This window comes from Strix aluco, chromosome 22, assembly GCF_031877795.1.
Source record: "Strix aluco isolate bStrAlu1 chromosome 22, bStrAlu1.hap1, whole genome shotgun sequence".
Classification (NCBI taxonomy): domain Eukaryota; kingdom Metazoa; phylum Chordata; class Aves; order Strigiformes; family Strigidae; genus Strix; species Strix aluco.
The window spans coordinates 8,882,500-8,951,268 of NC_133952.1; the positions used below are offsets into that span (position 1 = coordinate 8,882,500).

Below are 68,769 nucleotides of genomic sequence, written 5' to 3' on the forward strand. Positions count from 1 at the left end.
CAGGGATGGGCACTGAACCGCCTCCCCTCGCTCATCCCTGGGGAGCGCTGCCAGGCAGGACTTAGTGGGCACTGCCGGGTGCCGGCTGCCAACAGAGGAGCCAACCCCAAGGAGTGGCAGGGCACGGGCAGCTGCCTGCGGGCTGAGCCACCACCAGCAGCGATGGCAGCACCGGCACCACCAGCACCAGCTCCACCAGCGCTGCCACAAGCACCAGCTCCACTGGCAGCTCCACCAGCACCTGCACCAGCAGCACCAGCTCCACTCGCAGCACCAGCTCCACCAGTGCCACCAGCACCAGCCCACTGGCACGGCACTGACAGCACCACCAGGTTACTGTGTGTGCAGGGCCTGGGCACGAACCCCTTTTATTGGGGCCTGTGCGGTGACATCATAAAGGGCTCAATGGGGGCTGGGAGGGGCCTGGGTGCTCAGAACCTCTCTGCGTGTACACAGGCCACGTTGCCAAGGGAAACAGCCCCTGGCGCACTGTATCCAGGGACACAAGGTTGCCCAAGGCCACCTCTCCAAGGCTCCTACCTCCCTGCACACTCTGTGGACCCCTGTCCTTGGGGTTGGCTGTCCTTGGGGTTGGGAACCACTTGGTGCCACTATGAGCAACAGTCGTTCTTGCACGCTCCTGCATTTCTCACAGGGCTAATGAGAGGCTAGCAGAAGCCAGGAGGAGCAACGGCAGTCAGAAAGCGGAGTGTGAGCAAGACCAGGGGACCAGGGGACCGAGCGTAAACCCATCGGGCTCAGGTAAGCAGCTCCAGGTGTGATTCTTCAGTGCTCGGGTGGGTTAGGGATTACGGTTGGGTTTTGCTTGGGATACTGAAAGAGCGGAAGCCTTTTCCATGTAATTCCTGGTGACGTGGAACCAGGAGAGAGAAGTTGCTTGCTTATCCCGCCGAGCATAAAGCAGGTCTTGTTAGGTGGAAACCCAAAACAGGGAGCGGGCTCTCCAGAGAAGAATTTCATAACAATGGTTCCTCTGGAGTTTCTTTCGCGGGCTTTAGAAAGCTAGTTGCCTGATGGTCAGGCATGGAAAATCTTATTTCCTCCGTTGCGTGTGTCCCTTTCATTCTTTCTGGTTTCCTCTGTGGGCTTAAATCTCTCCAGACCTTCACAGCGTCCTGTCGCAGTTGATAGTTGTCCATTGACTTTGTGGGCTCGCTCTGCTCTAGAACTAACATTGGATCTTGCTTTCTCTCTCCCAGCCACCAGCGAACGTAAAACCAGATCTGGTGGGGATTGTCCCCAGACATCTGCTCTTCCGCCAAATGTCAGCGAAGCCTGGGATATCCCTTCTGGGGCAACACCGCCCGACAGCGACATTTTGACGGAGAGTTATTAAAGTGGTGGAAAACGCTCAGGAAAGTTGGTGAAAATTCTTTGCCTACCCCGTTCTGGAGAGTGAAAGCAGCCATGGAGGCCTGTAGAAAAAAGGGTTCTGCCACAGGCGGCGCCCGGAACAGCCGCCTCTCCAGGAATGGCTTTGGCAGCTCCGTCGCCCGTGGAGCCCTTGCGGGTGAGCGGTGCGGAGGAGCCCTGGAGTGCAGCTCTGTCGACCTTGCTCCCGCCTCCGGTCAGTGGCCTTGTGCGAAGCTCTGCAGGCTCGGGTGAGCCTGACTGCCAAAGCTGCAGCGAGGAGGTGCCAGCTGCGACAGGGAGGGGACGGCTCAGGGCTGTCCCCACCGCCTGTGACAGGGCTCTGCTCCCCTCCCGCTAGTGCAGGTACCACTGGGGCAGGAGGCAAGGCGTGATGGGTGCCCCAGCTGCCAAGATATGCAATTGGAACCTGTGGAGAAATGACTAAATGGGGGAGCACGGAGATAGATACAAATACGTCCTCTTTAGAAATGACACCCAGGGACAGGATGTTTAATCCGTACCTCCTGCTCTCTAGGTCTACGGAGCTGCCGGCTGGAAGGGAGCAGATGTTAACCCCGACTAGGAGAGGCCCCGCACCACAAGGGCCGGGGGAATACACCGGTGTTCCCCGTGCACAGTCTCCCCTCCCTCGGGCAGAGGGAAAGGACCGCGGGCTCCCTGTGGCACCCGAGGGGCCGTCCGGCCCCACCTCAGGGTGTCCCATTCTCACAGGGTGTGTGTTTCAGGGCATCTCCGGAGCCCTGGATGTGCCTTTCTGGTGACCCACCCCTGCACCCTTCCAGAGACCCCTGACAAGCTCAGCCCTGAGGCGTGGCTTTCTGGAAGCAGGAGGGCAGGCCCAGCCCCAAGTCCTGAGGAAAAACTGAACAAGGCCACGGCTTTGACCTGGCTGCAAAGGAGTTAGAGGGAGCACTGAAAACGTACCAAACGTCCCTGGAGAAAAGCATTAGCCAGGATCCCTGTCTGATCCCATCTCGCAGCGGGTCTTCTGAGAACCTCCAGACCACTCTCCTTCCTCGGCACAGCAGGATGTTGATGTTCTTGAATAAAAGGGCCGAGTCCCTGCCTTGGGTCAAGGGCTGCACAGGGACTTTGATGGCCACTGAAAGGGAATGCAAGGGCTCAAACAAACGAATTTCTGACGGTTATGAAGAGTAAACTGTGATGGATGTATGAAAGCTTTGCTTGTGTTTTTCTGTATTTGTTTCTCAAGGACTCCTGACTCCTGAACTTTTTCCTGAGGTCCCTCTGTCTGTTTAGGATAGATTGAAAAGCTGGACTCCTTCGTGCACCTTTAGGGGCACCCTGGTCACCACGATGTGCTGTTGGGGACAGCCCGGACCGCTCAGTGGGGCACCCACAACCCCCTGGATGTGTCTTTCTGTGCACCCCAAGACATGCTGGGGGCTCTGGGGGGATCCTCAAATCACAGAACGGTTTGGAATGGACTTTTAAAGGTCACTTAATCCAACCCCTCTGCAATGAGCTGGGACATCTTCAACTCAATCAGGTTGCTCAGAGCCCCGTCCAGCCTGACCTTGACTGTTTCCAGGGACGGGGCATCCACGGCCTCTCCGGGCAACCTGTGCCAGTGGTTCACTACCCTCATCATAAAGAATTTCTTCCTTCTATCTAGTCTGAATCTACCCTCCTTTCGTTTAAAACCATTACCCCTTGTGCGATTGCTACAGGCCCTGCTAAAATGTTTGTCCCCATCTTTCTTACAAGCCCCCATAAGTATTGAAAGGCTGCAATAAGGTCTCCCCGGCGCCTCCTCCAGGTGTCAGAGCTATCTCCACCCACCCACTGCCCTCTCCCCAGCGAGACCCAAAGAGTCACAGACAAGCAACACTGAACCTCACCTGAGCAGACACAAACATGGTGTCTTCCTTGACAGAGAAACAAGATTAGGAGACTGGCAGGGTGAAAAAAGTCAAGTTGAAATTAAAAAACCCCTCAAAGATAACTTAAGTTTCAGGAGTCCTTGCTGAAAAGTCACACCAGTGGAGAATCTCCAGCTGCAGGGGACCATCTGCCTTGGGCAAAGCTTATTTGAAATTGTTTTGAGATGGGTTTTGTACAGAGGAGCCCGAGTGGAGAACAAGATGACAAATTCCAAGCAAGTATCTTTAACTGTGCTGTCAGCACAGCTGCAAAAGAGCAGGGCAGATTGGAAAAAAAAATTTTGTTGTAATTGTGGTTGGAGCCAAGTAGGTTTTTGTGGTGGTTTAGTCCCTGCCGGGGTCTGAGACCACGCAGCCACTGCCCCTCCCCCACGAAGGGAGTGAAATACAAAGCCCCGGGGCTGAGATAAGGAGAGGTTTAATACAACAGTGCAACAGAAACTCCACAAACAACAACAATAACAATGAACAGAGCAAAATCTCTCCCATTACAGCAGTGAGAACAGAGCGATGGCATAACACACGTGTTAACCGACCGTCTCGCTTCGGAGCCCAGATGTGATGTCCGCATGGTATCTGAATAACCCGGCTAGAGCTCCCCCCCACTGCTGGGGAAACTTAACCCTAATCTGGCTAAACCAGGACATAATCCACCCCTTTATTCTATACCATGTGCGTCACATCCAGCTGCCACTTAGCAATTAGCATTAACAAAGAAAAATTAACAAAAGCGCAGTATAACTCATGGTGTGTTTTCACCCACAATCAAGTCCCCTTGTGGTACGCATCGGACCTCTCCTGCCATACATCAGCAGCCCAGACGGGTCTGCCCTTGCGTTGCCAGTTGCTCTGTTTCCATTGCTGCAACCACATCCACAGGGCACTTGCCACCACCCACGAGTCAGTGTAGAGATAGAGCCTCGGCCACTTTTCTCGCTCAGCAATCTCCAAAGCCAATTGGGTGGCTTTCACCTCTGCGAACTGGCTCGATTCACCTTGTCCCTCAACAACTTCAGTGGTTTCTCGTGTGGGATGCCACACTGCAGCCTTCCGTCGTCGATGTTTTCCCACAATGTGACAAGACCCATCAGTGAACAGGGCATATCGCTTCTCCTCCTCTGGCAGCTCGGTATATGGTGGGACCTCCACAGCACGTTTCACCTCGTGTTCTGGTGACATCCCAGAATCTTTGCTCTCTGGCCAGTTTATGATCATTTCCACTAATCCTGGGGGCGTCGAGGTTCCCTATTCGAGCCCGTTGTGTTATCAACGCAACCCATTTACTCCACGTGGCATCTGTTGCATGATGTGTGGAGGGAGCCTTTCCTTTGAACATCCATCCCAGCACCGGCAGTCGGGGTGCCAGGAGGAGCTGTGTCTCAGTGCCGACCACTTCTGAGGCAGCTCGAATTCCTTCGTACGCTGCCAGTATCTCCTTCGCAGTCAGGGTATAGTTACCTTCAGAGCCTTTGTATCCCCGGCTCCAAAAGCCTAGAGGTCGGCCTCGGGATTCCCCAGGTGCTCTCTGCCAAAGGCTCCAGGAAGGGCCATTCTCCCTGGCTGCGGTGTAGAGCACGTTCTTAATCTCCTGCCCTGCCCGGACTGGCCCAAGGGCCACTGCCTGAGTAATCTTCTGCTTAATTTGTTCAAAGGCTTGTTGTTCCTCAGGGCCCCATTTAAAATTGTTCTTCTTGCGGGTTACGTGGTAAAGAGGGCTCACAATCAGGCTGTAGTTTGGGATGTGCATCCTCCAGAACCCCACAGCGCCCAGGAAAGACTGAGTCTCGTTTTTGGTGGTTGGTGGGGCCATGGCTGTTATCTTGTTTATCACCTCCACTGGGATGTGGCGACGCCCATCTTGCCATTTTATTCCTAGGAACTGAATCTCCCTTCCAGGCCCCTTAACTTTCTGTCGCTTGATGGCAAAACCGGCCTTCAGGAGGATTTCAATTACCTTCTTTCCTTTCTCAGACTTCCTCAGTTGTGTCCCCCCATACAATGATATCATCAATGAACTGCAGGTGTTCTGGAGACCCACCTTTCTCCAGTGCAGTATGGACCAGTCTATGGCAAATGGCGGAGCTGTGTTTCCACCCCTGGGGCAATCGATTCCAGGTGTGCTGGATACCCCTCCAAGTGAACGCAAACTGTGGCCTGCACTCTGGTGCTATTGGGATGGAGAAAAACGCGTTAGCGATGTCAATCGTGGCGTACCACTTGGCTGCCTTCGACTCCAGCTCATACTGGAGCTCTAGCATGTCCGGCACTGCAGCACTCATCGCTGGCGTAACTTCATTCAGGCCACGGTAGTCCACGGTCAGACTCCATTCGCCATTAGGCTTTCTCACTGGCCATATAGGGCTGTTGAAAGGTGAGTGAGTCTTGCTGATCACCTTCTGGCTTTCTAGTCGACGGATCAGCTGATGGATGGGGACCAGGGAATCTCGGTTAGTGCGGTACTGCCGCCGGTGCACCGTCTTGGTGGCAATTGGCACTCGCTGCTCTTCAACCTTAAGCAACCCCACCACCGAGGGATCCTCTGAGAGGCCGGGTAAGGTGGACAATTGCTCAACCTCCTGCAGGGCAGCTATACCAAAGGCCCACTGGTACCCTTTTGGGGCTTTAAAGTACCCTCTCCTGAGGTAGTCTATACCTAGGATGCACGGGGCATCTGGGCCAGTCACAATGCGGTGCTTATGCCAGTCCTTCCCAGTTAAGCTTACTTCAGCCTTGTAAGAGTCGGTCAGAAGATCAGCATTGTCTCAACATTGTCATCAGGGACATGGACAGTGAGGTACCTGACAACGGCCTGTTTGGAGCGCAGTTGCCGATCCCTGGAGTGGAATGTGGTGCAAAGGCTCCTGAATGCAGAACTGTGTGGCACAGGCAGTGCAGTGCTGTTCTCCTGAGCACTGACCCGAGTGGTGCAGGCAGTGCAGTGCTGTTCTCCTGAGCACTGACCCGAGTGGTGCAGGCAGTGCAGTGCTGTTCTTCGGTGCCTGAGCCGTGCAGTACAAAGAGTGCTGTGCTATTGTTCGGTACCTGGGCCTAGCCGGAGCTGTTGGAGATAATTGCATAGCCATTGTCAAAAAAGATGGATCGCAACTGTTGCCATAACATCGATGAAGAAACTTTGCTTCATTATAATACCAAAACATACCTCCTGGTTGAAGGTTACCCACCTCCAAGACTGACCACACCTCGGACACTCCCCCTGTGCACGCGTGATGGCCTCGCTTGAGAAGGGTGGAGAGATGATAATTGAATTCTGAGAAGGGCGGAGACCCCTGAGGCAGAGGAGGAGCAAGGTGTGTTACTGAGCATAAAAGATGACTTCTGGACAACGAAAATGGGAAGCTTCCCCACCAAGGACCACGACGATCGACGACGCAGCATCAGCTGGACCCGGGACCGTTAGGGTGTCGTGAGATCAGCGGTGGTAGCTATAACCTCTCTCCCTCCTCTCTCTAAACTTAACTCTACTTTTCTCCTTTCTTTCACCCATCTCTATTGCGTGCTGCTTCACAGGCAACACGATAAAGTTTCACTGTTTGATTACTGCTATCCCCTTTGGTGTTGGTCACCTTAATTTTGCACTTTCGAGATCGTAGCAAACGAACCATCACGAGTCCACCGAGTGGACCGTGACACACGGCTACCCACAGATCCAGATGAAGTCCGATGCACCCGGCCCATGTGGAGGACTTTGGCACGGAGCACACCCTCATCATATGCCAGTGCATTAGCAGTAATGGACTGGACAGACGAAGAGGGACCAACAGCGAATGAACTGGCTCGCCGACTATGACAATATGAAGAAAGTGTCTCTTCCCCCATCATCGCGGCTGTGAACAAATTATCTCAAGATTTCCAGCAACTTAAAGAGAACATGTCCTACTCCCCACCTGCACGGACCAGAATCTCGGCTATTAGGAGCAATCATTTCTCTACTCGAGAGAACCGGTACACACCACGGGGGAAGCCGTGGCATCGCCTGCGTGATCGTGGAGAAGACATGAAGAAATGGGATGGAAAACCTACCTACCTCCTAGGAAAGCGAGGATGTGAGCTGGAGGGAAGAACAAGTACAGAACGTGGTCCTTTCAGGAGAAATGCTGCTCCGGTTTCTAGTAATCAAGTGCCCAAACAGAGCAGAAAGTTCGACTTTGCTCATGATCCTATGAGAAGAACTTCTGACTTGTATTCACAAGAAGTGAGTGATCAAGATGAGGCTGAAACCCGTGCACACCACACTAACCCATTTGTCGTTAGCAGGTTTTATGACCAACATTAGAGGGGCCCTGCCTCCAGCCAGGCGGAGGACGGGGACAACCGAGTTCACCTGACTGTGTGGATTCGATGGCCTGGCACGTCTGACCCCCAGCAGTCCAAGGCTCTAGTGGACACTGGTGCGCAATGCACCCTAATGCCATCAAATTATAAAGCAGCAGAACCCGTTTGTATTTCAGGAGTGACGGGGGGGTCTCAACAGCTGACTGTATTGGAGGCCGAGGTGAGCCTAAGTGGAAAAGAGGGGGAAAAACACCCCATTGTGACTGGCCCAGACGCTCCATGTATTCTTGGCCTAGATTATCTCAGAAGAGGGTATTTTAAGGACCCAAAAGAGTATCGGTGGGCTTTTGGTATAGCTGCCTTGGGAACAGAAGGAATTAAACAGCCGTCTGTGTTACCTGGTCTATCAGAGGACCCTTCTGTTGTGGGATTGCTGAGTGTTATAGATTAAAAGTAATTTAGTGGGAAATAACCACTTCTCAATTTTTAGTGATCAATAATAAATTTATTAGCAAGCGGCGAGTGAGCAAAACAGCGCTGGGTGTGCCGGGAGTCTCTGCTCTACCAGGACACACACCTGACCCGGCAGAACCGAGTCCCTTTCTAGTGTAGGCTTCATCCATATTCATGATGGGCGTACCCTGAGGGGTCTGCAAAGTTGTAAACAAGTTTTCCCGGGCTTTTCTCAGGTTTTCGCGGGCTTTTCTCAGGTTTCGGCGGGCTTGTCTCAGGTTTCAGTCACTGAAGGGGGGATGACTCAGCACAAGTGTTTTTGTAGTGGCTTGAAGATGGGGGCCATTTTAGCTCCCTTCTAACAACTGATTTTAACAATAGAAACTATATACATATATCTTATTTCTTATTTACATAAGAGAATTACAAAACTGTTCGGCCACAACATCCTGACTACAACTTCTTTTTCCCCTTGAGATTTGAATAACAAATACCATATATGTTTTATTACAATTCCCCCCTTTTCTTTTAACTAATTTTGTTTTTCAAATCTCCTTAACACATCACAGACTTGTTAAATATACATGGTCCGAAAGTTAACCCAATTAATAATAACACTAGGGGTTTCATAAAATGGAGGTTTAACATCAAAATTGCGATTCCTCCCGTAGCCCAAATGACCACTATAAGTGAGGAGAGTTAGTGGGTTCATCTTCCAATTACTAGCTAATTGTACAAACGTGTCCCCTTTCTGTCTTGCGACAGGATTTGCATGCTCAGATCTTTTCCTTCCCCATACTTTCCAGTTCTCCTTGCCACAACAATCACCTGAACTGGTTGCTTCGAGGCCTTTCTTATTTTCCCCTCTCCATACGTCTCTGCCTCTTCCGCCTACTCCATTCATTCCTTAGAGCAGTGGGGCTTTCCATCTTCTCGGCAGCAGTCGTATTCTGTGGGGTTAGGGTCTTGTTATCGACACCTTAACGCCTCCCAGTTCCAGGCTTTCACTTGTGGGATCGTACAGGGCACTTGGAGTATTTGGAATTTGCAAAGAGTTTGTACTATATTCACGTTATGGGGCTTAGGTTCATTGGTATGCACACAATTTTTCCTGTTGATGACTGGTTAATTTTCTTTCTCTTTTATAGCACTGGTCACAGTATTCCTTTGGGGAATAGCCGTGGACGCAGTGCGCCCACCAACTTTCCTCACAAGTAGTGCATTTAAAACACACAAAAGGATAACAAACACAGTTAGGGGTTTTACAAAATTCATTTAGTCCTTCTTCCTTCGCAACACTAGCTTCAGATCTCCTGATGTTTCAGCTACTTCCCAGTGATCAGGCGTTAAGGGTCCTTTCACTCTGGTAGCATGAGTCCATCCCTTTTCAGCAGTCCGGACAGCAGTCTCTGTTGTGAGTATAACAAGAAACGGTCCCTCCCAACGAGGGGTAACAGAGGATTCTTTCCAAATTTTTATTAACACCTTGTCTCCAGGTCTTATGGAGTGTATACAAATTTCTAATGGAGGTCTCTGTACTACCATCCCTTTTTTGCGTAGTTCTTTTCTCCTATTCATGAGGTTTATTAAGTATGGTTGCAAATTGTCTTTTTCCAATACTGGGTGATCAGTGGGAAATTCCATATCATAGGGCATACCATATAGCATTTCAAACAGGGATATTCCAGTATCAGTTCGGGGCTGGGTCCGGATATTCAGAAGTGCTAGGGGTAAGCACTTAACCCAAGACATCTTTGTTTCTAACATTAATTTGGTAAGTTGTTTCTTGATTTCTCCATTCATTCTTTCTACTTTTCCTGAGCTTTGTGGATGCCAGGGAGTGTGGAATTCCCACTTGGTCCCCAGGGAAGTCAATGTCTCTCTGATTATTTTAGACAAAGTGGGGACCCCTGTCCGAATCGATTACTTCCATATTTCCATACCTAGGGATGATGTTTTCTAAGACTATTTTTTTTTTACCACAGTATTTGTTGTAGCTCGAGTGGTGGGAAAGGCCTCCACATAATGAGTGAGATGATCTACCAATACTAGGAGGTATTTGTACCGTCCTACTTTTGGTAGTTCTGTAAAATCGATTTGAATTCTTCCAAATGGTCTGTATGCCATATCCCGTCCCCCTTGCATCTTTTCTCTTAATTGGTGCTTATTAATTTTCTGGCACGTTAAACAGCTTTTTATTATTTCCTTAGCAACATTATAAATCTCTATGCACATGTATTTAATAGCAAACTGGTCTACCAATGCTTGTACTCCCCAGTGAGTTTTAGTATGGAAATCCTTCATAACTCTCCAAGCCATTGCCTTCGGGAGAACCTTCCTCCCATCAGGTAATTCCCATTCCCCTTGTTTTTCATTAATCCCCATTTGTTTCAATTTTTCTTTCTCTTGGTTAGTAAACGTGAATCCTAATTTGGTGGGGTCTGTTCTTTCGTTTGTGTTTGATTCTGTTACCATCAATGCTAGTAGTGCAGCCCGTTTTGCCTCTTGATCAGCTAGAATATTTCCCCTGATCTGTAGTGAGGTTCCCTGTTGGTGTCCTCTTATATGCACTACTGCTATTTTCTTAGGACCTCTTAATGCTTGGAGAGTCTGGATAATTAGAGACTCATGTATTAGCCCTTTTCCTTGTGAATTAATGAGTCCCCTTTCTTCCCAAATTTTTTCCAAAAGTGTGAATTACTCCAAAGGCGTACTTAGAGTCTGTATAAATGGTTCCCTCTTTTTCCTTTAAAATCTGTAACGCTCTTAGTACTGCATATAGTTCACAAGCTCGAGCCGACCAGCTAGGACTCAGTGGTCCTGATTCTACTACCTCTAGGGTGGTTCCACTAATAATTGCATAACCTGATTTTCTTTTTCCTTCTACCACTCTAGAGGATCCATCCACAAACAGCTTTTCCCCTTCTTCTAATTCTGTTTCTTCTAAGTCTGGCCTGACTTTTGCCTGTTCTTCAATGGTATGGAGGCAATTATGGTTTAAACTTTCGCTTGGCTCCCCATATAGGAATTGTGCTGGGTTTTGAAGACTAGTTACTTCAATCTCTAACTTTGGTGAGTGTATTAATATTCCTTCATATTTGAGGAGCCTGGCGTCTGTTATCCATTTGTCCGCTTTTTGTTGAAGCACTCCCCTAATGTTATGAGGAGTCAACACCTTCAGATTCCCCCCAAATGTAATTTTATTAGCCTCTTCTACTAACAAGGCCACTGCCACTATCGCCTGGAGGCATGTTGGCCATCCCCTACTTACAGGGTCTAACAATTTAGATATGTATCCCACAGGCTTCCTTTTCCCAGCCCATTCTTGGGTTAATACCCCAAATGCCGTGCCATCTTCAGTATTGGCAAATAAATAAAAGGGCCTTCTTATATCTGGTAAACTCAATACTGGAGCGTTGACTAAGTCAGTTTTTAATTTTTCTAATTTTTCCTCATCGTCTGGGATCCATTTAAGCAACCCGTCTTTTGTTAATTTCTGGTATAAAAATTTAACTTTTGTACTATAATTTTCAATCCATTGTCTACAGTACCCCAGTAGTCCAAGGAGCTGCCTAACCTGTCGTTTGTTTTTGGGAGCCTGGAGAGAAAGAATTCCGTTTACCCTCTCTGGGTCTAATTTCTTGCTCCCTTTACTAATCCAGTGACCTAAATACTTCACCTCTTCTTCTACAAATTGCAATTTAGATTTGGATACTTTTAATCCTTGGAGGCTTAAGAAATTTAACAACTTAATGCTTTCCTTTCGTACCATCTCTGGGTTGCCTCCTGCTAACAGAAGGTCATCTACATATTGTACTAAAGTAACACCTTCCCCCAAGTTATAATCTTTTAAGATGTGTTCGAGGGCTTGTCCAAAGAGGTTAGGGGACTCAGTAAAACCCTGAGGCAAAACTGTCCACCTCAGCTGTTGTTTCCTAAAGGTATCTGGGTCTTCCCATTCAAAAGCAAAATAATTTCTACACTCCTCTTTTAGAGGACATGCCCAAAAAGCATCTTTCAAGTCTATTACGCTATACCACTGATTTTCAGGATTCAATTGACTAAGTAAAGTATGGGGGTTCGCCACTACAGGAAATCTGGTTACAGTTCTTTTGTTGATTTCTCGTAAGTCATGCACTAATCTATAACTCCTATCTGCCTTCTTAACGGGCAATATTGGAGTATTAAAAGGTGACATACAAGGTTCTAATAGCCCTTGATTAAGGAGTCTCTCTATTTCAGGCTTTAAGCCTCTCCTGCCTTCTTGCGGTAAGGGATACTGTTTGATTCTAGTCGGGATCTCTGGGTTCCTAATGGTGACTTCGAAGGGGGTGATACCCAATCTACCCACTGTCTCTGGGGTATACCATACTTCTGGGTTAATCTTTTCTTCATCCGCCACTGTGAGGGGGCATAATCTGACTTTGAGTTCTCTTTCTTCTACTTCCAGATTAATTCCCAATTCTATAATCAGATCCCGTCCAAGTAAATTATAATCTGCTTCTGGTAATAATAAAAATGTTCCAATCACATATTTGCATTTTGATTCAACAATCACATCATGAAGAACCGGGGCCTCAAACGGTTCACCTTTAGCCCCTATTACACTGATTTTTTCTGATGATACTTTACAGCCTGGAGGCAGAGCCTGAATGGTAGATCTTTCGGCTCCTGAGTCCACAAGGAACTCTACCTCTTGTCGCTGAGGACCCACTTTAAGTTTTATCAAGGGCTCTTTGTTCTTTGGGTTCCCAGCACATAGAGTTCCTGACCCCACTAATCTTCAGAAAACATTTTCTCATCTTGGATTCTCCTCCAGCAAACCTTCTTCACATGTCCCTTCCTTTTGCAATAAAAACATTCCACTTCCTTCATATTAAAGCAGGCAGAACCATTCAATGAATGAAAATCTCTGATCCCAAAGAAACCATAGTCTCCAGGTAATCATCACATAAAACACCCATGTTCTGCACAGCTTTATTACATGCAGGTACTGGGGAATGCACAGAACAGTTTTCAGGCTAAAATAATGTAGTTTGCTGCATGTTTGAGTTGTTACACACTCTGCATTGCCTCCTCTCAACCTGAAACTCCTACTCCTGGGTCTAGACATTTAGAGCAAGGGTAGTTTAAATCTACCGAGACTGTTGCCCATGTACTTCCAGATGCAATCAAATAAAGCATCTGGGCAGCTATACCACACACGCAGTGCACGGTGTTTACATAGCACATCACAAATTACAAAACTGGTAAGCTCTAGGCCACGGCCTGTTGAGGAGAAAGTCTGCAAAGGGCACAGCAGCATCCTCCTTCTTTGGAAAAGACACAACATTTATGAGCTGTCTAGTCAGTGTGCTACAATTATGTCAATTCCCCATCTTTTGGCTAAGAAGTACAAACCAGATTAGCAGCTCCAAAAGAATGTGGTCTGGGGGCAAATTAGCTTGAACTTGGCTCCCCAGCCCATATACCTGCCTGTATGCTAGAACCCTGATTCTTTTTTTTTTTTTTCCAACTCCTGCCAATGATGTAAGAGAGCTGCCTGCTTGAAGAACAGGCAGCCAGATTAAGCTGCAGATCTGCTCACTTTTTTCCCTCTTGGACTATTGCTTTCACTCTGATAATGTTTTACTCCGATTTTCTTATTTAAATTGATTCATCACTGTTAAGAAAAGAAAAGGAAAAAAAAAAGCTGCTGAAGCTAGCCAAGGGCTTGTATCTATCACAGTATCTTTTGATCCTTGTCTACAGTCCTTAAAATACCAAGAGGATAGAAAGTTCTAAGCTGTCACCTTCTGATCACCAAGTCAAGCAGGCAAAGGTATACTGAATAATAAACGAGTTATGAAGAGGTGAAACAACATTTAAATAGATCATTATCTGGGTATCCAAACTGATAACGAGAACAATACCACCAACTTCAAATAGGAATCCACCTAAACTTTCTGAGCTTCTCTCAGCAATTCCTCTCCCTTGCCAATCTTCTATCTTTTCTAGCTTCTTACTAATATTTGCCCAAGACTTAGCCACAAACTGAGTCTTTAATAATGCCTGCCCCACAGGGGTGGCAGGATCTATTCCTGAGTACAACTGTTATTAATATTCTGCCCTTGGGGAACTGACTCTCTTAATTCCTTGAATTATGATAATTCTTAAATTTGCCATGTGGGTTTGGTGGCCTGGGTCTTGATTATTCCAGTTGGGTTTTACCAACAGCCACTTCTGATCTGCTGTGGGACCCACTTGATGTTGCTGGTCCCAAAGTCTCATACCTGCCCTCCTGATCATATCTCGTTCCTCCATAGTAAATAGAATTCCTAGGATAGATTGTAATTTATCCCAGGTATATAAATCTGGGCCAAGAAACTGGTCCACCTGTTTGGCTACGCCAAGCGGGTCCTCTAATAGGTTCCCCATTTCTTTTTTTAAAAATCTCTCACATCTCCAGTGTTGAGGGGAACAGTGACATACCCCGTTCCTGGTTCCCCTTGTGCCCCCACTCCTGGCACAAGCATTTCTCTAAGGGGGTATAATCTCCCTTCCTTAACTTTGCTTCGGGTAACCCGCTGAGGGGGTCCGGGAGATTCAGGGTCAGAATCATTGGTTACAAGTATGAGCGGGTTAGAAGAGGGGGGGTGCTCAGCACAGAGCCCCCTCGAGACAGTTTACTGCAGCCTGTCTCTGAGCAGAAGCCTAAACGCTAATTTGGGGCCGCTCGGTGCCCCCTGCTCCAGCCCCAACCCCCACCCCGGGGCAGCTGGGTGCTCGGGACAAGCCCTCCCGGCTGGGGAGTGGGCAGCTCTGCCCCCCCCCTCCCCCACGCTGGGCCAGGCTCCGTGACACTGCTCCAGGGCTCGGCTTGGGCACGCTGCTCGGGTCGGGCGGTGGCGCCCCGGGAACAAGCCCTGTCCCAGCTGGAGCCAGCAGCGGGAGGAGTTCAGCTGCCTCCTCCCATGGATCCAGAGGGCTTGCTTTCCCTCTGTCCCATCTTCCAGAGTGCCACTCACTCGCACTCTGGGATTACCAACCCCAACCGAACGGATAACTGCACAAACGCAAATACTTACTCCTCCCCGGAGTCTTCGATCGGTCTTCGTGCACAAAATTTAAGGGGTTCTGCAGATTCTTTTGCTCACTCCCGAGTTCGAATTAAAAGGGGTTCGGATATCCAGCGTTTTGGCCACGAGATCCTCAGACTGGGGCTATCCGAAGATAGGGCGCCTCCCCTATCTGGGGTTTCGCACCAAAAGATCTGGATCCGAGTCACAGCACCAAATTTGTTCTAGATTAAAAGTAATTTAGTGGGAAATAACCACTTCTCAATTTTTAGTGATCAATAATAAATTTATTAGCAAGCGGCGAGTGAGCAAAACAGCGCTGGGTGTGCCGGGAGTCTCTGCTCTACCAGGACACACACCTGACCCGGCAGAACCGAGTCCCTTTCTAGTGTAGGCTTCATCCATATTCATGATGGGCGTACCCTGAGGGGTCTGCAAAGTTGTAAACAAGTTTTCCCGGGCTTTTCTCAGGTTTTCGCGGGCTTTTCTCAGGTTTCGGCGGGCTTGTCTCAGGTTTCAGTCACCGAAGGGGGGATGACTCAGCACAAGTGTTTTTGTAGTGGCTTGAAGATGGGGGCCATTTTAGCTCCCTTCTAACAACTGATTTTAACAATAGAAACTATATACATATATCTTATTTCTTATTTACATAAGAGAATTACAAAACTGTTCGGCCACAACATCCTGACTACAACTTCTTTTTCCCCTTGAGATTTGGATAACAAATACCATATATGTTTTATTACACTGAGGGTTGAAGAACCACGGGTGCCAAGTGCCACTACAGCCGTGCACCGACGGCAATACCGCACCAGTCGAGACTCTGTAATCCCTATCCATAAACTGATTTGTCAGCTGGAGAGCCAAGGAGTCATCAGCAAGACGCGCTCCCCCTTTCACAGCCCCATATGGCCAGTGCGAAAGTCTAACGGAGAGTGGAGATTGCCAGTGGACTATCGCGGCCTGAATGAAGTCACGGCACCGCTGAGTGCTGCTGTGCCAGACGTGTTAGAACTTCAGTATGAGCAAGAGTCGAAGGCAGCCAAGTGGTACGCCACGATTGATATTGCCAAGGCATTTTTCTCCATCCCTCTGGCAGCAGAATGCAGGCCACAGTTTGCTTTTACCTGGAGGGGTGTCCAACATACCTGGAATCGACTGCCCCAGGGGTGGAAACACAGCCCCACCATTTACCATGGACTGATCCAGACTGCACTGGAACAGGGTGAAGCCCCAGAACATTTACACTACATTGATGACATCGTTATATGGGGTAATACAGCAGAAGAAGTTTTTGAGAAAGGGGAGAAAATAATCCAAATCCTTCTGAGAGCCGGTTTTGCCAGAAAGCATAGTAAAGTCAAGGGACCTGCACAAGAGATCCAGTTTTTAGGAGTAAAATGTCAAGATGGACGTTGGCAGATTCCAATGGAGGTGATTAATAAAACAACAGCGACGTCCCCACCGACTAACAGAGAGGAAACACAAGCTTTCTTGGGTGTTGTGTGTTTCTGGAGACTGCACATTCCAAATTACAGTCAGATTGTCAGCCCTCTCTATCAAGTGACTCGGAAAAAGAATGATTTTGTATGGGGCCTGGAGCAGCGACAGGCTTTTGAGCAAATTAAACAGGAAATAGTTCATGCAGTAGCTCTCGGGCAGTCCGGGCAGGACAAGATGTTAAAAATGTGCTCTACACTGCAGCCGGGAAGAACGGCCCTACCTGGAGTCTCTGGCAGGGAGCACCAGGGGAGACTCGGGGTCAACCCCCGGGGATTTGGAGTCGGGGATACAGAGGATCAGAAGAGCGCTATACTCCGACCGAAAAGGAGATACTGGCAGCATGTGAAGGGGTCGGAGCTGCTTCAGAGGTGATCGGGACTGAAGCACAGCTCCTCCTGGCTCCCCGACTGCCAGTGCTGGGCTGGGTGTTCAAAGGGAGTGTCCCCTCTACACACCGTGCAACTGATGCCACGTGGAGTAAATGGGTCACGTTAATCACACAACGGGCTCGAATAGGGAGCCCCAGCCATCCGGGAATACTGGAAGTGATCACAAATTGGCCAGAAGGCAAAGATTTTGGAATGGCGCCAGAGGAAGAGGTAGCCCGTGCTGAAGAGGCCCCACCACATACTAAACTACTGGATAAGGAGAAGCGATGTGCCCTGTGTACCGACGGGTCCTGTCGCATTGTGGGGAAACTTCGAAGGTGGAAGGCAGCTGTATGGAGCCCCACACGATGGGTTGCTGAAGCTGCTGAAGGAGAAGGTGAATCGAGTCAGTTCACAGAGGTGAAAGCTGTCCAGCTGGCCTTGGATATCGCTGAGCGAGAAAAGTGGCCGGTGCTCTGTCTCTGCACTGACTCATGGATGGTGGGAAATGCGCTGTGGGGGTGGTTACAGCAGTGGAAACGGAGCAACTGGCAGCGCAGAGGCAAACCCGTCTGGGCTGCTGGATGATGGCGAGATATTGCTGCTGGGGTAGAGAATCTGGCTGTGAAAGTACCTCGTGTAGACGCTCATGTACCCAAGAGCTGGGCCACTGAAGAACATCAGAACAACCAACGGGCGGATCAGGCTGCCAAGATCAAGGTGTCTCAAGTAGATCTGGACTGGCACCATAAGGGTGAACAATTTATGGCTCGCTGGGCCCATGACTCCTCAGGCCCTCAGGGAAGAGATGGAACGTATAGATGGGCTCGTGACCGAGGGGTGGACTTAACCATGGATGCTATTGCACAGGTGATCCATGAATGTGAGACATGTGCTGCGATCAAGCAACCAAACGGTTAAAGCCCCTTTGGTATGGAGGACTATGGTCAAAATATAAATATGGGGAGGCCTGGCAGATTGATTATATCACGTTCACTACCATGCAGCAGCCTCTGGGAAAATTGAGCGATACAATGGATTGCTGAAAACTGCACTGAGAGCAATGGGGGGTGGAACTTTCAAACACTGGGACGTGCACTTAGCAAAAGCCACCTGGTTAGTCAGTCCCAGAGGATCTGCCAAGCAAGCTGGCCCTGCTCAATCAAACCTCCTACATACCGTGGATGGGGATAAAGCCCCTGCAGTGCGCATTAGGAATGTGTTGGGGAAGACCGTCTGGGTTACTCCTGCAGTGGGTAAAGGTAAACCCATGTGTAGGATTACTTTCGCCCAAGGACCTGGGTGCACTTGGTGGGTAATGCAGAGGGATGGAGAAGTCCGATGTGTGCCTCGGGGAGATTTGATTTTAGGTGAGAATAGCCAATGAACCGAACTGACAAATAACACTGTTATGGCAATTGGTGCCTTGCAACATCCCCATGCCACATGCAAAGCCTCCTGCTCCACCGACTGAGCCAACTCTGCCTCATTCCTCCAGCCTTATAGACTGTCATGAGAGATGGAACCCGAAGTTATGGACTAAATGAACTCAGCAGACATTGTGGAAGGATGGCCCATAGACTAAGGGAGTGATATCTGTGAGACCTGGGAAAGAAGGGGGTGGTGATTCCTTAGGATGTATTTGGAAACCTGAGCATAATGTCAGTGGTATGGAATAAGGGGTGGAGACTGTCCTGGTTTCGACCAGGATGGAGTTATTTTTCATTGGAGTGATGTCATGCTCACAGATATAGGGGGCCGGGCTCTCTCGGGAAGGCGCGGGATTTTCGGGTCTGGCCCGGCTGTGTGTGGCTGTGGGGGCGGTCACCGCGCTCGGTAAGCCACTGCTGCATTTTGCCCATTTCTTTGTGGACTCGCTATTTTTACTTTTGTTCTCTTGTTATATTTAGTAAATTCTTCTCTTTTTTTATTCAACCTATGAATTATTTCTTTGTTTGTCCCTCCCCTATTTCACCAGAGAGTGGGAGTGGAGGTGAACGGCGGGCCACGTGGCGTCTGGCTACCGGCTGAATTCAAACCTCAACACATGTGCACAGGCCAGGAGCAGGGCGCTCAACTCCTGCTTGTCCTTTGCTCTCTCCAGCTCGAGAGCCTGCGCTCTAAGATCTGCTCCAGGTCGTTTCTCCAAGAGGCGACAGCGGTGTTGATCTCTTCTACTCTGGCTTCAGCGGCTGCCTGTACCTACAAGAGAAGATGCAACTTCAAGAAACAGGAAGACAAAGACAATGCCCACCCCTCTCAACAAACCTGCTCTTTCTGCCGCTTTTACAGAAAAGCTCTTAAACAGCCTAAACGCTGTCTGCACGAGGAGCAGCAAAACGGCTGCGTGTTTTTCACGCGCACTGGTGCCACGACACACGACACACAGACTCTGGCGCAGCCTTTTGCAGCTCCCCGGCTTCCCTACGGGAAAGCCAAACCCACAGCACTAACAAAGAGAACCACGTGCCCGAGACAAAACACCTAAAAGTCGTGACCGCAGCCACAAATGGACGCAACGCCGACCACAGATACAAATGGAACATGAACTGACCTCCAAACGTAGACTCAGATATTGCTTCTCTTCCGGCGCTGTTGTGGTGTGACCCGCGCCAGGAGTCGCCAAGCGAGCTGACAGACTTGTCACCGTCTGTCCCATCTCCTTATTTAGAGCTTCGAGCTGCAGAGATTTTTGGGACTGCAGCTCCAGCTGTGCGGAGAGTTCGCACGCCTGTATGTGGGGAAAAACAATCTGCCTTGAGCAGAGGGGTCTCAAATCTCGGTGAAACTCCATCCAACGGATGCATCGAGATCATGGCTGTCAGTGCCCTGAGTTTGTATTTCAACCCAGGGAAAAGGCGCTTGGATTTCTGAAAGTAAGTGCGCCTTTCAAGCCCTTGCCAACAAGACTGCTCCAGCTTCCACCCGTCCCTCCTTTCCAGAAAGGCTCCGTGGCAAAGGCGCTCCACTCCTCCTGCAGCATCATAGCACGTCCGTGCCTCTGGAGATGCTCTTTGGCATTTCACCGCGGTCACTGCCTTTCATTTGGCTTCCACCACGCTCCTGTCGTGCCCCGTCCCTTCTCCCACGCACACCCCTGTGCTAATGGCTGGGGAGGACAGTGCGGGCGGAGGGACAAGAGCTTCAAGGCCTTCCTTAGAGGGCGGGCGAAGCCTGGCTTATGAGACAACGGCAAACCAAGGTCACTTCCCTTGCCCCCAACCACCACTGCCAGGGAACTAGACACCATCTTTGTGCAGAGATCGACAGAGGAAAAACCTTGCAGGGAGAACAACCAAGGCCAGAGACATCAGGGGGCACGTGGCTTGTGGTTTCATCTCACGGCCACAACGTTTGGACGGTGTGGGAACAGAAGCGAGACTCGGAAGAGCACAGCTGCTTTGTTCTTCCCCACCCACATGCTGCCCCCAAGCCACTGCTTTGCCCCTCAGCCTCGAAACAAGCCCCCTGAAGAGCCGCATCAGCTTTGCAAGGCGAGAGGGCAGGAGAAAGGAGCTAAAAGCACCCTCTAGTCTGACGCTCGTGACGTCCGCAGACAAATCTCTCCTGGATTTGTTCCCAGAATATTGTCTGCTGAAGGAAAAGAACACTTCAAAGACATGAACATGTTGACAGCCTTTGCATACCTTGGCCTTAGCCTTGTCCAGGTCCTCCTGCAAGCGGGAGTTCTCTGCCTTCAGGCGATTGCACTGGTGCGTCGAAGCGTTCAGTGCAGTTTCTGCTGTGTGCTGCTTTCTGACAGCATCAGCGAGCTCTCCTTGCAGCTGTGCCTCTGTTCTCTAGGGAAACAACGGCACAGGAGTGCAAATTAAAAGAAGCCCAAGTGCGTAGTTTTACTTCCAGTTACTAGTTCACAGGCCGAGATCACTTTTCTAAGTGCATCGCAAAGCAAAGCCATCGCATCCACGGGCAGAAGAGGGCATCTGCACAGCTGATGGTCTCCAGCCACCCCTGGCGAGCGAAGACAGCTCCAGAAATGTCATCTCTTGGGGAAGATTTCTGTCTCCCAGCACGTTCTCCTCGGAAGATGCCGAGACTGTGCCTTTGTGGGGTTTGGCTTGTTCCTTAAGTTAATGCTAAAATCTAACGGGATGCCAACGCGGGAGCTGTCGTTGGACTGCAGCCCTTTCTCCAGCGACCCGAGCCAAGGCTTCCTAGAGCCAGCTCTGTGTATCATCCTTCCCGCCGTTGTTCTGCTCCACAAACGAAACCCAACACGGGCCTCAGCGTTTCTACGTACGTGTGTGTCTATAAACATCTCAAGGCCTGTCAGAACCTTCCGCGATTCCAACAAACCCAGCGCAAAACAGAACCAAGCCGAGCGAAGGACTCCCGCGCACGGACCGTACACCTGCTGACTTTTAGAAGCGCCAGACAGCCTTGGGAACTGCTCTCCTTTAAGTCAGTCTTGGTCAGCGCTCACCTCACCTCTTTTTCTACCTTGTCGGCCTCGCATGTAGAGGCACCACCACTCACCATTTGTTCCGGGAGGTTGTTGTTCTGCGCGTCTCCCAGCTGCTGACGCAGCAAAAAGTTTTCACTTTGGAGCTGTGCCAGTTGGTGCTGCAGCTCTTCTGCCTTCTTGATGGCATCTTCTGTCTTCTGCTCTTTAAGAAGGCATACACCATACCACTCCAGGCTTAGACCACACCAGTGCAGTGTCTGCCTCTTGCTCTCTTGTAATTCTCTTTCTGTCTGGTCTAAAGCCGATGTCTTTTCCAAGAGGGCATTTTTCAGTTGCTCCACTTCCTTTTCCAGCCCATCAGCTTTTCTTTCGGCTTTGCTCAGCTGCCGAGACAAGCTCTTGTTTTCTTCTCGCATCTCAGCCATGTCCTCATGGAGCTTTCCTTGCACGCGAAGGCATTGGTGACATTCTCTCAGAAACACTTGTGCCTTGACCCTTTCAGATGGCTGATGTCTCCCAGGGCTCAGGTGGGAAGGGGATGAATCTGACCCCACCGTCGGTATTTGGGCTCTGACATCTTCTGCCTGTTCAAAGTTGAAGAACACAAATGGACAGCACTTAGGAAATCAGCTCAAACCAGGAGGTAGCAGCAGCATTTCATACAACCAGGCGAGGACTGTCAGCAGCTTGACAGCAGATTATCAAAGAGTTTTCAATAACTCTGCCTTAGACATTATTCCTGGAAAAGTCTTGCTTTGCAGTGGCATGGAATGTAATCCTAAAAGGAGGACTCGAATTCAAAATCTTTGGTTTGGCATACCTCCTGCCCAAAGCTCTTGCTCTCCTTGACGCCTTCTTCATCTGATGGCGACGTACGGACGGCCGACTCCAAGCAGGCGGCAGGCTCATCTACATTAAAAACACACGTTTTTGAAACCAGAGTGAGCTAACACAGCTCCTTGATGCCTACAGTGCTTTCCCAATCATCGTGCTTGCAGAGACAATCCTAGCACAGCCACACACCCCAAACCCAGGGGGACTTGTCAAAATGCAGATTCCAGACACGTCTCTTTTCCTGCTGGGGAATTCGTCTCCTCTAGCGCACACGCCTTTTCCGTGTGCCAGGGGGATGACGGCATGGCTCAAAGTGATCAGAAATGAGCCCCGAAGGAATGAGCGTCTCGAGAATTCTGCTTTCCAGGGACAAGGCCTGGCAGTGCATTTTTTCCTGGATCATCAGCCACACCACATCATCCTTTCCAAACGGCCCGTCTCCACGGCAAGCCGCCAGAAGGGCAGGCGACAGGCCTTCTCCCCATCCCTCCTCCACACCGGAGAGTCCTACCTGCTCTCCGCAGGGCGGGTGCACGCCGCCTCGCTGCAGCAGCTGCTGCCCCACGGGGAGCGCTGGATGCTGACACCCCTTTGCCTTGGCCTGGAGCAGCTTCTCCCTTCTTCTCCCGCTTGCTGGGGTCCACAGGCCGCGCGCTGCCACTGCGCCTGCGCCTGGAGAGACAAAGAGCAGAGCCAGTCGTGGGCACAGCTCACGGCAAGGAGAAGGGCCTGTTGTTGCCCGCCCTTTCCGTAGTGACCTCCCTCGAGGACGAACACCCACAGGCACAAAGCTAAGCCCCAGGGGAGGAAAAGAGCCCCAGAGCTTCCCAGGCAGTGCCCGCCTGCCTGCGCCCCGTTACCTGTCGGCCTTGTCCCGGCAGTCGGTGTCGTGCTCCTCCACCAGCAGCCACGCTGGGACAAAGTTGCCGCTGGTGGCTGCACGGTGCAGCTCGTCCGAGGCCTCCGGCTGGAGCTCATGGCCACCGCTGCTCCTGGAGGACTCAGGACCCTCCCCTGCCCCCATGCTCCTGGCCCTCCTGCACAGCCACCGCCAGATCCTCCTCATGGCCCGGCGGGGATGGGCACTGAACCGCCTCCCCTCGCTCATCCCTGGGGAGCGCTGCCAGGCAGGACTTAGTGGGCACTGCCGGGTGCCGGCTGCCAACAGAGGAGGCAACCCCAAGGAGTGGCAGGGCACGGGCAGCTGCCTGCGGGCTGAGCCACCACCAGCAGCGATGGCAGCACCAGCTCCACCAGCACCAGCTCCACCAGCACCCACACCAGCAGCACCAGCTCCACTCGCAGCACCAGCTCCACCAGTGCCACCAGCACCAGCCCACTGGCACAGCACTGGCAGCACCACCAGGTTACTGTGTGTGCAGGGCCTGGGCATGAACCCCTTTTATTGGGGGCTGTGCGCTGACATCATAAAGGGCTCAATGGGGGCTGGGAGGGGCCTGGGTGCTCAGAACCTCTCTGCGTGTACACAGGCCACGTTGCCAAGGGAAACAGCCCCTGGCGCACTGTCTCCAGGGGCACAGGGTTGCCAAGGCCACCTCTCCAAGGCTCCTACCTCCCTGCACGCTCTGTGGACCCCTCACAGGAGGGCAGGCCCAGCCCCAAGTCCCGAGGAAAAACTGAACAAGGCCACGGCTTTGACCTGGCTGCAAAGGAGTTAGAGGGAGCACTGAAAACGTACCAAACGTCCCTGGAGAAAAGCATTAGCCAGGATCCCTGTCTGATCCCATCTCGCAGCGGGTCTTCTGAGACCCTCCAGACCACTCTCCTTCCTCGGCACAGCAGGATGTTGATGTTCTTGAATAAAAGGGCCGAGTCCTTGCCTTCGGTCAAGGGCTGCACAGGGACTTTGATGGCCACTGAAAGGGAATGCAAGGGCTCAAACAAATGAATTTCTGACAGTTATGAAGAGTAAACTGTGATGGATGTATGAAAGCTTTGCTTGTGTTTTTCTGTATTTGTTTCTCAAGGACTCCTGACTCCTGAACTTTTTCCTGAGGTCCCTCTGTCTGTTTAGGATAGATTGAAAAGCTGGACTCTTTCATGCACCTTTAGGGGCACCCTGGTCACCACGATGTGCTGTTGGGGACAGCCCAGACCGCTCAGTGGGGCACCCACAACCCCCTGGATGTGTCTTTCTGTGCACCCCAAGACATGCTGGGGGCTCTGGGGGGATCCTCAAATCACAGAACGGTTTGGAATGGACTTTTAAAGGTCACTTAATCCAACCCCTCTGCAATGAGCTGGGACATCTTCAACTCAATCAGGTTGCTCAGAGCCCCGTCCAGCCTGACCTTGACTGTTTCCAGGGACGGGGCATCCACGGCCTCTCCGGGCAACCTGTGCCAGTGGTTCACTACCCTCATCATAAAGAATTTCTTCCTTCTATCTAGTCTGAATCTACCCTCCTTTCGTTTAAAACCATTACCCCTTGTGCGATTGCTACAGGCCCTGCTAAAATGTTTGTCCCCATCTTTCCTACAAGCCCCCATAAGTATTGAAAGGCTGCAATAAGGTCTCCCCGGCGCCTCCTCCAGGTGCCCACAGCCCGTGTCAGAGCTGTCTCCACCCACCCACTGCCCTCTCCCCAGCGAGACCCAAAGAGTCACAGACAAGCAACACTGAACCTCACCTGAGCAGACACAAACATGGTGTCTTCCTTGACAGAGACACAAGATTAGGAGACTGGCAGGGTGAAAAAAGTCAAGTTGAAAATAAAAAACCCCTCAAAGATAACTTAAGTTTCAGGAGTCCTTGCTGAAAAGTCACACCAGTGGAGAATCTCCAGCTGCAGGGGACCATCTGCCTTGGGCAAAGCTTATTTGAAATTGTTTTGAGATGGGTTTTGTACAGAGGAGCCCGAGTGGAGAACAAGATGACAAATTCCAAGCAAGTATCTTTAACTGTGCCGTCAGCACAGCTGCAAAAGAGCAGGGCAGATTGGAAAAAAAATTTTTGTTGTAATTGTGGTTGGAGCCAAGTAGGTTTTTGTGGTGGTTTAGTCCCTGCCGGGGTCTGAGACCACGTGGCCGCTGCCCCTCCCCCACGAAGGGAGTGAAATACAAAGCCCCGGGGCTGAGATAAGGAGAGGTTTAATACAACATTGCAACAGCAACACCACAAACAACAACAATAACAATGAACAGAGCAAAATCTCTCCCAATACAGCAGTGAGAACAGAGCGATGGCATAACACACGTGTTAACCGACCGTCTCGCTTTGGCGCCCAGATGTGATGTCCGCATGGTATCTGAATAACCGGGCTAGAGCTCCCCCCCACTGCTGGGGAAACTTAACCCTAATCTGGCTAAACCAGGACATAATCCACCCCTTTATTCTATACCATGTGCGTCACATCCAGTTGCCATTTAGCAATTAGCATTAACAAAGAAAAATTAACAAAAGCACAGTATAACTCACGGTGTGTTTTCACCCACAACCAAGTCCCCTTGTGGTACGCATTGGACCTCTCCATCCTTCTGCATCACCCACCAGGTGCACCCAGGTCCTTGAGCAAAAGCAATCCCGTGGATGGGTTTGCCTTTGCCCGGCGCAGGACTAGCCCAGACCATTTTTCCCCGCAGATCCCTCATGCGCACCACAGGGACTTTATCCCCGTCTACAACATGTGGAAGTTTTGACTGAGCCGGGCCAGCTCGATTGGCAGATCCTCTTGTGTTGACTAACCAAGTGGCCTTTGTCAGATGTGTGTCCCAGCGTTTGAAGGTTCCACCCCCCATTGCTCTCAATGTAGTTTTTAACAGTCCATTGTAGCGCTCGATCTTCCCAGAGGCTGGTGCGTGGTAGGGGATGTGGTAGACCCACTCGATGCCGTGTTCTTCTGCCCAGGCATCTATGAGGTTATTTTGGAAGTGAGTCCCATTGTCCGACTCAATCCTCTCTGGGGTGCCGTGTCGCCACAGGACTTGCTCTTCAAGGCCCAGGATGGTGTTCCGGGTGGTGGTGTGGGACACTGGATAAGTTTCGAGCCATCCAGTGGTTGCTTCCACCATTGTGAGCACGTGGCGCTTGCCTGGGCGGGTCTGTGGCCGTGTGATGTAGTCGATCTGCCAGGCCTCTCCATATTTATATTTCATCCAGCGATCTTCATTCCGCTGGGGCTTCACCCGTTTGGCTTGTTTGATCGCAGCACATGTCTCACATCCGTGGATGATCTCTGCGATGGTGTCGATGGTGAGGTCCACCCCTCAATCTCGAGCCCACTTGTGTGTTGCATCTCTGCCTTGGTGTCCCGAGGTCTCATGGGCCCACTGGGCTATGAACAGTTCACCTTTACGCTGCCAGTCCAAGTCCACCTGAGCCACTTCGATCTTAGCAGCTTGGTCCGACTGCTGGGTATGTTGCTGTTCATCAGTGGCTCGACTCTTGGGTATATGGGCGTCCACATGGCGCACCTTCACAATGAGGTTCTCCACCCGGGCTGCAATATCCTGCCATACTTCAGCGGCCCAGACGGGTCTGCCCTTGCGTTGCCAGTTGCTCTGTTTCCATTGCTGCAACCACATCCACAGGGCACTTGCCACCACCCACAAGTCAGTGTAGAGATAGAGCCTCGGCCACTTTTCTCGCTCAGCAATCTCCAAAGCCAATTGGGTGGCTTTCACCTCTGCGAACTGGCTCGATTCACCTTGTCCCTCAACAACTTCAGTGGTTTCTCGTGTGGGATACCACACTGCAGCCTTCCGTCGTCGATGTTTTCCCACAATGTGACAAGACCCATCAGTGAACAGGGCATATCGCTTCTCCTCCTCTGGCAGCTCGGTATATGGTGGGACCTCCACAGCACGTTTCACCTCGTGTTCTGGTGACATCCCACAATCTTTGCTCTCTGGCCAGTTTATGATCATTTCCACTAATCCTGGGGGGGTCGAGGTTCCCTATTCGAGCCCGTTGTGTTATCAACGCAACCCATTTACTCCACGTGGCATCTGTTGCATGATGTGTTGAGGGAGCCTTTCCTTTGAACATCCATCCCAGCACCGGCAGTCGGGGTGCCAGGAGGAGCTGTGTCTCAGCGCCGACCACTTCTGAGGCAGCTCGAATTCCTTCGTACGCTGCCAGTATCTCCTTCTCAGTCAGGGTATAGTTAGCTTCAGAGCCTTTGTATCCCCGACTCCAAAAGCCTAGAGGTCGGCCTCGGGATTCCCCAGGTGCTCTCTGCCAAAGGCTCCAGGAGGGGCCATTCTCCCCAGCTGCGGTGTAGAGCACGTTCTTAATCTCCTGCCCTGCCTGGACTGGCCTGAGGGCCACTGCCTGGGTAATCTTCTGCTTAATTTGTTCAAAGGCTTGTTGTTCCTCAGGGCCCCATTTAAAATTGTTCTTCTTGCGGGTTACGTGGTAGAGAGGGCTCACAATCAGGCTGTAGTTTGGGATGTGCATCCTCCAGAACCCCACAGCGCCCAGGAAAGACTGAGTCTCATTTTTGGTGGTTGGTGGGGCCATGGCTGTTATCTTGTTTATCACCTCCACTGGGATGTGGCGACGCCCATCTTGCCATTTTATTCCTAGGAACTGAATCTCCCTTCCAGGCCCCTTAACTTTCTGTCGCTTGATGGCAAAACCGGCCTTCAGGAGGATTTCAATTACCTTCTTTCCTTTCTCAAAGACTTCCTCAGCTGTGTCCCCCCATACAATGATATCATCAATGAACTGCAGGTGTTCTGGAGACCCACCTTTCTCCAGTGCAGTATGGACCAGTCTATGGCAAATGGCGGAGCTGTGTTTCCACCCCTGGGGCAATCGATTCCAGGTGTGCTGGATACCCCTCCAAGTGAACGCAAACTGTGGCCTGCACTCTGGTGCTATTGGGATGGAGAAAAACGCGTTAGCGATGTCAATCGTGGCGCACCACTTGGCTGCCTTCGACTCCAGCTCATACTGGAGCTCTAGCATGTCCGGCACTGCAGCACTCATCGCTGGCGTAACTTCATTCAGGCCACGGTAGTCCACGGTCAGACTCCATTAGCCATTAGGCTTTCTCACTGGCCATATAGGGCTGTTGAAAGGTGAGTGAGTCTTGCTGATCACCTTCTGGCTTTCTAGTCGACGGATCAGCTGATGGATGGGGACCAGGGAATCTCGGTTAGTGCGGTACTGCCGCCGGTGCACCGTCTTGGTGGCAATTGGCACTCGCTGCTCTTCGACCTTAAGCAACCCCACCACCGAGGGATCCTCTGAGAGGCCGGGTAAGGTGGACAATTGCTCAACCTCCTGCAGGGCAGCTATACCAAAGGCCCACTGGTACCCTTTTGGGGCTTTAAAGTACCCTCTCCTGAGGTAGTCTATACCTAGGATGCACGGGGCATCTGGGCCAGTCACAATGGGGTGCTTATGCCAGTCCTTCCCAGTTAAGCTTACTTCAGCCTTGTAAGAGTCGGTCAGAAGATCAGCATTGTCTCAACATTGTCATCAGGGACATGGACAGTGAGGTAGCTGACAACGGCCTGTTTGGAGCACAGTTGCCGATCCCTGGAGTGGAATGTGGTGCTGTACCGGGTCTGGCTGAGCCAGAATTGGTTTTCCCCTGTAGCAGCCCTCATGGTGCTGTGTTTTATGTTGGGAGCTGGCAGGGTGTTGACAGCACACTGGTGTTGTGGCTACTGCTGAGTGGTGCTTACACAGCACCAAGGCTCTTTCTGACATTTTCCCCCCAAAGTGGGACGGGGTGGGCAAGATCCTGGGAGGGGACACAACCAGGACAGCTGACCCGAACTGACCAAAGGGATATTCCAGACCATATGACGTCTGCTCAGTATAAAGCTGGGAGAAAGGAGGAAGGGGGTGGGGTCACCCTTGGTCCTCCAAGGCAACCACTACGCGTATTGGAGCCCTGCTTCCTGAGAAGGCCCGACATAGCCTGTTAATGGGAAGTAGAGAATAAATCTGGTTTTTTTTGCTTCCGCGCGCGGACCTTTGCTTCGCTTTGCTTGTATTAAAACTGCTGTTGTTTTACCCACAAGGGTTGTTTTGTTATCTTATTTTCTTTCCCTACTTTGCCCTATTGAGAAAAAAAGGGGAAAGGGGGGGAAGTGATAGAGCGACTTGGTGGGTACCTGGCATTTAGCCAAGGTCAAACCACCGCAGGTGCAAAGGCTCCTGAATGCAGAACTGTGTGGCACAGGCAGTGCAGTGCTGTTCTCCTGAGCACTGACCCGAGTGGTGCAGGCAGTGCAGTGCTGTTCTCCTGAGCACTGACCCGAGTGGTGCAGGCAGTGCAGTGCTGTTCTTCGGTGCCTGAGCCGTGCAGTACAAAGAGTGCTGTGCTATTGTTCGGTACCTGGGCCTAGCCAGAGCTGTTGGAGATAATTGCATAGCCATTGTCAAAAAAGATGGATCGCAACTGTTGCCATAACATCGATGAAGAAACTTTGCTTCATTATAATACCAAAACATACCTCCTGGTTGAAGGTTACCCACCTCCAAGACTGACCACACCTCGGACACTCCCCCTGTGCACGCGTGATGGCCTCGCTTGAGAAGGGCGGAGAGATGATAATTGAATTCTGAGAAGGGCGGAGACCCCTGAGGCAGAGGAGGAGCAAGGTGTGTTACTGAGCATAAAAGATGACTTCTGGACAACGAAAATGGGAAGCTTCCCCACCAAGGACCACGACGATCGACGACGCAGCATCAGCTGGACCCGGGACCGTTAGGGTGTCGTGAGATCAGCGGTGGTAGCTATAACCTCTCTCCCTCCTCTCTCTAAACTTAACTCTACTTTTCTCCTTTCTTTCACCCATCTCTATTGCGTGCTGCTTCACAGGCAACACGATAAAGTTTCACTGTTTGATTACTGCTATCCCCTTTGGTGTTGGTCACCTTAATTTTGCACTTTCGAGATCGTAGCAAACGAACCATCACGAGTCCACCGAGTGGACCGTGACACACGGCTACCCACAGATCCAGATGAAGTCCCAGGCCACAGTTTGCTTTTACCTGGAGGGGTGTCCAACATACCTGGAATCGACTGCCCCAGGGGTGGAAACACAGCCCCACCATTTACCATGGACTGATCCAGACTGCACTGGAACAGGGTGAAGCCCCAGAACATTTACACTACATTGATGACATCATTATATGGGGTAATACAGCAGAAGAAGTTTTTGAGAAAGGGGAGAAAATAATCCAAATCCTTCTGAGAGCCGGTTTTGCCAGAAAGCATAGTAAAGTCAAGGGACCTGCACAAGAGATCCAGTTTTTAGGAGTAAAATGTCAAGATGGACGTTGGCAGATTCCAATGGAGGTGATTAATAAAACAACAGCGATGTCCCCACCGACTAACAGAGAGGAAACACAAGCTTTCTTGGGTGTTGTGTGTTTCTGGAGACTGCACATTCCAAATTACAGTCAGATTGTCAGCCCTCTCTATCAAGTGACTCGGAAAAAGAATGATTTTGTATGGGGCCTGGAGCAGCGACAGGCTTTTGAGCAAATTAAACAGGAAATAGTTCATGCAGTAGCTCTCGGGCAGTCCGGGCAGGACAAGATGTTAAAAATGTGCTCTACACTGCAGCCGGGAAGAACGGCCCTACCTGGAGTCTCTGGCAGGGAGCACCAGGGGAGACTCGGGGTCAACCCCCAGGGATTTGGAGTCGGGGATACAGAGGATCAGAAGAGCGCTATACTCCGACCGAAAAGGAGATACTGGCAGCATGTGAAGGGGTCGGAGCTGCTTCAGAGGTGATCGGGACTGAAGCACAGCTCCTCCTGGCTCCCCGACTGCCAGTGCTGGGCTGGGTGTTCAAAGGGAGTGTCCCCTCTACACACCGTGCAACTGATGCCACGTGGAGTAAATGGGTCACGTTAATCACACAACAGGCTCGAATAGGGAGCCCCAGCCATCCGGGAATACTGGAAGTGATCACAAATTGGCCAGAAGGCAAAGATTTTGGAATGGCGCCAGAGGAAGAGGTAGCCCGTGCTGAAGAGGCCCCACCACATACTAAACTACTGGATAAGGAGAAGCGATGTGCCCTGTGTACCGACGGGTCCTGTCGCATTGTGGGGAAACTTCGAAGGTGGAAGGCAGCTGTATGGAGCCCCACACGATGGGTTGCTGAAGCTGCTGAAGGAGAAGGTGAATCGAGTCAGTTCACAGAGGTGAAAGCTGTCCAGCTGGCCTTGGATATCGCTGAGCGAGAAAAGTGGCCGGTGCTCTGTCTCTGCACTGACTCATGGATGGTGGGAAATGCGCTGTGGGGGTGGTTACAGCAGTGGAAACGGAGCAACTGGCAGCGCAGAGGCAAACCCGTCTGGGCTGCTGGATGATGGCGAGATATTGCTGCTGGGGTAGAGAATCTGGCTGTGAAAGTACCTCGTGTAGACGCTCATGTACCCAAGAGCTGGGCCACTGAAGAACATCAGAACAACCAACGGGCGGATCAGGCTGCCAAGATCAAGGTGTCTCAAGTAGATCTGGACTGGCACCATAAGGGTGAACAATTTATGGCTCGCTGGGCCCATGACTCCTCAGGCCCTCAGGGAAGAGATGGAACGTATAGATGGGCTCGTGACCGAGGGGTGGACTTAACCATGGATGCTATTGCACAGGTGATCCATGAATGTGAGACATGTGCTGCGATCAAGCAACCAAACGGTTAAAGCCCCTTTGGTATGGAGGACTATGGTCAAAATATAAATATGGGGAGGCCTGGCAGATTGATTATATCACGTTCACTACCATGCAGCAGCCTCTGGGAAAATTGAGCGATACAATGGATTGCTGAAAACTGCACTGAGAGCAATGGGGGGTGGAACTTTCAAACACTGGGACGTGCACTTAGCAAAAGCCACCTGGTTAGTCAGTCCCAGAGGATCTGCCAAGCAAGCTGGCCCTGCTCAATCAAACCTCCTACATACCGTGGATGGGGATAAAGCCCCTGCAGTGCGCATTAGGAATGTGTTGGGGAAGACCGTCTGGGTTACTCCTGCAGTGGGTAAAGGTAAACCCATGTGTAGGATTACTTTCGCCCAAGGACCTGGGTGCACTTGGTGGGTAATGCAGAGGGATGGAGAAGTCCGATGTGTGCCTCGGGGAGATTTGATTTTAGGTGAGAATAGCCAATGAACCGAACTGACAAATAACACTGTTATGGCAATTGGTGCCTTGCAACATCCCCATGCCACATGCAAAGCCTCCTGCTCCACCGACTGAGCCAACTCTGCCTCATTCCTCCAGCCTTATAGACTGTCATGAGAGATGGAACCCGAAGTTATGGACTAAATGAACTCAGCAGACATTGTGGAAGGATGGCCCATAGACTAAGGGAGTGATATCTGTGAGACCTGGGAAAGAAGGGGGTGGTGATTCCTTAGGATGTATTTGGAAACCTGAGCATAATGTCAGTGGTATGGAATAAGGGGTGGAGACTGTCCTGGTTTCGACCAGGATGGAGTTATTTTTCATTGGAGTGATGTCATGCTCACAGATATAGGGGGCCGGGCTCTCTCGGGAAGGCGCGGGATTTTCGGGTCTGGCCCGGCTGTGTGTGGCTGTGGGGGCGGTCACCGCGCTCGGTAAGCCACTGCTGCATTTTGCCCATTTCTTTGTGGACTCGCTATTTTTACTTTTGTTCTCTTGTTATATTTAGTAAATTCTTCTCTTTTTTTATTCAACCTATGAATTATTTCTTTGTTTGTCCCTCCCCTATTTCACCAGAGAGTGGGAGTGGAGGTGAACGGCGGGCCACGTGGCGTCTGGCTACCGGCTGAATTCAAACCTCAACACATGTGCACAGGCCAGGAGCAGGGCGCTCAACTCCTGCTTGTCCTTTGCTCTCTCCAGCTCGAGAGCCTGCGCTCTAAGATCTGCTCCAGGTCGTTTCTCCAAGAGGCGACAGCGGTGTTGATCTCTTCTACTCTGGCTTCAGCGGCTGCCTGTACCTACAAGAGAAGATGCAACTTCAAGAAACAGGAAGACAAAGACAATGCCCACCCCTCTCAACAAACCTGCTCTTTCCGCCGCTTTTACAGAAAAGCTCTTAAACAGCCTAAACGCTGTCTGCACGAGGAGCAGCAAAACGGCTGCGTGTTTTTCACGCGCACGGGTGCCACGACACACGACACACAGACTCTGGCGCAGCCTTTTGCAGCTCCCCGGCTTCCCTACGGGAAAGCCAAACCCACAGCACTAACAAAGAGAACCACGTGCCCGAGACAAAACACCTAAAAGTCGTGACCGCAGCCACAAATGGACGCAACGCCGACCACAGATACAAATGGAACATGAACTGACCTCCAAACGTAGACTCAGATATTGCTTCTCTTCCGGCGCTGTTGTGGTGTGACCCGCGCCAGGAGTCGCCAAGCGAGCTGACAGAGTTGTCTCGATCCGTCCCATCTCCTTATTTAGAGCTTCGAGCTGCAGAGATTTTTGGGACTGCAGCTCCAGCTGTGCGGAGAGTTCGCACGCCTGTATGTGGGGAAAAACAATCTGCCTTGAGCAGAGGGGTCTCAAATCTCGGTGAAACTCCATCCAACGGATGCATCGAGATCATGGCTGTCAGTGCCCTGAGTTTGTATTTCAACCCAGGGAAAAGGCGCTTGGATTCCTGAAAGTAAGTGCGCCTTTCAAGCCCTTGCCAACAAGACTGCTCCAGCTTCCACCCATCCCTCCTTTCCAGAAAGGCTCCGTGGCAAAGGCGCTCCACTCCTCCTGCAGCATCATAGCACGTCTGTGCCTCTGGAGATGCTCTTTGGCATTTCACCGCGGTCGCTGCCTTTCATTTGGCTTCCACCACGCTCCTGTCGTGCCCCGTCCCTTCTCCCACGCACACCCCTGTGCTAATGGCTGGGGAGGACAGTGCGGGGGGAGGGACAAGAGCTTCAAGGCCTTCCTTAGAGGGCGGGCGAAGCCTGGCTTATGAGACAACGGCAAACCAAGGTCACTTTCCTTGCCCCCAACCACCACTGCCAGGGAACTAGACACCATCTTTGTGCAGAGATCGACAGAGGAAAAACCTTGCAGGGAGAACAACCAAGGCCAGAGACATCTGGGGGCACGTGGCTTGTGGTTTCATCTCACGGCCACAACGTTTGGACGGTGTGGGAACAGAAGCGAGACTCGGAAGAGCACAGCTGCTTTGTTCTTCCCCACCCACATGCTGCCCCCAAGCCACTGCTTTGCCCCTCAGCCTCGAAACAAGCCCCCTGAAGAGCCGCATCAGCTTGGCAAGGCGAGAGGGCAGGAGAAAGGAGCTAAAAGCACCCTCTAGTCTGACGCTCGTGACGTCCGCAGACAAATCTCTCCTGGATTTGTTCCCAGGATATTGTCTGCTGAAGGAAAAGAACACTTCAAAGACATGAACATGTTGACAGCCTTTGCATACCTTGGCCTTAGCCTTGTCCAGGTCCTCCTGCAAGTGGGAGTTCTCTGCCTTCAGGCGATTGCACTGGTGCGTCGAAGCGTTCAGTGCAGTTTCTGCTGTGTGCTGCTTTCTGACAGCATCAGCGAGCTCTCCTTGCAGCTGTGCCTCTGTTCTCTAGGGAAACAACGGCACAGGAGTGCAAATTAAAAGAAGCCCAAGTGCGTAGTTTTACTTCCAGTTACTAGTTCACAGGCCGAGATCACTTTTCTAAGTGCATCGCAAAGCAAAGCCATCGCATCCACGGGCAGAAGAGGGCATCTGCACAGCTGATGGTCTCCAGCCACCCCTGGCGAGCGAAGACAGCTCCAGAAATGTCATCTCTTGGGGAAGATTTCTGTCTCCCAGCATGTTCTCCTCGGAAGATGCCGAGACTGTGCCTTTGTGGGGTTTGGCTTGTTCCTTAAGTTAATGCTAAAATCTAACAGGATGCCAACGCGGGAGCTGTCGTTGGACTGCAGCCCTTTCTCCAGCGACCCGAGCCAAGGCTTCCTAGAGCCAGCTCTGTGTATCATCCTTCCCGCCGTTGTTCTGCTCCACAAACGAAACCCAACACGGGCCTCAGCGTTTCTACGTACGTGTGTGTCTATAAACATCTCAAGGCTTGTCAGAACCTTCCGCGATTCCAACAAACCCAGCGCAAAACAGAACCAAGCCGAGCGAAGGACTCCCGCGCACGGACCGTACACCTGCTGACTTTTAGAAGCGCCAGACAGCCTTGGGAACTGCTCTCCTTTAAGTCAGTCTTGGTCAGCGCTCACCTCACCTCTTTTTCTACCTTGTCGGCCTCGCATGTAGAGGCACCACCACTCACCATTTGTTCCGGGAGGTTGTTGTTCTGCGTGTCTCCCAGCTGCTGACGCAGCAAAAAGTTTTCACTTTGGAGCTGTGCCAGTTGGTGCTGCAGCTCTTCTGCCTTCTTGATGGCGTCTTCTGTCTTCTGCTCTTTAAGAAGGCATACACCATACCACTCCAGGCTTAGACCACACCAGTGCAGTGTCTGCCTCTTGCTCTCTTGTAATTCTCTTTCTGTCTGGTCTAAAGCCGATGTCTTTTCCAAGAGGGCATTTTTCAGTTGCTCCACTTCCTTTTCCAGCCCATCAGCTTTTCTTTCGGCTTTGCTCAGCTGCCGAGACAAGCTCTTGTTTTCTTCTCGCATCTCAGCCATGTCCTTATGGAGCTTTCCTTGCACGCGAAGGCATTGGTGACATTCTCTCAGAAACACTTGTGCCTTGACCCTTTCAGATGGCTGATGTCTCCCAGGGCTCAGGTGGGAAGGGGATGAATCTGACCCCACCGTCGGTATTTGGGCTCTGACATCTTCTGCCTGTTCAAAGTTGAAGAACACAAATGGACAGCACTTAGGAAATCAGCTCAAACCAGGAGGTAGCAGCAGCATTTCATACAACCAGGCGAGGACTGTCAGCAGCTTGACAGCAGATTATCAAAGAGTTTTCAATAACTCTGCCTTATTCATGGAAAAGTCTTGCTTTGCAGTAGCATGGAACGTAATCCTAAATGGAGGACTCGAATTGAAAATCTTTGGTTTGGCATACCTCCTGCCCAAAGCTCTTGCTCTCCTTGACGCCTTCTTCATCTGATGGCGACGTACGGACGGCCGACTCCAAGCAGGCGGCAGGCTCATCTACATTAAAAACACACGTTTTTGAAACCAGGGTGAGCTAACACAGCTCCTTGATGCCTACAGTGCTTTCCCAATCATCGTGCTTGCAGAGACAATCCTAGCACAGCCACACACCCCAAACCCAGGGGGACTTGTCAAAATGCAGATTCCAGGCACGTCTCTTTTCCTGCTGGGGAATTCGTCTCCTCTAGCGCACACGCCTTTTCCGTGTGCCAGGGGGATGACGGGATGGCTCAAAGTGATCAGAAATGAGCCCCGAAGGAATGAGCGTCTCGAGAATTCTGCTTTCCAGGGACAAGGCCTGGCAGTGCATTTTTTCCTGGATCATCAGCCACACCACATCATCCTTTCCAAACGGCCCGTCTCCACGGCAAGCCGCCAGAAGGGCAGGCGACAGGCCTTCTCCCCATCCCTCCTCCACACCGGAGAGTCCTACCTGCTCTCCGCAGGGCGGGTGCACGCCGCCTCGCTGCAGCAGCTGCTGCCCCACGGGGAGCGCTGGATGCTGACACCCCTTTGCCTTGGTCTGGAGCATCTTCTCCCTTCTTTTCCCGCTTGCTGGGGTCCACAGGCCGCGCGCTGCCACTGCGCCTGCGCCTGGAGAGACAAAGAGCAGAGCCAGTCGTAGGCACAGCTCACGGCAAGGAGAAGGGCCTGTTGTTGCCCGCCCTTTCCGTAGTGACCTCCCTCGAGGACGAACACCCACAGGCACAAAGCTAAGCCCCAGGGGAGGAAAAGAGCCCCGGAGCTTCCCAGGCAGCGCCCGCCTGCCTGCGCCCCGTTACCTGTCGGCCTTGTCCCGGCAGTCGGTGTCGTGCTCCTCCACCAGCAGCCACGCTGGGACAAAGTTGCCGCTGGTGGCTGCACGGTGCAGCTCGTCCAAGGCCTCCGGCTGGAGCTCATGGCCACCGCTGCTCCTGGAGGACTCGGGACCCTCCCCTGCCCCCATGCTCCTGGCCCTCCTGCACAGCCACCGCCAGATCCTCCTCATGGCCCGGCGGGGATGGGCACTGAACCGCCTCCCCTCGCTCATCCCTGGGGAGCGCTGCCAGGCAGGACTTAGTGGGCACTGCCGGGTGCCGGCTGCCAACAGAGGAGGCAACCCCAAGGAGTGGCAGGGCACGGGCAGCTGCCTGCGGGCTGAGCCACCACCAGCAGCGATGGCAGCACCAGCTCCACCAGCACCAGCTCCACCAGCACCCACACCAGCAGCACCAGCTCCACTCGCAGCACCAGCTCCACCAGTGCCACCAGCACCAGCCCACTGGCACAGCACTGGCAGCACCACCAGGTTACTGTGTGTGCAGGGCCTGGGCATGAACCCCTTTTATTGGGGGCTGTGCGCTGACATCATAAAGGGCTCAATGGGGGCTGGGAGGGGCCTGGGTGCTCAGAACCTCTCTGCGTGTACACAGGCCACGTTGCCAAGGGAAACAGCCCCTGGCGCACTGTCTCCAGGGGCACAGGGTTGCCAAGGCCACCTCTCCAAGGCTCCTACCTCCCTGCACGCTCTGTGGACCCCTCACAGGAGGGCAGGCCCAGCCCCAAGTCCCGAGGAAAAACTGAACAAGGCCACGGCTTTGACCTGGCTGCAAAGGAGTTAGAGGGAGCACTGAAAACGTACCAAACGTCCCTGGAGAAAAGCATTAGCCAGGATCCCTGTCTGATCCCATCTCGCAGCGGGTCTTCTGAGACCCTCCAGACCACTCTCCTTCCTCGGCACAGCAGGATGTTGATGTTCTTGAATAAAAGGGCCGAGTCCTTGCCTTCGGTCAAGGGCTGCACAGGGACTTTGATGGCCACTGAAAGGGAATGCAAGGGCTCAAACAAATGAATTTCTGACAGTTATGAAGAGTAAACTGTGATGGATGTATGAAAGCTTTGCTTGTGTTTTTCTGTATTTGTTTCTCAAGGACTCCTGACTCCTGAACTTTTTCCTGAGGTCCCTCTGTCTGTTTAGGATAGATTGAAAAGCTGGACTCTTTCGTGCACCTTTAGGGGCACCCTGGTCACCACGATGTGCTGTTGGGGACAGCCCGGACCGCTCAGTGGGGCACCCACAACCCCCTGGATGTGTCTTTCTGTGCACCCCAAGACATGCTGGGGGCTCTGGGGGGATCCTCAAATCACAGAACGGTTTGGAATGGACTTTTAAAGGTCACTTAATCCAACCCCTCTGCAATGAGCTGGGACATCTTCAACTCAATCTGGTTGCTCAGAGCCCCGTCCAGCCTGACCTTGACTGTTTCCAGGGACGGGGCATCCACGGCCTCTCCGGGCAACCTGTGCCAGTGGTTCACTACCCTCATCATAAAGAATTTCTTCCTTCTATCTAGTCTGAATCTACCCTCCTTTCGTTTAAAACCATTACCCCTTGTGCGATTGCTACAGGCCCTGCTAAAATGTTTGTCCCCATCTTTCCTACAAGCCCCCATAAGTATTGAAAGGCTGCAATAAGGTCTCCCCGGCACCTCCTCCAGGCGCCCACAGCCCGTGTCAGAGCTGTCTCCACCCACCCACTGCCCTCTCCCCAGCGAGACCCAAAGAGTCACAGACAAGCAACACTGAACCTCACCTGAGCAGACACAAACATGGTGTCTTCCTTGACAGAGACACAAGATTAGGAGACTGGCAGGGTGAAAAAAGTCAAGTTGAAAATAAAAAACCCCTCAAAGATAACTTAAGTTTCAGGAGTCCTTGCTGAAAAGTCACACCAGTGGAGAATCTCCAGCTGCAGGGGACCATCTGCCTTGGGCAAAGCTTATTTGAAATTGTTTTGAGATGGGTTTTGTACAGAGGAGCCCGAGTGGAGAACAAGATGACAAATTCCAAGCAAGTATCTTTAACTGTGCCGTCAGCACAGCTGCAAAAGAGCAGGGCAGATTGGAAAAAAAATTTTTGTTGTAATTGTGGTTGGAGCCAAGTAGGTTTTTGTGGTGGTTTAGTCCCTGCCGGGGTCTGAGACCACGTGGCCGCTGCCCCTCCCCCACGAAGGGAGTGAAATACAAAGCCCCGGGGCTGAGATAAGGAGAGGTTTAATACAACATTGCAACAGCAACACCACAAACAACAATAACAATGAACAGAGCAAAATCTCTCCCAATACAGCAGTGAGAACAGAGCGATGGCATAACACACGTGTTAACCGACCGTCTCGCTTTGGCGCCCAGATGTGATGTCCGCATGGTATCTGAATAACCGGGCTAGAGCTCCCCCCCACTGCTGGGGAAACTTAACCCTAATCTGGCTAAACCAGGACATAATCCACCCCTTTATTCTATACCATGTGCGTCACATCCAGTTGCCATTTAGCAATTAGCATTAACAAAGAAAAATTAACAAAAGCACAGTATAACTCACGGTGTGTTTTCACCCACAACCAAGTCCCCTTGTGGTACGCATTGGACCTCTCCATCCTTCTGCATCACCCACCAGGTGCACCCAGGTCCTTGAGCAAAAGCAATCCCGTGGATGGGTTTGCCTTTGCCCGGCGCAGGACTAGCCCAGACCATTTTTCCCCGCAGATCCCTCATGCGCACCACAGGGACTTTATCCCCGTCTACAACATGTGGAAGTTTTGACTGAGCCGGGCCAGCTCGATTGGCAGATCCTCTTGTGTTGACTAACCAAGTGGCCTTTGTCAGATGTGTGTCCCAGCGTTTGAAGGTTCCACCCCCCATTGCTCTCAATGTAGTTTTTAACAGTCCATTGTAGCGCTCGATCTTCCCAGAGGCTGGTGCGTGGTAGGGGATGTGGTAGACCCACTCGATGCCGTGTTCTTCTGCCCAGGCATCTATGAGGTTATTTTGGAAGTGAGTCCCATTGTCCGACTCAATCCTCTCTGGGGTGCCGTGTCGCCACAGGACTTGCTCTTCAAGGCCCAGGATGGTGTTCCGGGTGGTGGTGTGGGACACTGGATAAGTTTCGAGCCATCCAGTGGTTGCTTCCACCATTGTGAGCACGTGGCGCTTGCCTGGGCGGGTCTGTGGCCGTGTGATGTAGTCGATCTGCCAGGCCTCTCCATATTTATATTTCATCCAGCGATCTTCATTCCGCTGGGGCTTCACCCGTTTGGCTTGTTTGATCGCAGCACATGTCTCACATCCGTGGATGATCTCTGCGATGGTGTCGATGGTGAGGTCCACCCCTCAATCTCGAGCCCACTTGTGTGTTGCATCTCTGCCTTGGTGTCCCGAGGTCTCATGGGCCCACCGGGCTATGAACAGTTCACCTTTACGCTGCCAGTCCAAGTCCACCTGAGCCACTTCGATCTTAGCAGCTTGGTCCGACTGCTGGGTATGTTGCTGTTCATCAGTGGCTCGACTCTTGGGTATATGGGCGTCCACATGGCGCACCTTCACAATGAGGTTCTCCACCCGGGCTGCAATATCCTGCCATACTTCAGCGGCCCAGACGGGTCTGCCCTTGCGTTGCCAGTTGCTCTGTTTCCATTGCTGCAACCACATCCACAGGGCACTTGCCACCACCCACAAGTCAGTGTAGAGATAGAGCCTCGGCCACTTTTCTCGCTCAGCAATCTCCAAAGCCAATTGGGTGGCTTTCACCTCTGCGAACTGGCTCGATTCACCTTGTCCCTCAACAACTTCAGTGGTTTCTCGTGTGGGATACCACACTGCAGCCTTCCGTCGTCGATGTTTTCCCACAATGTGACAAGACCCATCAGTGAACAGGGCATATCGCTTCTCCTCCTCTGGCAGCTCGGTATATGGTGGGACCTCCACAGCACGTTTCACCTCGTGTTCTGGTGACATCCCACAATCTTTGCTCTCTGGCCAGTTTATGATCATTTCCACTAATCCTGGGGGGGTCGAGGTTCCCTATTCGAGCCCGTTGTGTTATCAACGCAACCCATTTACTCCACGTGGCATCTGTTGCATGATGTGTTGAGGGAGCCTTTCCTTTGAACATCCATCCCAGCACCGGCAGTCGGGGTGCCAGGAGGAGCTGTGTCTCAGCGCCGACCACTTCTGAGGCAGCTCGAATTCCTTCGTACGCTGCCAGTATCTCCTTCTCAGTCAGGGTATAGTTAGCTTCAGAGCCTTTGTATCCCCGACTCCAAAAGCCTAGAGGTCGGCCTCGGGATTCCCCAGGTGCTCTCTGCCAAAGGCTCCAGGAGGGGCCATTCTCCCCAGCTGCGGTGTAGAGCACGTTCTTAATCTCCTGCCCTGCCTGGACTGGCCTGAGGGCCACTGCCTGGGTAATCTTCTGCTTAATTTGTTCAAAGGCTTGTTGTTCCTCAGGGCCCCATTTAAAATTGTTCTTCTTGCGGGTTACGTGGTAGAGAGGGCTCACAATCAGGCTGTAGTTTGGGATGTGCATCCTCCAGAACCCCACAGCGCCCAGGAAAGACTGAGTCTCATTTTTGGTGGTTGGTGGGGCCATGGCTGTTATCTTGTTTATCACCTCCACTGGGATGTGGCGACGCCCATCTTGCCATTTTATTCCTAGGAACTGAATCTCCCTTCCAGGCCCCTTAACTTTCTGTCGCTTGATGGCAAAACCGGCCTTCAGGAGGATTTCAATTACCTTCTTTCCTTTCTCAAAGACTTCCTCAGCTGTGTCCCCCCATACAATGATATCATCAATGAACTGCAGGTGTTCTGGAGACCCACCTTTCTCCAGTGCAGTATGGACCAGTCTATGGCAAATGGCGGAGCTGTGTTTCCACCCCTGGGGCAATCGATTCCAGGTGTGCTGGATACCCCTCCAAGTGAACGCAAACTGTGGCCTGCACTCTGGTGCTATTGGGATGGAGAAAAACGCGTTAGCGATGTCAATCGTGGCGTACCACTTGGCTGCCTTCGACTCCAGCTCATACTGGAGCTCTAGCATGTCCGGCACTGCAGCACTCATCGCTGGCGTAACTTCATTCAGGCCACGGTAGTCCACGGTCAGACTCCATTAGCCATTAGGCTTTCTCACTGGCCATATAGGGCTGTTGAAAGGTGAGTGAGTCTTGCTGATCACCTTCTGGCTTTCTAGTCGACGGATCAGCTGATGGATGGGGACCAGGGAATCTCGGTTAGTGCGGTACTGCCGCCGGTGCACCGTCTTGGTGGCAATTGGCACTCGCTGCTCTTCGACCTTAAGCAACCCCACCACCGAGGGATCCTCTGAGAGGCCGGGTAAGGTGGACAATTGCTCAACCTCCTGCAGGGCAGCTATACCAAAGGCCCACTGGTACCCTTTTGGGGCTTTAAAGTACCCTCTCCTGAGGTAGTCTATACCTAGGATGCACGGGGCATCTGGGCCAGTCACAATGGGGTGCTTATGCCAGTCCTTCCCAGTTAAGCTTACTTCAGCCTTGTAAGAGTCGGTCAGAAGATCAGCATTGTCTCAACATTGTCATCAGGGACATGGACAGTGAGGTAGCTGACAACGGCCTGTTTGGAGCGCAGTTGCCGATCCCTGGAGTGGAATGTGGTGCTGTACCGGGTCTGGCTGAGCCAGAATTGGTTTTCCCCTGTAGCAGCCCTCATGGTGCTGTGTTTTATGTTGGGAGCTGGCAGGGTGTTGACAGCACACTGGTGTTGTGGCTACTGCTGAGTGGTGCTTACACAGCACCAAGGCTCTTTCTGACATTTCCCCCCCAAAGTGGGACGGGGTGGGCAAGATCCTGGGAGGGGACACAACCAGGACAGCTGACCCGAACTGACCAAAGGGATATTCCAGACCATATGACGTCTGCTCAGTATAAAGCTGGGAGAAAGGAGGAAGGGGGTGGGGTCACCCTTGGTCCTCCAAGGCAACCACTACGCGTATTGGAGCCCTGCTTCCTGAGAAGGCCCGACATAGCCTGTTAATGGGAAGTAGAGAATAAATCTGGTTTTTTTTGCTTCCGCGCGCGGACCTTTGCTTCGCTTTGCTTGTATTAAAACTGCTGTTGTTTTACCCACAAGGGTTGTTTTGTTATCTTATTTTCTTTCCCTACTTTGCCCTATTGAGAAAAAAAGGGGAAAGGGGGGGAAGTGATAGAGCGACTTGGTGGGTACCTGGCATTTAGCCAAGGTCAAACCACCGCAGGTGCAAAGGCTCCTGAATGCAGAACTGTGTGGCACAGGCAGTGCAGTGCTGTTCTCCTGAGCACTGACCCATGTGGTGCAGGCAGTGCAGTGCTGTTCTCCTGAGCACTGACCCGAGTGGTGCAGGCAGTGCAGTGCTGTTCTCCTGAGCACTGACCCATGTGGTGCAGGCAGTGCAGTGCTGTTCTCCTGAGCACTGACCCGAGTGGTGCAGGCAGTGCAGTGCTGTTCTTCGGTGCCTGAGCCGTGCAGTACAAAGAGTGCTGTGCTATTGTTCGGTACCTGGGCCTAGCCGGAGCTGTTGGAGATAATTGCATAGCCATTGTCAAAAAAGATGGATCTCAACTGTTGCCATAACATCGATGAAGAAACTTTGCTTCATTATAATACCAAAACATACCTCCTGGTTGAAGGTTACCCACCTCCAAGACTGACCACACCTCGGACACTCCCCCTGTGCACGCGTGATGGCCTCGCTTGAGAAGGGTGGAGAGATGATAATTGAATTCTGAGAAGGGCGGAGACCCCTGAGGCAGAGGAGGAGCAAGGTGTGTTACTGAGCATAAAAGATGACTTCTGGACAACGAAAATGGGAAGCTTCCCCACCAAGGACCACGACGATCGACGACGCAGCATCAGCTGGACCCGGGACCGTTAGGGTGTCGTGAGATCAGCGGTGGTAGCTATAACCTCTCTCCCTCCTCTCTCTAAACTTAACTCTACTTTTCTCCTTTCTTTCACCCATCTCTATTGCGTGCTGCTTCACAGGCAACACGATAAAGTTTCACTGTTTGATTACTGCTATCCCCTTTGGTGTTGGTCACCTTAATTTTGCACTTTCGAGATCGTAGCAAACGAACCATCACGAGTCCACCGAGTGGACCGTGACACACGGCTACCCACAGATCCAGACGAAGTCCGATGCACCCGGCCCATGTGGAGGACTTTAGCACGGAGCACACCCTCATCATATGCCAGTGCATTAGCAGTAATGGACTGGACAGACGAAGAGGGACCAACAGCGAATGAACTGGCTCGCCGACTATGACAATATGAAGAAAGTGTCTCTTCCCCCATCATCGCGGCTGTGAACAAATTATCTCAAGATTTCCAGCAACTTAAAGAGAACATGTCCTACTCCCCACCTGCACGGACCAGAATCTCGGCTATTAGGAGCAATCATTTCTCTACTCGAGAGAACCGGTACACACCACGGGGGAAGCCGTGGCATCGCCTGCGTGACCATGGAGAAGACATGAAGAAATGGGATGGAAAACCTACCTACCTCCTAGGGAGGCGAGGATGTGAGCTGGAGGGAAGAACAAGTACAGAACGTGGTCCTTTCAGGAGAAATGCTGCTCCGGTTTCTAGTAATCAAGTGCCCAAACAGAGCAGAAAGTTCGACTTTGCTCATGATCCTATGAGAAGAACTTCTGACTTGTATTCACAAGAAGTGAGTGATCAAGATGAGGCTGAAACCCGTGCACACCACACTAACCCATTTGTCGTTAGCAGGTTTTATGACCAACATTAGAGGGGCCCTGCCTCCAGCCAGGCGGAGGACGGGGACAACCGAGTTCACCTGACTGTGTGGATTCGATGGCCTGGCACGTCTGACCCCCAGCAGTCCAAGGCTCTAGTGGACACTGGTGCGCAATGCACCCTAATGCCATCAAATTATAAAGCAGCAGAACCCGTTTGTATTTCAGGAGTGACGGGGGGGTCTCAACAGCTGACTGTATTGGAGGCCGAGGTGAGCCTAAGTGGAAAAGAGGGGGAAAAACACCCCATTGTGACTGGCCCAGACGCTCCATGTATTCTTGGCCTAGATTATCTCAGAAGAGGGTATTTTAAGGACCCAAAAGAGTATCGGTGGGCTTTTGGTATAGCTGCCTTGGGAACAGAAGGAATTAAACAGCCGTCTGTGTTACCTGGTCTATCAGAGGACCCTTCTGTTGTGGGATTGCTGAGGGTTGAAGAACCACGGGTGCCAAGTGCCACTACAGCCGTGCACCGACGGCAATACCGCACCAGTCGAGACTCTGTAATCCCTATCCATAAACTGATTCGTCAGCTGGAGAGCCAAGGAGTCATCAGCAAGACGCGCTCCCCCTTTCACAGCCCCATATGGCCAGTGCGAAAGTCTAACGGAGAGTGGAGATTGCCAGTGGACTATCGCGGCCTGAATGAAGTCACGGCACCGCTGAGTGCTGCTGTGCCAGACGTGTTAGAACTTCAGTATGAGCTAGAGTCGAAGGCAGCCAAGTGGTACGCCACGATTGATATTGCCAAGGCTTTTTTCTCCATCCCTCTGGCAGCAGAATGCAGGCCACAGTTTGCTTTTACCTGGAGGGGTGTCCAACATACCTGGAATCGACTGCCCCAGGGGTGGAAACACAGCCCCACCATTTACCATGGACTGATCCAGACTGCACTGGAACAGGGTGAAGCCCCAGAACATTTACACTACATTGATGACATCGTTATATGGGGTAATACAGCAGAAGAAGTTTTTGAGAAAGGGGAGAAAATAATCCAAATCCTTCTGAGAGCCGGTTTTGCCAGAAAGCATAGTAAAGTCAAGGGACCTGCACAAGAGATCCAGTTTTTAGGAGTAAAATGTCAAGATGGACGTTGGCAGATTCCAATGGAGGTGATTAATAAAACAACAGCGATGTCCCCACCGACTAACAGAGAGGAAACACAAGCTTTCTTGGGTGTTGTGTGTTTCTGGAGACTGCACATTCCAAATTACAGTCAGATTGTCAGCCCTCTCTATCAAGTGACTCGGAAAAAGAATGATTTTGTATGGGGCCTGGAGCAGCGACAGGCTTTTGAGCAAATTAAACAGGAAATAGTTCATGCAGTAGCTCTCGGGCAGTCCGGGCAGGACAAGATGTTAAAAATGTGCTCTACACTGCAGCCGGGAAGAACGGCCCTACCTGGAGTCTCTGGCAGGGAGCACCAGGGGAGACTCGGGGTCAACCCCCGGGGATTTGGAGTCGGGGATACAGAGGATCAGAAGAGCGCTATACTCCGACCGAAAAGGAGATACTGGCAGCATGTGAAGGGGTCGGAGCTGCTTCAGAGGTGATCGGGACTGAAGCACAGCTCCTCCTGGCTCCCCGACTGCCAGTGCTGGGCTGGGTGTTCAAAGGGAGTGTCCCCTCTACACACCGTGCAACTGATGCCACGTGGAGTAAATGGGTCACGTTAATCACACAACGGGCTCGAATAGGGAGCCCCAGCCATCCGGGAATACTGGAAGTGATCACAAATTGGCCAGAAGGCAAAGATTTTGGAATGGCGCCAGAGGAAGAGGTAGCCCGTGCTGAAGAGGCCCCACCACATACTAAACTACTGGATAAGGAGAAGCGATGTGCCCTGTGTACCGACGGGTCCTGTCGCATTGTGGGGAAACTTCGAAGGTGGAAGGCAGCTGTATGGAGCCCCACACGATGGGTTGCTGAAGCTGCTGAAGGAGAAGGTGAATCGAGTCAGTTCACAGAGGTGAAAGCTGTCCAGCTGGCCTTGGATATCGCTGAGCGAGAAAAGTGGCCGGTGCTCTGTCTCTGCACTGACTCATGGATGGTGGGAAATGCGCTGTGGGGGTGGTTACAGCAGTGGAAACGGAGCAACTGGCAGCGCAGAGGCAAACCCGTCTGGGCTGCTGGATGATGGCGAGATATTGCTGCTGGGGTAGAGAATCTGGCTGTGAAAGTACCTCGTGTAGACGCTCATGTACCCAAGAGCTGGGCCACTGAAGAACATCAGAACAACCAACGGGCGGATCAGGCTGCCAAGATCAAGGTGTCTCAAGTAGATCTGGACTGGCACCATAAGGGTGAACAATTTATGGCTCGCTGGGCCCATGACTCCTCAGGCCCTCAGGGAAGAGATGGAACGTATAGATGGGCTCGTGACCGAGGGGTGGACTTAACCATGGATGCTATTGCACAGGTGATCCATGAATGTGAGACATGTGCTGCGATCAAGCAACCAAACGGTTAAAGCCCCTTTGGTATGGAGGACTATGGTCAAAATATAAATATGGGGAGGCCTGGCAGATTGATTATATCACGTTCACTACCATGCAGCAGCCTCTGGGAAAATTGAGCGATACAATGGATTGCTGAAAACTGCACTGAGAGCAATGGGGGGTGGAACTTTCAAACACTGGGACGTGCACTTAGCAAAAGCCACCTGGTTAGTCAGTCCCAGAGGATCTGCCAAGCAAGCTGGCCCTGCTCAATCAAACCTCCTACATACCGTGGATGGGGATAAAGCCCCTGCAGTGCGCATTAGGAATGTGTTGGGGAAGACCGTCTGGGTTACTCCTGCAGTGGGTAAAGGTAAACCCATGTGTAGGATTACTTTCGCCCAAGGACCTGGGTGCACTTGGTGGGTAATGCAGAGGGATGGAGAAGTCCGATGTGTGCCTCGGGGAGATTTGATTTTAGGTGAGAATAGCCAATGAACCGAACTGACAAATAACACTGTTATGGCAATTGGTGCCTTGCAACATCCCCATGCCACATGCAAAGCCTCCTGCTCCACCGACTGAGCCAACTCTGCCTCATTCCTCCAGCCTTATAGACTGTCATGAGAGATGGAACCCGAAGTTATGGACTAAATGAACTCAGCAGACATTGTGGAAGGATGGCCCATAGACTAAGGGAGTGATATCTGTGAGACCTGGGAAAGAAGGGGGTGGTGATTCCTTAGGATGTATTTGGAAACCTGAGCATAATGTCAGTGGTATGGAATAAGGGGTGGAGACTGTCCTGGTTTCGACCAGGATGGAGTTATTTTTCATTGGAGTGATGTCATGCTCACAGATATAGGGGGCCGGGCTCTCTCGGGAAGGCGCGGGATTTTCGGGTCTGGCCCGGCTGTGTGTGGCTGTGGGGGCGGTCACCGCGCTCGGTAAGCCACTGCTGCATTTTGCCCATTTCTTTGTGGACTCGCTATTTTTACTTTTGTTCTCTTGTTATATTTAGTAAATTCTTCTCTTTTTTTATTCAACCTATGAATTATTTCTTTGTTTGTCCCTCCCCTATTTCACCAGAGAGTGGGAGTGGAGGTGAACGGCGGGCCACGTGGCGTCTGGCTACCGGCTGAATTCAAACCTCAACACATGTGCACAGGCCAGGAGCAGGGCGCTCAACTCCTGCTTGTCCTTTGCTCTCTCCAGCTCGAGAGCCTGCGCTCTAAGATCTGCTCCAGGTCGTTTCTCCAAGAGGCGACAGTGGTCTTGATCTCTTCAATTCTGGCTCTAGCGGCTGCCTGTACCTACAAGAGAAGATGCAACTTCAAGAAACAGGAAGACAGAGACAATGCCCACCCCTCTCAACAAACCTGCTCTTTCCACCACTTTTACAGAAAAGCTCTTAAACAGCCTAAACGCTGTCTGCACGAGGAGCAGCAAAACGGCTGCGTGTTTTTCACGCGCACTGGTGCCACGACACACGACACACAGACTCTGGCGCAGCCTTTTGCAGCTCCCCGGCTTCCCTACGGGAAAGCCAAACCCACAGCACTAACAAAGAGAACCACGTGCCCGAGACAAAACACCTAAAAGTCGTGACCGCAGCCACAAATGGACGCAACGCCGACCACAGATACAAATGGAACATGAACTGACCTCCAAACGTAGACTCAGATATTGCTTCTCTTCCGGCGCTGTTGTGGTGTGACCCGCGCCAGGAGTCGCCAAGCGAGCTGACAGAGTTGTCACCGTCTGTCCCATCTCCTTATTTAGAGCTTCGAGCTGCAGAGATTTTTGGGACTGCAGCTCCAGCTGTGCGGAGAGTTCGCACGCCTGTATGTGGGGAAAAACAATCTGCCTTGAGCAGAGGGGTCTCAAATCTCGGTGAAACTCCATCCAACGGATGCATCGAGATCATGGCCGTCAGTGCCCTGAGTTTGTATTTCAACCCAGGGAAAAGGCGCTTGGATTCCTGAAAGTAAGTGCGCCTTTCAAGCCCTTGCCAACAAGACTGCTCCAGCTTCCACCCGTCCCTCCTTTCCAGAAAGGCTCCGTGGCAAAGGCGCTCCACTCCTCCTGCAGCATCATAGCACGTCTGTGCCTCTGGAGATGCTCTTTGGCATTTCACCGCGGTCGCTGCCTTTCATTTGGCTTCCACCACGCTCCTGTCGTGCCCCGTCCCTTCTCCCACGCACACCCCTGTGCTAATGGCTGGGGAGGACAGTGCGGGCGGAGGGACAAGAGCTTCAAGGCCTTCCTTAGAGGGAGGGCGAAGCCTGGCTTATGAGACAACGGCAAACCAAGGTCACTTTCCTTGCCCCCAACCACCACTGCCAGGGAACTAGACACCATCTTTGTGCAGAGATCGACAGAGGAAAAACCTTGCAGGGAGAACAACCAAGGCCAGAGACATCTGGGGGCACGTGGCTTGTGGTTTCATCTCACGGCCACAACGTTTGGACAGTGTGGGAACAGAAGTGAGACTCAGAAGAGCACAGCTGCTTTGTTCTTCCCCACCCACATGCTGCCCACAAGCCACTGCTTTGCCCCTCAGCCTCGAAACAAGCCCCCTGAAGAGCCGCATCAGCTTTGCAAGGCGAGAGGGCAGGAGAAAGGAGCTAAAAGCACCCTCTAGTCTGACGCTCGTGACGTCCGCAGACAAATCTCTCCTGGATTTGTTCCCAGAATATTGTCTGCTGAAGGAAAAGAACACTTCAAAGACATGAACATGTTGACAGCCTTTGCATACCTTGGCCTTAGCCTTGTCCAGGTCCTCCTGCAAGTGGGAGTTCTCTGCCTTCAGGTGATTTCACTGGTGCGTGGAAGCGTTCAGTGCAGTTTCTGCTGTGTGCTGCTTTCTGACAGCATCAGCGAGCTCTCCTTGCAGCTGTGCCTCTCTTCTCTAGGGAAACAACGGCACAGGAGTACAAATTAAAAGAAGCCCAAGTGCGTAGTTTTACTTCCAGTTACTAGTTCACAGGCCGAGATCACTTTTCTAAGTGCATCGCAAAGCAAAGCCATCGCATCCACGGGCAGAAGAGGGCATCTGCACAGCTGATGGTCTCCAGCCACCCCTGGCGAGTGAAGACAGCTCCAGAAATGTCATCTCTTGGGGAAGATTTCTGTCTCCCAGCATGTTCTCCTCGGAAGATGCCGAGACTGTGCCTTTGTGGGGTTTGGCTTGTTCCTTAAGTTAATGCTAAAATCTAACGGGATGCCAACGCGGGAGCTGTCGTTGGACTGCAGCCCTTTCTCCAGCGACCCGAGCCAAGGCTTCCTAGAGCCAGCTCTGTGTATCATCCTTCCCGCCGTTGTTCTGCTCCACAAACGAAACCCAACGCGGGCCTCAGCGTTTCTACGTACGTCTGTGTCTATAAACATCTCAAGGCTTGTCAGAACCTTCTGCGATTCCAACAAACCCAGCACAAAACAGAACCAAGCCGAGCGAAGGACTCCCGCGCACGGACCGTACACCTGCTGACTTTTAGAAGCGCCAGACAGCCTTGGGAACTGCTCTCCTTTAAGTCAGTCTTGGTCAGCGCTCACCTCACCTCTTTTTCTACCTTGTCGGCTTCGCACGTAGAGGCACCACCACTCACCATTTGTTCCAGGCAGCTGTTGTTCTGCGCGTCTCCCAGCTGCTGACGCAGCAAAACGTTTTCACTTTGGAGCTGGGCCAGTTGGTGCTGCAGCTCTTCTGCCTTCTTGATGGCATCTTCTCTCTTCTGCTCTTTAAGAAGGCATACACCATACCAGTGCAGTGTCTGCCTCTTGCTCTCTTGTAATTCTCTTTCTGTCTGGTCTAAAGCCGATGTCTTTTCCAAGAGGGCATTTTTCAGTTGCTCCACTTCCTTTTCCAGCCCATCAGCTTTTATTTCGGCTTTGCTCAGCTGCCGAGACAAGCTCTTGTTTTCTTCTCGCATCTCAGCCATGTCCTCATGGAGCTTTCCTTGCACGCGAAGGCATTGGTGACATTCTCTCAGAAACACTTGCCCATCGACCCTTTCAGATGGCTGATGTCTCCCAGGGCTCAGGTGGGAAGGGGATGAATCTGACCCCACCGTCGGTATTTGGGCTCTGACATCTTCTGCCTGTTCAAAGTTGAAGAACACAAATGGACAGCACTTAGGAAATCAGCTCAAACCAGGAGGTAGCAGCAGCATTTCATACAACCAGGCGAGGACTGTCAGCAGCTTGACAGCAGATTATCAAAGAGTTTTCGATAACTCTGCCTTAGACATTATTCCTGGAAAAGTCTTGCTTTGCAGTGGCATGGAACGTAATCCTAAAAGGAGGACTCGAATTCAAAATCTTTGGTTTGGCATACCTCCTGCCCAAAGCTCTTGCTCTCCTTGACGCCTTCTTCATCTGATGGCGACGTACGGACGGCCGACTCCAAGCAGGCGGCAGGCTCATCTACATTAAAAACACACGTTTTTGAAACCAGGGTGAGCTAACACAGCTCCTTGATGCCTACAGTGCTTTCCCAATCATCGTGCTTGCAGAGACAATCCTAGCACAGCCACACACCCCAAACCCAGGGGGACTTGTCAAAATGCAGATTCCAGACACGTCTCTTTTCCTGCTGGGGAATTCGTCTCCTCTAGCGCACACGCCTTTTCCGTGTGCCAGGGGGATGACGGGATGGCTCAAAGTGATCAGAAATGAGCCCCGAAGGAATGAGCGTCTCGAGAATTCTGCTTTCCAGGGACAAGGCCTGGCAGTGCATTTTTTCCTGGATCATCAGCCACACCACATCATCCTTTCCAAACGGCCCGTCTCCACGGCAAGCCGCCAGAAGGGCAGGCGACAGGCCTTCTCCCCATCCCTCCTCCACACCGGAGAGTCCTACCTGCTCTCCGCAGGGCGGGTGCACGCCGCCTCGCTGCAGCAGCTGCTGCCCCACGGGGAGCGCTGGATGCTGACACCCCTTTGCCTTGGTCTGGAGCAGCTTCTCCCTTCTTCTCCCGCTTGCTGGGGTCCACAGGCCGCGCGCTGCCACTGCGCCTGCGCCTGGAGAGACAAAGAGCAGAGCCAGTCGTAAGCACAGCTCACGGCAAGGAGAAGGGCCTGTTGTTGCCCGCCCTTTCCGTAGTGACCTCCCTCGAGGACGAACACCCACAGGCACAAAGCTAAGCCCCAGGGGAGGAAAAGAGCCCCGGAGCTTCCCAGGCAGCGCCCGCCTGCCTGCGCCCCGTTACCTGTCGGCCTTGTCCCGGCAGTCGGTGTCGCGCTCCTCCACCAGCGGCCGCGCTGGGGTCAAGTTGCCGCTGGTGGCTGCACGGTGCAGCTCGTCCCGGCCCTCCGGCTGGAGCTCATGGCCACCGCTGCTCCTGGAGGACTCGGGACCCTCCCCTGCCCCCATGCTCCTGGCCCTCCTGCACAGCCACCGCCAGATCCTCCTCATGGCCTGGCGGGGATGGGCACTGAACCGCCTCCCCTCGCTCATCCCTGGGGAGCGCTGCCAGGCAGGACTTAGTAGGCACTGCCGGGTGCCGGCTGCCAACAGAGAAGACAACCCCAAGGACAGGGATCCACAGAGCGTGCAGGGAGGTGGGAGCCTTGGAGAGGTGGCCTTGGGCAACCCTGTGTCCCTGGATACAGTGCGCCAGGGGCTGTTTCCCTTGGCAACGTGGCCTGTGTACACGCAGAGAGGTTCTGAGCACCCAGGCCCCTCCCAGCCCCCATTGAGCCCTTTATGATGTCAGCGCATGGCCCCCCATAAAAGGCGTTCGTGCCCAGGCCCTGCACACACAGTACCTGGTGGTGCTGCCAGTGCTGTGCCAGTGGGCTGGTGCTGGTGGCACTGGTGGAGCTGGTGCTGCGAGTGGAGCTGGTGCTGCTGGTGCAGGTGCTGGTGGAGCTGCTGCTGGTGGCAGCGCTGGTGGAGCTGGTGCTGGTGGTGCCGGTGCTGCCATCGCTGCTGGTGGTGGCTCAGCCCGCAGGCAGCTGCCCGTGCCCTGCCACTCATTGGGGTTGCCTCCTCTGTTGGCAGCCGGCACCCGGCAGTGCCCACTAAGTCCTGCCTGGCAGCGCTCCCCAGGGATGAGCGAGGGGAGGCGGTTCAGTGCCCATCCCCGCCGGGCCATGAGGAGGATCTGGCGGTGGCTGTGCAGGAGGGCCAGGAGCATGGGGGCAGGGGAGGGTCCCGAGTCCTCCAGGAGCAGCGGTGGCCATGAGCTCCAGCCGGAGGCCTCGGACGAGCTGCACCGTGCAGCCACCAGCGGCAACTTGGTCCCAGCGTGGCTGTTGGTGGAGGAGCACGACACCGACTGCCGGGACAAGGCCGACAGGTAACGGGGCGCAGGCAGGCGGGCACTGCCTGGGAAGCTCTGGGGCTCTTTTCCTCCCCTGGGGCTTAGCTTTGTGCCTGTGGGTGTTCGTCCTCGAGGGAGGTCACTACGGAAAGGGCGGGCAACAACAGGCCCTTCTCCTTGCCGTGAGCTGTGCCTACGACTGGCTCTGCTCTTTGTCTCTCCAGGCGCAGGCGCAGTGGCAGCGCGCGGCCTGTGGACCCCAGCAAGCGGGAGAAGAAGGGAGAAGCTGCTCCAGACCAAGGCAAAGGGGTGTCAGCATCCAGCGCTCCCCGTGGGGCAGCAGCTGCTGCAGCGAGGCGGCGTGCACCCGCCCTGCGGAGAGCAGGTAGGACTCTCCGGTGTGGAGGAGGGATGGGGAGAAGGCCTGTCGCCTGCCCTTCTGGCGGCTTGCCGTGGAGACGGGCCGTTTGGAAAGGATGATGTGGTGTGGCTGATGATCCAGGAAAAAATGCACTGCCAGGCCTTGTCCCTGGAAAGCAGAATTCTCGAGACGCTCATTCCTTCGGGGCTCATTTCTGATCACTTTGAGCCATGCCGTCATCCCCCTGGCACACGGAAAAGGCGTGTGCGCTAGAGGAGACGAATTCCCCAGCAGGAAAAGAGACGTGTCTGGAATCTGCATTTTGACAAGTCCCCCTGGGTTTGGGGTGTGTGGCTGTGCTAGGATTGTCTCTGCAAGCACGATGATTGGGAAAGCACTGTAGGCATCAAGGAGCTGTGTTAGCTCACCCTGGTTTCAAAAACGTGTGTTTTTAATGTAGATGAGCCTGCCGCCTGCTTGGAGTCGGCCGTCCGTACGTCGCCATCAGATGAAGAAGGCGTCAAGGAGAGCAAGAGCTTTGGGCAGGAGGTATGCCAAACCAAAGATTTTCAATTCGAGTCCTCCATTTAGGATTACGTTCCATGCTACTGCAAAGCAAGACTTTTCCATGAATAATGTCTAAGGCAGAGTTATTGAAAACTCTTTGATAATCTGCTGTCAAGCTGCTGACAGTCCTCGCCTGGTTGTATGAAATGCTGCTGCTACCTCCTGGTTTGAGCTGATTTCCTAAGTGCTGTCCATTTGTGTTCTTCAACTTTGAACAGGCAGAAGATGCCAGAGCCCAAATACCGACGGTGGGGTCAGATTCATCCCCTTCCCACCTGAGCCCTGGGACACATCAGCCATCTGAAAGGGTCAAGGCACAAGTGTTTCTGAGAGAATGTCACCAATGCCTTCGCGTGCAAGGAAAGCTCCATGAGGACATGGCTGAGATGCGAGAAGAAAACAAGAGCTTGTCTCGGCAGCTGAGCAAAGCCGAAAGAAAAGCTGATGGGCTGGAAAAGGAAGTGGAGCAACTGAAAAATGCCCTCTTGGAAAAGACATCGGCTTTAGAATGGACAGAAAGAGAATTACAAGAGAGCAAGAGGCAGACACTGCACTGGTGTGGTCTAAGCCTGGAGTGGTATGGTGTATGCCTTCTTAAAGAGCAGAAGACAGAAGACGCCATCAAGAAGGCAGAAGAGCTGCAGCACCAACTGGCACAGCTCCAAAGTGAAAACTTTTTGCTGCGTCAGCAGCTGGGAGACGCGCAGAACAACAACCTCCCGGAACAAATGGTGAGTGGTGGTGCCTCTACATGCGAGGCCGACAAGGTAGAAAAAGAGGTGAGGTGAGCGCTGACCAAGACTGACTTAAAGGAGAGCAGTTCCCAAGGCTGTCTGGCGCTTCTAAAAGTCAGCAGGTGTACGGTCCGTGCGCGGGAGTCCTTCGCTCGGCTTGGTTCTGTTTTGCGCTGGGTTTGTTGGAATCGCGGAAGGTTCTGACAGGCCTTGAGATGTTTATAGACACACACGTACGTAGAAACGCTGAGGCCCGTGTTGGGTTTCGTTTGTGGAGCAGAACAACGGCGGGAAGGATGATACACAGAGCTGGCTCTAGGAAGCCTTGGCTCGGGTCGCTGGAGAAAGGGCTGCAGTCCAACGACAGCTCCCGCGTTGGCATCCCGTTAGATTTTAGCATTAACTTAAGGAACAAGCCAAACCCCACAAAGGCACAGTCTCGGCATCTTCCGAGGAGAACGTGCTGGGAGACAGAAATCTTCCCCAAGAGATGACATTTCTGGAGCTGTCTTCGCTCGCCAGGGGTGGCTGGAGACCATCAGCTGTGCAGATGCCCTCTTCTGCCCGTGGATGCGATGGCTTTGCTTTGCGATGCACTTAGAAAAGTGATCTCGGCCTGTGAACTAGTAACTGGAAGTAAAACTACGCACTTGGGCTTCTTTTAATTTGCACTCCTGTGCCGTTGTTTCCCTAGAGAACAGAGGCACAGCTGCAAGGAGAGCTCGCTGATGCTGTCAGAAAGCAGCACACAGCAGAAACTGCACTGAACGCTTCGACGCACCAGTGCAATCGCCTGAAGGCAGAGAACTCCCACTTGCAGGAGGACCTGGACAAGGCTAAGGCCAAGGTATGCAAAGGCTGTCAACATGTTCATGTCTTTGAAGTGTTCTTTTCCTTCAGCAGACAATATTCTGGGAACAAATCCAGGAGAGATTTGTCTGCGGACGTCACGAGCGTCAGACTAGAGGGTGCTTTTAGCTCCTTTCTCCTGCCCTCTCGCCTTGCAAAGCTGATGCGGCTCTTCAGGGGGCTTGTTTCGAGGCTGAGGGGCAAAGCAGTGGCTTGGGGGCAGCATGTGGGTGGGGAAGAACAAAGCAGCTGTGCTCTTCCGAGTCTCGCTTCTGTTCCCACACCGTCCAAACGTTGTGGCCGTGAGATGAAACCACAAGCCACGTGCCCCCTGATGTCTCTGGCCTTGGTTGTTCTCCCTGCAAGGTTTTTCCTCTGTCGATCTCTGCACAAAGATGGTGTCTAGTTCTCTGGCAGTGGTGGTTGGGGGCAAGGGAAGTGACCTTGGTTTGCCGTTGTCTCATAAGCCAGGCTTCGCCCGCCCTCTAAGGAAGGCCTTGAAGCTCTTGTCCCTCCGCCCGCACTGTCCTCCCCAGCCATTAGCACAGGGGTGTGCGTGGGAGAAGGGACGGGGCACGACAGGAGCGTGGTGGAAGCCAAATGAAAGGCAGTGACCGCGGTGAAATGCCAAAGAGCATCTCCAGAGGCACGGACGTGCTATGATGCTGCAGGAGGAGTGGAGCGCCTTTGCCACGGAGCCTTTCTGGAAAGGAGGGACGGGTGGAAGCTGGAGCAGTCTTGTTGGCAAGGGCTTGAAAGGCGCACTTACTTTCAGAAATCCAAGCGCCTTTTCCCTGGGTTGAAATACAAACTCAGGGCACTGACAGCCATGATCTCGATGCATCCGTTGGATGGAGTTTCACCGAGATTTGAGACCCCTCTGCTCAAGGCAGATTGTTTTTCCCCACATACAGGCGTGCGAACTCTCCGCACAGCTGGAGCTGCAGTCCCAAAAATCTCTGCAGCTCGAAGCTCTAAATAAGGAGATGGGACAGACGGTGACAAGTCTGTCAGCTCGCTTGGCGACTCCTGGCGCGGGTCACACCACAACAGCGCCGGAAGAGAAGCAATATCTGAGTCTACGTTTGGAGGTCAGTTCATGTTCCATTTGTATCTGTGGTCGGCGTTGCGTCCATTTGTGGCTGCGGTCACGACTTTTAGGTGTTTTGTCTCGGGCACGTGGTTCTCTTTGTTAGTGCTGTGGGTTTGGCTTTCCCGTAGGGAAGCCGGGGAGCTGCAAAAGGCTGCGCCAGAGTCTGTGTGTCGTGTGTCGTGGCACCAGTGCGCGTGAAAAACACGCAGCCGTTTTGCTGCTCCTCGTGCAGACAGCGTTTAGGCTGTTTAAGAGCTTTTCTGTAAAAGCGGCAGAAAGAGCAGGTTTGTTGAGAGGGGTGGGCATTGTCTTTGTCTTCCTGTTTCTTGAAGTTGCATCTTCTCTTGTAGGTACAGGCAGCCGCTGAAGCCAGAGTAGAAGAGATCAACACCGCTGTCGCCTCTTGGAGAAACGACCTGGAGCAGATCTTAGAGCGCAGGCTCTCGAGCTGGAGAGAGCAAAGGACAAGCAGGAGTTGAGCGCCCTGCTCCTGGCCTGTGCACATGTGTTGAGGTTTGAATTCAGCCGGTAGCCAGACGCCACGTGGCCCGCCGTTCACCTCCACTCCCACTCTCTGGTGAAATAGGGGAGGGACAAACAAAGAAATAATTCATAGGTTGAATAAAAAAAGAGAAGAATTTACTAAATATAACAAGAGAACAAAAGTAAAAATAGCGAGTCCACAAAGAAATGGGCAAAATGCAGCAGTGGCTTACCGAGCGCGGTGACCGCCCCCACAGCCACACACAGCCGGGCCAGACCCGAAAATCCCGCGCCTTCCCGAGAGAGCCCGGCCCCCTATATCTGTGAGCATGACATCACTCCAATGAAAAATAACTCCATCCTGGTCGAAACCAGGACAGTCTCCACCCCTTATTCCATACCACTGACATTATGCTCAGGTTTCCAAATACATCCTAAGGAATCACCACCCCCTTCTTTCCCAGGTCTCACAGATATCACTCCCTTAGTCTATGGGCCATCCTTCCACAATGTCTGCTGAGTTCATTTAGTCCATAACTTCGGGTTCCATCTCTCATGACAGTCTATAAGGCTGGAGGAATGAGGCAGAGTTGGCTCAGTCGGTGGAGCAGGAGGCTTTGCATGTGGCATGGGGATGTTGCAAGGCACCAATTGCCATAACAGTGTTATTTGTCAGTTCGGTTCATTGGCTATTCTCACCTAAAATCAAATCTCCCCGAGGCACACATCGGACTTCTCCATCCCTCTGCATTACCCACCAAGTGCACCCAGGTCCTTGGGCGAAAGTAATCCTACACATGGGTTTACCTTTACCCACTGCAGGAGTAACCCAGACGGTCTTCCCCAACACATTCCTAATGCGCACTGCAGGGGCTTTATCCCCATCCACGGTATGTAGGAGGTTTGATTGAGCAGGGCCAGCTTGCTTGGCAGATCCTCTGGGACTGACTAACCAGGTGGCTTTTGCTAAGTGCACGTCCCAGTGTTTGAAAGTTCCACCCCCCATTGCTCTCAGTGCAGTTTTCAGCAATCCATTGTATCGCTCAATTTTCCCAGAGGCTGCTGCATGGTAGTGAACGTGATATAATCAATCTGCCAGGCCTCCCCATATTTATATTTTGACCATAGTCCTCCATACCAAAGGGGCTTTAACCGTTTGGTTGCTTGATCGCAGCACATGTCTCACATTCATGGATCACCTGTGCAATAGCATCCATGGTTAAGTCCACCCCTCGGTCACGAGCCCATCTATACATTCCATCTCTTCCCTGAGGGCCTGAGGAGTCATGGGCCCAGCGAGCCATAAATTGTTCACCCTTATGGTGCCAGTCCAGATCTACTTGAGACACCTTGATCTTGGCAGCCTGATCCGCCCGTTGGTTGTTCTGATGTTCTTCAGTGGCCCAGCTCTTGGGTACATGAGCGTCTACACGAGGTACTTTCACAGCCAGATTCTCTACCCCAGCAGCAATATCTCGCCATCATCCAGCAGCCCAGACGGGTTTGCCTCTGCGCTGCCAGTTGCTCCGTTTCCACTGCTGTAACCACCCCCACAGCGCATTTCCCACCATCCATGAGTCAGTGCAGAGACAGAGCACCGGCCACTTTTCTCGCTCAGCGATATCCAAGGCCAGCTGGACAGCTTTCACCTCTGTGAACTGACTCGATTCACCTTCTCCTTCAGCAGCTTCAGCAACCCATCGTGTGGGGCTCCATACAGCTGCCTTCCACCTTCGAAGTTTCCCCACAATGCGACAGGACCCGTCGGTACACAGGGCACATCGCTTCTCCTTATCCAGTAGTTTAGTATGTGGTGGGGCCTCTTCAGCACGGGCTACCTCTTCCTCTGGCGCCATTCCAAAATCTTTGCCTTCTGGCCAATTTGTGATCACTTCCAGTATTCCCGGATGGCTGGGGCTCCCTATTCGAGCCCGTTGTGTGATTAACGTGACCCATTTACTCCACGTGGCATCAGTTGCACGGTGTGTAGAGGGGACACTCCCTTTGAACACCCAGCCCAGCACTGGCAGTCGGGGAGCCAGGAGGAGCTGTGCTTCAGTCCCGATCACCTCTGAAGCAGCTCCGACCCCTTCACATGCTGCCAGTATCTCCTTTTCGGTCGGAGTATAGCGCTCTTCTGATCCTCTGTATCCCCGACTCCAAATCCCCGGGGGTTGACCCCGAGTCTCCCCTGGTGCTCCCTGCCAGAGACTCCAGGTAGGGCCGTTCTTCCCGGCTGCAGTGTAGAGCACATTTTTAACATCTTGTCCTGCCCGGACTGCCCGAGAGCTACTGCATGAACTATTTCCTGTTTAATTTGCTCAAAAGCCTGTCGCTGCTCCAGGCCCCATACAAAATCATTCTTTTTCCGAGTCACTTGATAGAGAGGGCTGACAATCTGACTGTAATTTGGAATGTGCAGTCTCCAGAAACACACAACACCCAAGAAAGCTTGTGTTTCCTCTCTGTTAGTCGGTGGGGACATCGCTGTTGTTTTATTAATCACCTCCATTGGAATCTGCCAACGTCCATCTTGACATTTTACTCCTAAAAACTGGATCTCTTGTGCAGGTCCCTTGACTTTACTATGCTTTCTGGCAAAACCGGCTCTCAGAAGGATTTGGATTATTTTCTCCCCTTTCTCAAAAACTTCTTCTGCTGTATTACCCCATATAATGATGTCATCAATGTAGTGTAAATGTTCTGGGGCTTCACCCTGTTCCAGTGCAGTCTGGATCAGTCCATGGTAAATGGTGGGGCTGTGTTTCCACCCCTGGGGCAGTCGATTCCAGGTATGTTGGACACCCCTCCAGGTAAAAGCAAACTGTGGCCTGCATTCTGCTGCCAGAGGGATGGAGAAAAAAGCCTTGGCAATATCAATCGTGGCGTACCACTTGGCTGCCTTCGACTCTAGCTCATACTGAAGTTCTAACACGTCTGGCACAGCAGCACTCAGCGGTGCCGTGACTTCATTCAGGCCGCGATAGTCCACTGGCAATCTCCACTCTCCGTTAGACTTTCGCACTGGCCATATGGGGCTGTGAAAGGGGGAGCGCGTCTTGCTGATGACTCCTTGGCTCTCCAGCTGACGAATCAGTTTATGGATAGGGATTACAGAGTCTCGACTGGTGCGGTATTGCCGTCGGTGCACGGCTGTAGTGGCACTTGGCACCCGTGGTTCTTCAACCCTCAGCAATCCCACAACAGAAGGGTCCTCTGATAGACCAGGTAACACAGACGGCTGTTTAATTCCTTCTGTTCCCAAGGCAGCTATACCAAAAGCCCACCGATACTCTTTTGGGTCCTTAAAATACCCTCTTCTGAGATAATCTAGGCCAAGAATACATGGAGCGTCTGGGCCAGTCACAATGGGGTGTTTTTCCCCCTCTTTTCCACTTAGGCTCACCTCGGCCTCCAATACAGTCAGCTGTTGAGACCCCCCCGTCACTCCTGAAATACAAACGGGTTCTGCTGCTTTATAATTTGATGGCATTAGGGTGCATTGCGCACCAGTGTCCACTAGAGCCTTGGACTGCTGGGGGTCAGACGTGCCAGGCCATCGAATCCACACAGTCAGGTGAACTCGGTTGTCCCCGTCCTCCGCCTGGCTGGAGGCAGGGCCCCTCTAATGTTGGTCATAAAACCTGCTAACGACAAATGGGTTAGTGTGGTGTGCACGGGTTTCAGCCTCATCTTGATCACTCACTTCTTGTGAATACAAGTCAGAAGTTCTTCTCATAGGATCATGAGCAAAGTCGAACTTTCTGCTCTGTTTGGGCACTTGATTACTAGAAACCGGAGCAGCATTTCTCCTGAAAGGACCACGTTCTGTACTTGTTCTTCCCTCCAGCTCACATCCTCGCTTTCCTAGGAGGTAGGTAGGTTTTCCATCCCATTTCTTCATGTCTTCTCCATGGTCACGCAGGCGATGCCACGGCTTCCCCCGTGGTGTGTACCGGTTCTCTCGAGTAGAGAAATGATTGCTCCTAATAGCCGAGATTCTGGTCCGTGCAGGTGGGGAGTAGGACATGTTCTCTTTAAGTTGCTGGAAATCTTGAGATAATTTGTTCACAGCTGCGATGATGGGGGAAGAGACACTTTCTTCATATTGTCATAGTCGGCGAGCCAGTTCATTCACTGTTGGTCCCTCTTCGTCTGTCCAGTCCATTACTGCTAATGCACTGGCATATGATGAGGGTGTGCTCCGTGCCAAAGTCCTCCACATGGGCCGGGTGCATCGGACTTCATCTGGATCTGTGGGTAGCCGTGTGTCACGGTCCACTCGGTGGACTCGTGATGGTTCGTTTGCTACGATCTCGAAAGTGCAAAATTAAGGTGACCAACACCAAAGGGGATAGCAGTAATCAAACAGTGAAACTTTATCGTGTTGCCTGTGAAGCAGCACGCAATAGAGATGGGTGAAAGAAAGGAGAAAAGTAGAGTTAAGTTTAGAGAGAGGAGGGAGAGAGGTTATAGCTACCACCGCTGATCTCACGACACCCTAACGGTCCCGGGTCCAGCTGATGCTGCGTCGTCGATCGTCGTGGTCCTTGGTGGGGAAGCTTCCCATTTTCGTTGTCCAGAAGTCATCTTTTATGCTCAGTAACACACCTTGCTCCTCCTCTGCCTCAGGGGTCTCCGCCCTTCTCAGAATTCAATTATCATCTCTCCACCCTTCTCAAGCGAGGCCATCACGCGTGCACAGGGGGAGTGTCCGAGGTGTGGTCAGTCTTGGAGGTGGGTAACCTTCAACCAGGAGGTATGTTTTGGTATTATAATGAAGCAAAGTTTCTTCATCGATGTTATGGCAACAGTTGCGATCCATCTTTTTTGACAATGGCTATGCAATTATCTCCAACAGCTCCGGCTAGGCCCAGGTACCGAACAATAGCACAGCACTCTTTGTACTGCACGGCTCAGGCACCGAAGAACAGCACTGCACTGCCTGCACCACTCGGGTCAGTGCTCAGGAGAACAGCACTGCACTGCCTGCACCACTCGGGTCAGTGCTCAGGAGAACAGCACTGCACTGCCTGCACCACTCGGGTCAGTGCTCAGGAGAACAGCACTGCACTGCCTGTGCCACACAGTTCTGCATTCAGGAGCCTTTACACCACATTCCACTCCAGGGATCGGCAACTGCGCTCCAAACAGGCCGTTGTCAGCTACCTCACTGTCCATGTCCCTGATGACAATGTTGAGACAATGCTGATCTTCTGACCGACTCTTACAAGGCTGAAGTAAGCTTAACTGGGAAGGACTGGCATAAGCACCCCATTGTGACTGGCCCAGATGCCCCGTGCATCCTAGGTATAGACTACCTCAGGAGAGGGTACTTTAAAGCCCCAAAAGGGTACCAGTGGGCCTTTGGTATAGCTGCCCTGCAGGAGGTTGAGCAATTGTCCACCTTACCCGGCCTCTCAGAGGATCCCTCGGTGGTGGGGTTGCTTAAGGTCGAAGAGCAGCGAGTGCCAATTGCCACCAAGACGGTGCACCGGCGGCAGTACCGCACTAACCGAGATTCCCTGGTCCCCATCCATCAGCTGATCCGTCGACTAGAAAGCCAGAAGGTGATCAGCAAGACTCACTCACCTTTCAACAGCCCTATATGGCCAGTGAGAAAGCCTAATGGCGAATGGAGTCTGACCGTGGACTACCGTGGCCTGAATGAAGTTACGCCAGCGATGAGTGCTGCAGTGCCGGACATGCTAGAGCTCCAGTATGAGCTGGAGTCGAAGGCAGCCAAGTGGTACGCCACGATTGACATCGCTAACGCGTTTTTCTCCATCCCAATAGCACCAGAGTGCAGGCCACAGTTTGCGTTCACTTGGAGGGGTATCCAGCACACCTGGAATCGATTGCCCCAGGGGTGGAAACACAGCTCCGCCATTTGCCATAGACTGGTCCATACTGCACTGGAGAAAGGTGGGTCTCCAGAACACCTGCAGTTCATTGATGATATCATTGTATTGGGGGACACAGCTGAGGAAGTCTTTGAGAAAGGAAAGAAGGTAATTGAAATCCTCCTGAAGGCCGGTTTTGCCATCAAGCGACAGAAAGTTAAGGGGCCTGGAAGGGAGATTCAGTTCCTAGGAATAAAATGGCAAGATGGGCGTCGCCACATCCCAGTGGAGGTGATAAACAAGATAACAGCCATGGCCCCACCAACCACCAAAAACGAGACTCAGTCTTTCCTGGGCGCTGTGGGGTTCTGGAGGATGCACATCCCAAACTACAGCCTGATTGTGAGCCCTCTCTACCACGTAACCCGCAAGAAGAACGATTTTAAATGGGGCCCTGAGGAACAACAAGCCTTTGAACAAATTAAGCAGAAGATTACTCAGGCAGTGGCCCTTGGGCCGGTCCGGGCAGGGCAGGAGATTAAGAACGTGCTCTACACCGCAGCCGGGGAGAATGGCCCTTCCTGGAGCCTTTGGCAGAGAGCACCTGGGGAATCCCGAGGCCGACCTCTAGGCTTTTGGAGCCGGGGATACAAGGGCTCTGAAGGTAACTATACCCTGACTGAGAAGGAGATACTGGCAGCGTACGAAGGAATTCGAGCTGCCTCAGAAGTGGTCGGCGCTGAGACACAGCTCCTCCTGGCACCCCGACTGCCGGTGCTGGGATGGATGTTCAAAGGAAAGGCTCCCTCAACACATCATGCAACAGATGCCACGTGGAGTAAATGGGTTGCGTTGATAACACAACGGGCTCGAATAGGGAACCTCGACCCCCCCAGGATTAGTGGAAATGATCATAAACTGGCCAGAGAGCAAAGATTCTGGGATGTCACCAGAACACGAGGTGAAACGTGCTGTGGAGGCCCCACCATATAACGAGCTGCCAGAGGAGGAGAAGCGATATGCCCTGTTCACTGATGGGTCTTGTCACATTGTCGGAAAACATCGACGACGGAAGGCTGCAGTGTGGCATCCCACACGAGAAACCACTGAAGTTGTTGAGGGACAAGGTGAATCGAGCCAGTTCGCAGAGGTGAAAGCCATCCAATTGGCTTTGGAGATTGCTGAGCGAGAAAAGTGGCCGAAGCTCTATCTCTACACTGACTCGTGGGTGGTGGCAAGTGCCCTGTGGATGTGGTTGCAGCAATGGAAACAGGCAACTGGCAACGCAAGGGCAGACCCGTCTGGGCTGCTGATGTATGGCAGGAGAGGTCCGATGCGTACCACAAGGGGACTTGATTGTGGGTGAAAACACACCATGACTTATACTGAGCTTTTGTTAATTTTTCTTTGTTAATGCTAATTGCTAAGTGGCAGCTGGATGTGACGCACATGGTATAGAATAAAGGGGTGGATTATGTCCTGGTTTAGCCAGATTAGGGTTAAGTTTCCCCAGCAGTGGGGGGGAGCTCTAGCCGGGTTATTCAGATACCATGCGGACATCACATCTGGGCGCCAAAGCGAGACGGTCGGTTAACACGTGTGTTATGCCATCGCTCTGTTCTCACTGCTGTAATGGGAGAGATTTTGCTCTGTTCATTGTTATTGTTGTTGTTTGTGGAGTTTCTGTTGCACTGTTGTATTAAACCTCTCCTTATCTCAGCCCCGGGGCTTTGTATTTCACTCCCTTCGTGGGGGAGGGGCAGTGGCTGCGTGGTCTCAGACCCCGGCAGGGACTAAACCACCACAAAAACCTACTTGGCTCCAACCACAATTACAACAAAAATTTTTTTTCCAATCTGCCCTGCTCTTTTGCAGCTGTGCTGACGGCACAGTTAAAGATACTTGCTTGGAATTTGTCATCTTGTTCTCCACTCGGGCTCCTCTGTACAAAACCCATCTCAAAACAATTTCAAATAAGCTTTGCCCAAGGCAGATGGTCCCCTGCAGCTGGAGATTCTCCACTGGTGTGACTTTTCAGCAAGGACTCCTGAAACTTAAGTTATCTTTGAGGGGTTTTTTATTTTCAACTTGACTTTTTTCACCCTGCCAGTCTCCTAATCTTGTTTCTCTGTCAAGGAAGACACCATGTTTGTGTCTGCTCAGGTGAGGTTCAGTGTTGCTTGTCTGTGACTCTTTGGGTCTCGCTGGGGAGAGGGCAGTGGGTGGGTGGAGATAGCTCTGACACCTGGAGGAGGTTCTGGGGAGACCTTATTGCAGCCTTTCAATACTTATGGGGGCTTGTAAGAAAGATGGGGACAAACATTTTAGCAGGGCCTGTAGCAATCGCACAAGGGGTAATGGTTTTAAACGAAAGGAGGGTAGATTCAGACTAGATAGAAGGAAGAAATTCTTTATGATGAGGGTAGTGAACCACTGGCACAGGTTGCCCGGAGAGGCCGTGGATGCCCCGTCCCTGGAAACAGTCAAGGTCAGGCTGGACGGGGCTCTGAGCAACCTGATTGAGTTGAAGATGTCCCAGCTCATTGCAGAGGGGTTGGATTAAGTGACCTTTAAAAGTCCATTCCAAACCGTTCTGTGATTTGAGGATCCCCCCAGAGCCCCCAGCATGTCTTGGGGTGCACAGAAAGACACATCCAGGGGGTTGTGGGTGCCCCACTGAGCGGTCCGGGCTGTCCCCAACAGCACATCGTGGTGACCAGGGTGCCCCTAAAGGTGCACGAAGGAGTCCAGCTTTTCAATCTATCCTAAACAGACAGAGGGACCTCAGGAAAAAGTTCAGGAGTCAGGAGTCCTTGAGAAACAAATACAGAAAAACACAAGCAAAGCTTTCATACATCCATCACAGTTTACTCTTCATAACCGTCAGAAATTCGTTTGTTTGAGCCCTTGCATTCCCTTTCAGTGGCCATCAAAGTCCCTGTGCAGCCCTTGACCCAAGGCAGGGACTCGGCCCTTTTATTCAAGAACATCAACATCCTGCTGTGCCGAGGAAGGAGAGTGGTCTGGAGGTTCTCAGAAGACCCGCTGCGAGATGGGATCAGACAGGGATCCTGGCTAATGCTTTTCTCCAGGGACGTTTGGTACGTTTTCAGTGCTCCCTCTAACTCCTTTGCAGCCAGGTCAAAGCCGTGGCCTTGTTCAGTTTTTCCTCGGGACTTGGGGCTGGGCCTGCCCTCCTGCTTCCAGAAAGCCACGCCTCAGGGCTGAGCTTGTCAGGGGTCTCTGGAAGGGTGCAGGGGTGGGTCACCAGAAAGGCACATCCAGGGCTCCGGAGATGCCCTGAAACACACACCCTGTGAGAATGGGACACCCTGAGGTGGGGCCAGACGGCCCCTCGGGTGCCACAGGGAGCCCGCGGTCCTTTCCCCTCTGCCCGAGGGAGGGGAGACTGTGCACGGGGAACACCGGTGTATTCCCCCGGCCCTTGTGGTGCGGGGCCTCTCCTAGTCGGGGTTAACATCTGCTCCTTTCCAGCCGGCAGCTCCGTAGACCTAGAGAGCAGGAGGTACGGATTAAACATCCTGTCCCTGGGTGTCATTTCTAAAGAGGACGTATTTGTATCTATCTCCGTGCTCCCCCATTTAGTCATTTCTCCACAGGTTCCAATTGCATATCTTGGCAGCTGGGGCACCCATCACGCCTTGCCTCCTGCCCCAGTGGTACCTGCACTAGCGGGAGGGGAGCAGAGCCCTGTCACAGGCGGTGGGGACAGCCCTGAGCCGTCCCCTCCCTGTCGCAGCTGGCACCTCCTCGCTGCAGCTTTGGCAGTCAGGCTCACCCGAGCCTGCAGAGCTTCGCACAAGGCCACTGACCGGAGGCGGGAGCAAGGTCGACAGAGCTGCACTCCAGGGCTCCTCCGCACCGCTCACCCGCAAGGGCTCCACGGGCGACGGAGCTGCCAAAGCCATTCCTGGAGAGGCGGCTGTTCCGGGCGCCGCCTGTGGCAGAACCCTTTTTTCTACAGGCCTCCATGGCTGCTTTCACTCTCCAGAACGGGGTAGGCAAAGAATTTTCACCAACTTTCATGAGCGTTTTCTACCACTTTAATAACTCTCCGTCAAAATGTCGCTGTCGGGCAGTGTTGCCCCAGAAGGGATATCCCAGGCTTCGCTGACATTTGGCGGAAGAGCAGATGTCTGGGGACAATCCCCACCAGATCTGGTTTTACGTTCGCTGGTGGCTGGGAGAGAGAAAGCAAGATCCAATGTTAGTTCTAGAGCAGAGCGAGCCCACAAAGTCAATGGACAACTATCAACTGCGACAGGACGCTGTGAAGATCTGGAGAGATTTAAGCCCACAGAGGAAACCAGAAAGAATGAAAGGGACACACGCAACGGAGGAAATAAGATTTTCCATGCCTGACCATCAGGCAACTAGCTTTCTAAAGCCCGCGAAAGAAACTCCAGAGGAACCATTGTTATGAAATTCTTCTCTGGAGAGCCCGCTCCCTGTTTTGGGTTTCCACCTAACAAGACCTGCTTTATGCTCGGCGGGATAAGCAAGCAACTTCTCTCTCCTGGTTCCACGTCACCAGGAATTACATGGAAAAGGCTTCCGCTCTTTCAGTATCCCAAGCAAAACCCAGCCGTAATCCCTAACCCACCCGAGCACTGAAGAATCACACCTGGAGCTGCTTACCTGAGCCCGATGGGTTTACGCTCGGTCCCCTGGTCCCCTGGTCTTGCTCACACTCCGCTTTCTGACTGCCGTTGCTCCTCCTGGCTTCTGCTAGCCTCTCATTAGCCCTGTGAGAAATGCAGGAGCGTGCAAGAACGACTGTTGCTCATAGTGGCACCAAGTGGTTCCCAACCCCAAGGACAGCCAACCCCAAGGACAGGGGTCCACAGAGCGTGCAGGGAGGTAGGAGCCTTGGAGAGGTGGCCTTGGGCAACCCTGTGTCCCTGGATACAGTGCGCCAGGGGCTGTTTCCCTTGGCAACGTGGCCTGTGTACACGCAGAGAGGTTCTGAGCACCCAGGCCCCTCCCAGCCCCCATTGAGCCCTTTATGATGTCACCGCACAGGCCCCAATAAAAGGGGTTCGTGCCCAGGCCCTGCACACACAGTAACCTGGTGGTGCTGTCAGTGCCGTGCCAGTGGGCTGGTGCTGGTGGCACTGGTGGAGCTGGTGCTGCCAGTGGAGCTGGTGCTGCTGGTGCAGGTGCTGGTGGAGCTGCCAGTGGAGCAGGTGCTTGTGGCAGCGCTGGTGGAGCTGGTGCTGGTGGTGCCGGTGCTGCCATCGCTGCTGGTGG

The 68,769-nt window shown here is 52.4% G+C and overlaps 3 protein-coding genes and 1 long non-coding RNA gene across 4 annotated transcripts; 1 reads left to right on the plus strand and 3 right to left on the minus strand.

Moving 5' to 3' along the window:
* Nucleotides 1-18,844: 18,844 nt before the first annotated feature.
* Nucleotides 18,845-23,035, minus strand: LOC141933357 (coiled-coil domain-containing protein 144A-like). The gene is made up of 6 exons (XM_074847950.1): nucleotides 22,746-23,035; nucleotides 22,221-22,309; nucleotides 21,472-21,984; nucleotides 20,622-20,774; nucleotides 19,529-19,705; nucleotides 18,845-19,176 (listed from the first exon to the last, which is right to left on the minus strand). The coding sequence occupies exons 3-6, from the start codon at nucleotides 21,823-21,825 to the stop codon at nucleotides 19,048-19,050; spliced, it is 813 nt and encodes a 270-aa protein (XP_074704051.1). The 5' UTR covers nucleotides 21,826-21,984; nucleotides 22,221-22,309; nucleotides 22,746-23,035; the 3' UTR covers nucleotides 18,845-19,047.
* A 9,787-nt stretch (nucleotides 23,036-32,822) lies between these two features.
* On the minus strand, nucleotides 32,823-52,676 carry LOC141933493 (uncharacterized). Its single transcript, XM_074848207.1, has 8 exons — nucleotides 52,513-52,676; nucleotides 52,392-52,414; nucleotides 52,164-52,361; nucleotides 51,639-51,727; nucleotides 50,911-51,402; nucleotides 34,600-34,752; nucleotides 33,507-33,683; nucleotides 32,823-33,154 (listed from the first exon to the last, which is right to left on the minus strand). The coding sequence occupies exons 1-8, from the start codon at nucleotides 52,674-52,676 to the stop codon at nucleotides 33,026-33,028; spliced, it is 1,425 nt and encodes a 474-aa protein (XP_074704308.1). The 3' UTR covers nucleotides 32,823-33,025.
* On the minus strand, nucleotides 35,817-36,801 carry LOC141933520 (uncharacterized). Its single transcript, XR_012626107.1, has 3 exons — nucleotides 36,717-36,801; nucleotides 36,192-36,280; nucleotides 35,817-35,962 (listed from the first exon to the last, which is right to left on the minus strand). It is a non-coding gene; the product is annotated as an uncharacterized LOC141933520 (long non-coding RNA).
* Nucleotides 52,677-53,652: 976 nt separating the features above from the next.
* LOC141933412 (coiled-coil domain-containing protein 144A-like) lies at nucleotides 53,653-57,854 on the plus strand. The gene is made up of 6 exons (XM_074848060.1): nucleotides 53,653-53,953; nucleotides 54,390-54,478; nucleotides 54,715-55,227; nucleotides 55,925-56,077; nucleotides 56,994-57,170; nucleotides 57,523-57,854. Exons 3-6 carry the CDS (start codon nucleotides 54,874-54,876, stop codon nucleotides 57,649-57,651), a joined length of 813 nt encoding a protein of 270 aa, XP_074704161.1. The 5' UTR covers nucleotides 53,653-53,953; nucleotides 54,390-54,478; nucleotides 54,715-54,873; the 3' UTR covers nucleotides 57,652-57,854.
* The last annotated feature ends 10,915 nt before the right edge of the window (nucleotides 57,855-68,769 follow it).

What these genes read in the sequence shown, in the direction of transcription:
- LOC141933357 (XM_074847950.1), bottom strand. Translation starts at nt 21,825, where the DNA reads ATGGCTGAGATGCGAGAAGAAAACAAGAGCTTGTCTCGGCAGCTGAGC. An exon ending in TGGACAAGGCTAAGGCCAAG is followed by an intron (nt 19,706 to 20,621) that starts GTATGCAAAGGC and finishes CCCCACATACAG; the next exon opens with GCGTGCGAACTCTCCGCACA. An exon ending in ATCTGAGTCTACGTTTGGAG is followed by an intron (nt 19,177 to 19,528) that starts GTCAGTTCATGT and finishes CTTCTCTTGTAG; the next exon opens with GTACAGGCAGCCGCTGAAGC.
- LOC141933493 (XM_074848207.1), bottom strand. Translation starts at nt 52,676, where the DNA reads ATGGGGGCAGGGGAGGGTCCCGAGTCCTCCAGGAGCAGCGGTGGCCAT. An exon ending in ACCCGCCCTGCGGAGAGCAG is followed by an intron (nt 51,728 to 52,163) that starts GTAGGACTCTCC and finishes TTTTTAATGTAG; the next exon opens with ATGAGCCTGCCGCCTGCTTG. An exon ending in TGGACAAGGCTAAGGCCAAG is followed by an intron (nt 33,684 to 34,599) that starts GTATGCAAAGGC and finishes CCCCACATACAG; the next exon opens with GCGTGCGAACTCTCCGCACA.
- LOC141933412 (XM_074848060.1), top strand. Translation starts at nt 54,874, where the DNA reads ATGGCTGAGATGCGAGAAGAAAACAAGAGCTTGTCTCGGCAGCTGAGC. An exon ending in ACAACCTCCCGGAACAAATG is followed by an intron (nt 55,228 to 55,924) that starts GTGAGTGGTGGT and finishes TTGTTTCCCTAG; the next exon opens with AGAACAGAGGCACAGCTGCA. An exon ending in TGGACAAGGCTAAGGCCAAG is followed by an intron (nt 56,078 to 56,993) that starts GTATGCAAAGGC and finishes CCCCACATACAG; the next exon opens with GCGTGCGAACTCTCCGCACA.